Genomic DNA, 71,183 nt, shown 5'->3' with positions numbered 1-71,183 from the left:
GTATGTAGCGTTTCATGACGATCTGACCAGTAGTTTTCTAGGAATTGCTCTACGCACACACACAAACACTTGACTTAATGTAGTAAAAGACTCTGTTGGTTACTTTTAAGGCCAACAAAAATAAAAAGTTTGTTTTCGATGACAATTAATTAAGGCACACAAAAATAGGTAGGTCATGATTTTTTTTATATTAACATTTGTATTTATGTCATTTTGCCTATTTAGTATTTGATTAAACATTCCCAAAACTAGCCATTCTCAGTTTTTTTTATTAAAAATTCCACTTTTTTTCAGGCAATCTGTGCACCCCAGAAGCCTGTCTTTGTACTTGCTGGTTTCAACAGATTTGATGTGGAGCAAGGAGAGCTGGGTTTGTACTCAATGTTTTGACTTGCAAAAGTTTCATAGTTTTATTCAAAGTAGGTTTACCCTGACGCTGAAGAATTCATTATTCTTCGTTCAGGTAGATATATATTATAAGATGTTTGGTGGCTTGTTGACACACCAGCTTTTTTGTTGGTCCAAGGGGACCATATCGTCTTTTGTTTCATCTTTATCGACCAAGGCCGAAGGTCGCGGTTGATAAATATGAGACAAAAGGCGATATGCTCCCCGAGGACCAAGAACAAAATGCTGGTCTGACAACAAGCCACCAAACATCGTTTTTGTCATCATTTTGGTTGTGCACAATTACCCACAGGGAGACGAATTTTTAGAATCCAACTCCGGGCCACAAAGCATCGTCACAGTAGCACGAGATAACACGTCAAACTTGTATGTGATGTCAAACGTAGCTTGTTGACGCTTTTCTTCCAGTCTGAAAATGTACAGAGCTGCGATCATACCTGTGAGTTCAGTAAGTGTTGAGCATATTTCTTTTCTTTTAAGTGTTTATGACTTTTCGTTGTGGATTTTGCGATTACAGAGATAAGTTACAAATTGACCATGAGTCGCCGCAGTAATTATCAACATTGATTGGGTCTTTGAGAGTGAATGCTTACAATCGTTTTCCTCGGAAACACAAATCAAAAGCCGCGATGGTGCCACACATCAATTAACAATCAGCCTGATTGGCTTTTACTTTGACAATCCACGTTTCACCTGAAAACTCAAACCCATTCACCACCCCGAGTTATTGCATGGGGAACATGAGATTTATTTCTCAGGTGTTTGTGAATGAAAACTCGTGAAAATGATGACAAAGCTATTTATTTCATTTTGAGAACGCATTTAGCCTGTGTGCATGAAGTACATGTACATTGTATAAAACACACACATACACATACATGAAATAAAACTGTATAAAACATATACATGACAAGAAAACAAAACTGCACCTGTCTTAAAATATGAGGCATTGTTAAAAAGGGACACATAAGTACTATTTTATTATTTTACAATTACATTTTACAGACGTGGACATAAAATCAGAAAAATTAAGATCTGAAAACTAATAGAAGGGGTATATAGGGGACTTAAAGGGGGTTCCACTGTTATCTGTCTGTGTGCAAGGCTGTTTTAGACAGGGGTCTGTGTACACAAACTGATGAATAATGGACACACAGTCTGACACCAGTAAGGAACAAAACTTCTCCCCCAGCCTTTAACTGATGCGCAAAAAAAAGGATAGAAAAACAAAACAAAAGGGCAGATCATTTTTGTGAAGACAAACTGTCAGTTGGCTTTGTTCTTGGTACAGTGTCCTTTCGTTTTTTAACAGAGATAATTATTGTTTTTAGGTGATTGCTGGTTTGTTGCGGCAATGGCCTGCCTCTGTGACCCAGATCATCACAGACTTTTAGAGCGCGTTATACCGCCCAACCAGAGCTTCCAGGATGGCTACACAGGACAGTTTCGCTTCAACTTCTGGCACTTTGGGGAATGGCGAGAAGTGGTGGTAGATGATTTACTCCCTACCAGTGCCATTGACAGGTCACTCAAGTTCGTCCACTCCACACAACGGAATGAGTTTTGGCCTGCGCTAATGGAAAAGGCATATGCTAAGTGAGTGCTTGAAAATGTTAAAAAGTATTGACAAAAGATTGACATTTTTCTCGGGTAACCCGACTTTATGGTTGATGGTCTTTTTGCTGGAAATAGTTTGCTCGTCATAACCTCAAATAAACCGACCACATTGTTGTTTGTAATAAAGTCAAGTTGCTGTATTAACATAAAGTGTTTATTTTGTAAAGGGAAAATAGAGAATATCCTAACATTTAACTTTTCCCACTCATAAAACTATGTCATCAATGGGAGATCACTGTGAACGTTCATAGACAAATACTTACGCTGAACGAGCAACAACAACAACAAAAGAAAGATGGAGGGGGGGCAATTTATAGAAATGACTTAAAACTTTCGCAATAACAAGAAGTGCCATTCAAACCATTGCATTAATTTTTACATGTTGGTCAATTTCAGGCTGTATGGATCTTACGAAGCGCTGAAAGGCGGTCATATGAAAGATTCCCTGACTGACTTGACGGGAGGCATAACCGAGTCATACACTCTGAGAGGAGAGAAATCCAATTATCCACGCAATATTGTCACCATTCTGTTCAAAGCGTTGGAACGCGGGGCTCTGATTGGCTGTGGTATAGACGTAAGTTAGTGTGGTTTGTTTGCTTTTGAAGTATGTATTTGTGGCTGTGCAGTCAATGTGTGTGTGTCTGTCTTTGTTACTTTGTGCGTGTGCAGGTGTCTGTGTGACTGAGTGAGTACATGTTTGCATTTGTGTTTCTTAAACATTCACTGTTGTGTGTGTAGCAGTGTTCTTAAATTTCAGGGAGATGGAAGAGAGTCTAAGTTACCAAGCGGTCTGATTGCAGGCCATGCCTACAGTGTCACTGATCTCAGAGCTGTAAGTGATTGCACTTTTTTCAAGTGATCCTTTTGAATTTCAGATTCATAATCATCATTCAAGAACTATAGAAACAAGGACTTAAAGATCTGTACTGATCCCTGTCAATTAGTTTTCCTGACTGCATGATAGACCAGTCCCCTTTTACTTTGACGCAAGATTTGGATCGAGAGAGAAGCGAGGAAGGAGCGTTTCTTGGGCAATTCTGGTTGCAAGGAACGCTAGGATTTGGTGAGAGTAGGCGAGCATGCTTGGAGGTGCTCCTGATACGCAAGAGAACTTAATGGCTATTTATAGCTGTTTACCAACCAGTGCAGACGACCTTTTCGGTATCAACCAATTGTGTTTAATTCTTGCGTAGCTAGCCATCAAATCGTTTCATATACACTTTCACTGTCTTGCATAGCAAAAGGCTAGCTGCAAGCAATTCTTGTCTAAAAGAAACGGGGACTGTTCATGCATAGAAAAGGTAAAGGTACTCCCATAACCATGTTTGGCCATAAGGAAGCGACATGTTAGAGATCTCAACTGCTCTCGGGCCAGCTTATTGAGGGTGGTGCCCACTCCTCTCCGTCACTGCCTTCCCCTTCCCTGGCCCTGAATAGGATCAGGTACCCATTTCCAGCTGGGTGGACAGGAGAGTGCTTAAAAAAAATCGGATATTTGTATTCTCCCAGCATGGGGATCGAACCTACGACCTCCAGCGTGAGAGGCAAGCGTCTAACCACTGTGCCACTCCGGCTCTCATGCATACATACGTGCGTTGAAACAGGCAATAGCGTGCCCATACTTGCATGCACCCGTGTCTGCTCAAACAAAGTGTTACTTTAAATCTCTCATGAAGACATCTAATACTGAAAGGGAAGTAAGCACTCTAAATGCATATGACATGTGTCGCTTGTTCATTTCAATGCATGTTATTCTCTCAAGGATCAGGAGACTGTTCCGAATAACTCTCACTTGCTCTATTACACGTGTTGTTTGCATTTAGAGCGCTTTCTTCCCAACGCTCTACCTCATTTGTTTCAGATTCTCACAAAGACAAAGACATTTAGTTTTCGTGTTTTCCTCAAATGTTTTTGTCGTTCAACTTCATTAGTCCACGAATGTTCTTGGTCTTGTTTGTGGAGTGCTCACCTTACCGCTGTCTTAGGTACCCCTACAAGGTGGAGATGTTGTCCTCATCCGAATTCGTAACCCACATGGCACCAACGAGTGGAAGGGGCACTGGAGTGACAGGTGAAAATATGTGCTTGTGAATTCACACATGCTTGTAAATCCAGGTACAGTCGAACCCACTTAAAACGAACACGCTAGTTACGAATTTTGACTTATAACGAATTAGTTTTAAGTTCCCAACTGAATACCTCTTTCTTCATGCTTAAAAAAAATGCTTAAAACGAATTCTTTATAACGAATTTACGCTTATAACGAGCACTTTTTGGATTCCCAAGCATGCATAATGTCTGTAATTTACTCACGCTTATGACGAAATCTTTAAACTCGTCCCGAGATCGACATATCATGGGAATTTGAGAAGTTTGAATACACGTGTGTCAAAGTCTTCCCTTGCGTCGACTGCTTGAACCATTGCTCAACCGATCACTGAATAAAGTTAAACTGATTACACTGTACTCACAAAACAATTTCAAATTTAGAATCAAAGTGATTGATAGCTCAGACACTGAACATGAATGACTGACTGACGTTTATTTCCTTCGCGAATACCAAAAACGAAACATCGAACGGAAGCCATTGCCAAAAAATTTAGATGCCAGAGTGGTTCGCCGGTTCGCGATAGTTTATCAGTCAGTCAGTGCTTTCGATTTGGATTTGAACATCATGTTGCAACAAAAAAACAAAAAAACAAATTGGCCAAGGTTTGCTACCCGTCGCCAAGGTAAGTGATTCCGGACAAATGATAGGAACACCGCGAATGTGGACAGTGTCAGTGTGTGCGCGTGTGTGTGACCAAAAACGTAACAACTGGATGAAACATCTGTGTGCTCACTCTCACTCAAACTCAACAATCATCACTCAACATGAGACACACATGAACATGTACCTGAATATGTCACTTTATTGTCTAAACGTGAAGCAGCATGAAAGTTGCGAAAGAAACAAATTGAAACACCATAAAATGTACAAGACTTAAAAAAAAAAAAAAAAAAAAAAAATCGATCAATTTTCTTAATACGAATTTTGGTTAAGACGAACTTTTTTTCCGATCCCCAGTGATTCGTCTTAAGCGAGTTCGACTGTAAATATCAACCCTTCACAACATTGGAGGTGCATCCCTTTGTTAGTTGAAAGGCACATTAAGCTTGATCATGCCATGATTTAAGATGGCAAGGGAAGAAGTGTGTCCCCCCCCCCCCTCCCCTCTCCAAATGTTTGTTCCGTATGAGAACACCCACAAAATTTGGGTTGGTAATAATGGCCTGTCGTGTTACTTTTTTAAAATTTATTTTCTTTTTTTGTGTTTATTTTTTTATTTTTTATTTACACAAGAGCATGTGGCTTTTTATTGGCCGGAAATCAAGCCAGCTCTGTCCGCTGGATGTCAGAGAAGAGTAATTTTATTGTAGAATTTCCAAAATCAAGCTTTGGCATTTTTGATTTTATTTTGTTTTTGTTTTGAAGGATCCTATAAAATTCTACGGTAAGGAGGAATAAATAGGGTCAGTTTGGGATGCTTGGCCTATAAAGAATTGTCCAATAATCTGTTGATAGGTCTTCCAAGTGGCAGCAGGTACATTCAGAGGAACGGGCAAGGCTGGGACTGACCAAGAGGGATGATGGAGAGTTCTGGTGTGTACGATATATTGATATTAGCAGTACTCTTTTCCTTTTTGTTAGCATGCTGTGTGCACAAGCATGGTGAGGCGTTAGTCTCTCTATTTCTCTCTCTCTCTATTTCTCTCTCTCTCTATTTCTCTCTCTCTCTATTTCTCTATCTATTTCTCTCTCTTTCCCCTCTCTCTCTCTTTCTCTCTCATATATATCTCTTCTCTCTCTCCCCTCTCTCTCTCTCTCTCTCTCTTCTCCTCTCTCTCTCTCTCTCTCTCTCTCTCTCTCTCTCTCTCTCTCTCTTTCTCTCTCTCTCTCTCTCACACCTCTTTTTCCTCCCTTGGCTTTTTCCCTCTCCCAGTTCAACTGTCTGTTTGCCTGTATATGTATTTCTCCCCCATTCTTTTCATGTCCTCTCACCATTTTCTGAACCTTAAAAAATGAGGATGCAAATTTGACGCAGGTAAATCCTGAGTGACTTTATGACGTTCTATTTTTTGGTGTGTTCTTTTTTTTCCCTCTGGTTAGGATGGACTTTGGTGATTTCTTGGGGAATTTTGACACCCTTGACATCTGCAACCTGTCACCAGATACGCCGACCTCTGCACCACGCAAGTGGTTCACAGTACACCACCATGGGCGATGGGTCAAACACTTCAACGCTGGTGGACGTCCGAAGAGCACTGGTAAATAAAATTTAAAATATATGAGTGATAACATTTCTCAACTGTCACCTGTTTTAGAAAAAAGGACAGTTGTTGAGTGTTGTAGTACATATGTGAGTGTATGTGTGGTGTGTGTGTGAGTGTGATTGTGTGTGTGTGTGAAAGAGAGAGCGAGAGCAGTTGTGTATGTGTGGTGTGTGTGTGAGTGTGATTGTGTGTGTGTGTGTGTGAAAGAGAGAGCGAGAGCAGTTGTGTATGTGTGGTGTGTGTGTGAGTGTGATTGTGTGTGTGTGTGAAAGAGAGAGCGAGAGCAGTTGTGTATGTGCATGCAGGCATAGATACAGATGCAATGCTGTTTTTGTTAACAAACTTGACATTTTCTTCCTTTTTATTTTTAGCTAATCTTAATGGTATTATCTTATGACAATGATCTTAATGGTTGACAGATTCTCACTGGGCCAACCCTCAGTATGTGATGAAGTTGGACGATACAGACGACGATGATGACTCGGTCTGCAGTGTGATTATCCAGCTTATGCAGAAGGACAGGCGCAAAATGAAGCACAAGGGGGAGGTCCTCAGGTTCATCGGATTTGTCATCTACAAGGTTTGGAAAAAATGTCTGTGGATTTTGAGTAAAAGAACCTAAATAAAACATTTGAAATATGAATTAATAAATTAAAAACAGCGAAGAAACTGTAAACAAATACACATTAGCCTCCCCCAGAAGGATAAGCTGAAGCTGGGTTGATGTAGCATGGTTGTTCTTGGCTCTTATGAAATATTTGTGTGCTAATCTTTTGTAATCAATACAATTTAACAGCTAACATTCTTTTGCTAGAAGATAATGACTATATGTATGTGTGTGCGCACCTGTTTTCTCTCTCTCTCTCTCTCTCTCTCTCTCTCTCTCTCTCTCTCTCTCTCTCTCTCTCTCTCTCTTTCTCTCTCGCTCGCTCGCTCTCTCTCTCTCTCTGTTTGTTGATTTGCCTGCCTGTCTGTCTCTCTCCTGCTCTTTCTTTTTTCTCTCTCTCATCCTCTCTTCTCCTCTCTCTCTCCTCCCCCCTCTCTCTCTCTCTGTTTTTGTAACAGTCTGTTTCTGTGTGTGTTCTTTGTTATTGTTCTTGTTCACCAGGTGCCTCCTGGTTATTCAGTGCCGTTGAACAGAGACTTCTTTGAGCGTCACCATGCTGTGGAGAGAAGCGACACTTTCAGCAATTCTCGTCAAATCGTCAAGCGTTGTACACTACCTAGGGGAACTTATGTGGTGGTGCCAAGTACTTGGGATAAAGATGAAGAGGCTGACTTCTACATGAGATTTTTCTTTGAGAAAGGAAATGTCTCTGAGTAAGTTAAATTCCCAAATCTTCTGTACTCTTGTCTTGTCGTTGTTTGTGTTTCTTGGTGCCATGTTTATGAGAGCTCTGTGCGGTTGTGACTTAACGTTCAAGGTGCTTCGAAGGTACAGATAGTAAAAACCGTCATGGATCCTAAAGTTTGGGGTGGTCCTTATCAGCAGGTGGTCTTTGTGAATGCGCTACAATGCTATCATTGAGGAACAAACAACAACTCCAATTATAAGTTCCCTCCACTGTATTTGGTCAAATAAATAATACAGTTATGATATATACACACATACACACACAATCATGAAAAGAAAGATATCAGGGTTATGGATTCAAAACCGGGTACTCACAGGTTTGAAGACAGGTTTGACAATCCCGTGCACAAACTAACACAATAATCTTACCAGGAGTCTATCAAAAATCGCTACTCGTGAGGTAGACAGAAAAAACACACACACAGTCTGTGAAATCACTGGCACACGATATCCACAGTACAATACCGACACACGGCAAGTGTGTAAGTGGAAAAATACAGTCACAGTTCACAGTTAGGATTTGGACTAGACTGTGGCAACTGTCTGATCTAGTTGCTAAATACTAATTATACTTTAATTAGATAGGTTCTCCTGAACATGGCTTAACTTAAGTAAACTTGGCCAAAAAATTATTGCAACAATTTTCGCACGCTCAGAAAAGCGTTAAACCACAATCCATTTTAATTTAACTTTATATGCTGGAAAAGGTAATTATGTCTACTGTTCATATCATTTGTTCGATCGGTGGTACTTTGTATAGGCATCCCGTGGCAGCCTGTCAAACAAGGTCACCCCTAAAATCGACCTGACAAAAACCAATGCCCCGTATTTTAAAATCTGCAAAAAATCAGAATGTGCACTTACCAAACACTTCTGACTACCATTGGAAAGGCCATTCAATTTCCTGTTCAGAGCATTTTGTTTCATGCACCTTACGTCTTTAGTATTTGTGTAGCCTTTTGTCAAAGGCGGTAGGTGTCAACCGTTTCAGAGGCCAAAAAAGGCACGTTTTGCGGCCATTTTTGAGGGGGTCCTCCACGTAGAGAGCCATATCTGCTCAAGTTTCTAATGAATTGCTTTGAAAATTTCAGAAGTTATGACCAATAGGCTGACCAGAATGTTTGTGAACGTGTATATCAAACGACCTAGACCTAACTAGTTCACTTCGTCCCGTGACCTTTCTGGGTCCAACTATACGGACTTTTCTGTAACCTCGCTGCTAGCTTCGTGAAAGTCCCGTCGAACTTCAGCTAAACTGGTCCAGAGAAATAAGATATTCTTCGGCTTCTCAGATTATTCTTCTTTCTGGCATCTGGCCGCAATCCTCTTCTCATGGACAGGTTACTGGACGCACTGCACAAACATGAAGAGCGGACATCTGTTAAAGTGCTTTGACGATCGCGTCTCAGAAAACACAAGTAAGGGCTGGAACCTTCTCGTGCATTCTCTCCGGGCATTTTCTCCTCCCGTGCGATTAACATCGAGACCTTTCTCCTCGATGGACAGTCGTCAATTGTGCTGCTAAACTAGCTACGATTCACAAAGTTAACTGTTCGCTGGTTTGTGAGCTCTGTTCACTTCGTGCAACACACCTTTCCACATTTCCACGTGTATCTTGTTGGTGTTCGTGAATCGTGGAGGATACAAATGCTAACTCGGCCTGACTCAGTTGTTAGCCGTTTGATTTCCTTCACAGTCTTTATGGACAGGTGGTCGCCAGGGCAAGTTCGACTGTATTCTGAATGATGGTATCTTTGAATTATAAACCGGTGATCTGTTTTTTGATAAGAGAACACCAGTTCTGCAAACAATGCACCCCCAACTCTCCAAACCTTATTGTTTTCTGTGTCCTATTTGTTAGAGTTTCTGACAGACTTGTCTGTAACCGCCTGACACTGCAGGGCAATTTTCCTTGTTTTTATAAGGACAGTAAAATCTTGAGTCTACGTGATATCTTGCTTTAATTTCTAGGTCTTTACCACATGTACATTGTTTTGTTAGATATGCCGATGAGCCACCAGAGAAAGTGGAAGTGCCCCCACCCGAAACCTCCCCTAAATACAGAGAGCAGGAGGATCAGTTGAAGAAGTTCTTCTACGAAAAGTCTGGAGAGGTGGGTATGGTTGAATGATGTTGTTATACTGTGGTACCTTTTCATGGGGCGACACTCTTAAAATCAGCTACAAGTGTCTGTGCACTGCTGCTGTCCTGTGGTGACAGATGTACTTTGGTCAAGTTAATAGACCCGTGTCTGTCCTGTCGTGACAGATGTACTTTGGTCAAGTTAATAGACCCGTGTCTGTCCTGTCGTGACAGATGTACTTTGGTCAAGTTAATAGACCCGTGTCTGTCCTGTGGTGACAGATGTACTTTGGTCAAGTTAATAGACCCGTGTCTGTCCTGTCGTGACAGATGTACTTTGGTCAAGTTAATAGACCCGTGTCTGTCCTGTGGTGACAGATGTACTTTGGTCAAGTTAATAGACCCGTGTCTGTCCTGTCGTGACAGATGTACTTTGGTCAAGTTAATAGACCCGTGTCTGTCCTGTCGTGACAGATGTACTTTGGTCAAGTTAATAGACCCGTGTCTGTCCTGTGGTGACAGATGTACTTTGGTCAAGTTAATAGACCCGTGTCTGTCCGGGCCTGGATTTAAACCCATGACCATGTAGTTTCCATTTCCATTATTTTATCGTACCATTGCTGGGAAGTTGGGGTCACTTCCTCCTAGTGAAAAGTTAGCAGCAACAAGAGACATGAATGGGTTCAAACCCGTGTCCCTAGGATCACAAGTCCAGTGCTCTACCAACTGAGCTACCAGGTCCCCGTGTTATCAGTGGCCAGGTGTGTGAGCCACCACACGTGTCGTCGTTTCAATCAGTAGAAAAGTGTGATCTCTGTGTCATAAATTGTGATCTCTGATGTTCTTTTTTTAATTCTATTTTTAAAAGAAACAGGGCATTATAACTGAACGATCATTGCACGAAATTCACATCATACGCATTTGTCAAGGTTACATTCACTTTCTACTATTTTCTTTTGTTTTTCTTACTTTCTTTCATTCCTGTGGTTTAATTAGATGAACCATTTTTGTATATCTCACACAGGATATGGAGATCAGTTGTTTTGAGCTGCATGAAGCTGTCAACGAGGCATTAAAGAAGGGTGAGTACAGCGACTTGACAGTGATATATATGTGATATAAGCTAGTTTTCATATTACACTGGACACTCACATGTTTTCATGCACAGTGCATGTCTGTATCATTGTAGCATTTGTGTTTGATAAAAAAGAGCTACAGAAGCCATTTTCTTATATTACACTGGACACATGCATGTTTTCATGTGCAGTGCATGTCTGTATCATTGTAGCATATATGTGTTTGACAAAAAAGAGGTACAGAAGACATTTCTTATATTACACTGGACACATACATTTGTTAATGTGCAGTGCATGTCTGTACAGTATCATAGCAGTGTTTATTTTATCTACATGTATAACCAAAGATACACGTATAGCAAATGACATATGTGTATGTGCTCTTCATTGACTTGTAGACCATTCATGTTCATTTGAACATTCTGCGCTGAACTTAAGTGAAGGCTGCTCTGTTGCTTACTCAAGCTACTGAAAGAAAAGGGAGTAAAACACAATATGGTACTGTAGTAATAATATCATCCATATATTGTACATGTAGGTAACCATGTAAAGCTATTCATATCAGTTTATTCACATCAAATTCTTGCATGTAACTATTGGGGTGAAATACTCATTTTTTGCCGTGCTTGCAAGGTCAATACTTCATAATATCTGGTGAACTCTTGCATGCATACTTGAGCAATGAAACCTCTTCTACAAGACTTTGTCTTACAGCATGATAAATCAGGGTAATAATTGATGAGCTTAGAAGCAGTTGTGTAAAAGGTACATTGTACTCATTATTGCAGGCAATTTCCAACTTCTCAGCTGTTTGTTGGATTGTTGCTGTTATTGGTTTTCTTATAATTTTGTTTGTATCTTAAAGGTACTGAACTTGTCAAATCCAGGTGCACGGAGACCCTGGGGCTTTTAGTCATACCTCAGGCAGCTATCCGTTAGAAGAACTACCAAGTTTCATTGACTTGCACCCAAAGAGTCAAGAACTGCGATTTTTTTACGAATTAATCTCGTACTCGGACCCGGCTGGTCTTGACCTATTTTTGGATCTAAATTTAGATCAGGTAGATCACCACATCATGCACAAAAAGACACGTCACTAGCAAACTATGTCAGACGTCATCATGAGTTTGTGTAAAACAAAATGGAGGCCGGAATCACTCAGTTGAATCGAACTCCGACCAAACACCACGTAATAACTACCATATTTTCCGGGTCATAAGGCGCGACTTTTTTCCTCGAGTTTGACCCCTGCGCCTTGTATAACGAAGCGCCTAATCCGTGTATGAAATACGAAAAAAATCAAAGAGACCGCCTGAGTACCAGTCAAACAACTTGTGATAATGCATGTTTCAGCTACTAGGTACTACCCTGGCCAAGTTTCCTCTCAAGACATCATAGGTTAAACTCGGTCACTGACCCCGGTGCAGGAAGTGTTTCCTCTCTCAGATATGACAGGGGAACCACCTCTCATTGCTAAAACTGGGTCATTGACCCCTGGGAAGAAGGTCAGTGTCTATAAGCAAGGCAACCCAGCTATCACAATGGGCCTGCCTTTGATCTCACCGCACACACAGAGCACACATATTTCCACTCTGTATTCTTCCTTTGATGTGCGGCTTATTTTCATTCTTCGATATTATTCAATTTTGGTGCGCCCTATCGGCCCCCTGCGCCCAATGGGTGACTGGATTACAATTTTTTTTTAAAGAAGGGGGTGCGCCTTATGCGCTGTAGCGCCTTGTAACCCGGAAAATACGGTAGGTTAATTTATGCACTCGCGTGAACAAGAAACTGTCGAGCTTCACAGATGTCGTCGTTGGGTAGTTTTGGATTTGTTTTACTACCATAGGAGGATTTTTGAACTGTAAATGCACTCAGCTGCAACAAAAACGCAAAACGAAGGCTGTGAGCTGCACTGTGCCTTTAATGTTTGTATGGCATCAAAAAGAAGCATGCAGTATATTTATAGTGATAATACTCTACTCTTGCCATTTCTGTTTTCATGAAAGGTGCAACTACATATATATGTACTTCAGAATGTATGCTATATTGCTGTCCCTATTTCTTTTATTATCCGCTCTTTTCAGAACCATTGCACAGAGAAATTGGTCTCGATGCATGTCGATCTTTCGTCAGCCTGATGGATGTATCCTTTCACTGCTTTCACCCCTTCTCGTCCTCTGAGTATTCTGTGTATTGTAGTCGTAGTATGCTAAGTAGCAGTAGAAAACTGGGACTATATTTTAGCTATAAAATGTGTACCACCTTCATACGTATAAAAGACATATCTGGATTATTGCTGTATGTTTAGTTTGCAAATGCTTTTCTTTATGTTTTTATAATAGGTTATTACTGATTAATGTGGCATTGAGTTGTGAACATATTTAGCTTTATAGATCTTTAACCTGATGGTTTGTACACCACTGATTATTAGTGCTTACTGTAAAGTACTTCATAGTTATAACATATCATGGAGGTGTGACCAGACAAAAATCTAACTACTGGTACCTATGAGCTGCCGAAGATCCGGAATCAAACTTCTACCTTTGAGCTCATGGGGATCCAGTTTTCTTTGCGTAGTATTTTAGTTAGCGTCCCTTTTGTTTTCTTAATGCAACCTCTTTCCTGAAATTAGTAAATTGAGTGTTGCTCTAAAACTATATTTCTGTCCCTTTATTCCGACAGCTCAATAGTTTCAGTCAGAAATCTAAATAAATATAACTTTCTTCTCCGGTCTAGTTTCTTGTCACCTACTTTCTCCTCATGTTTAGTATTCGTACAATTTATCCTTGCGCCTTCCGAGTGGCTTTCGCGCGGAGAGGGAGAGCGAAGCAAGAGTGTGCAAGATCTTTGTCCCAAGGTATGTAATATGATGCATTGTTATTTCATTATTGACGATGTATGCTCATTTGAGGGTTTTCTTCATGGTTTGTCGGTTAGAGCCATTTGAAGTGAAGTCAGGCAGTAAACATGTGCTTTTTCGACCGGCCTATGAAAATGTATACTGTAAACGGAATCAGCAATTAGCATTGATTTTTTGATGCTTTGGTTATTCCGATATGAGATAAGTGCGTAAATCAGCGGGAAACAGTTTCAGATGATTTTTAAGACTTTTCCCAAGCTAGACATAGTGATCAAGTACAACCCCTCTTTCCCTTCTTCTTCCCCACTTTAGCTATTTTTTTGACGTATTTTTAGATTGTGACGTCAATAGATCTCGTGTAACCTGTGATGTCATAAAAAGGATTTCCATGCACAGACCCATGACGTCACCGGAAATGGTGTATTAGTTTACTCATAGAGTAGTGATGTCGTAGAAATGTGTGTAGTTGGGGAAACCCCTTTTTCAAAATGTAAACAGTTCTGTTTGATTTCTGAATGTCAGCAATCAAAGCTTAGATTCTTTTCATGAGACTTTATAACATTGTTAATCAAATTGTAAATTCGTTTTTGGAACATTATGAAATATTTCCATTGAACATTTGCACTTATACAGACACTCAGCCAGATCACATTCAAGCAATTGTAAAACACAGGCATTCCAACTCAAGGTTGTTTTATAATTTTATTTGAACTTGATTCTTGTATAATTTTATTAGAACAAATACTTACTAGTGTTTCTTGTATGTTTTCAGGCCCTTCAAACTTCAAGCTTCTAGCTTCTAGCTTCTAGCTTGTATGTTTACAAGTTTACCGGAGGTTATGTCAAGTTAAATATGGAATAAAGAGCAAGAGAAATGGCAACGTCTTAGAGACTTCTTTGTCGTCTTTATTTTCCTCCTCCTCCTTCCACCCTTCTACAAGTGGCGTCGCCGACAACAGGATGGACACAGGGCCTTGTGGACGCGGGAACGACCTCAACAACTTCGAGGGCAGGATGGGCGCAGTAACACCGCGCAGGACAACAACATCCTGAACGACTTCAACAACTTTGAGGGCAGGATGGGCGCAGTAACACCGCGCAGGACAACAACATCCTGAACGACTTCAACAACTTTGAGGGCAGGATGGGCGCAGTAACACCGCGCAGGACAACAACATCCTGAACGACCTCAGCAACTTCGAGGGCAGGATGGGCGCAGTAACACCGCGCAGGACAACAACTACATCCTGAACGAGATCATGGCAGACGAAGCCGCGGAAGCCGTTGCGGCACTGCAACGAGAGGTTGCGGAACTTAAGAAGCAGCAAACCAAGCTGATTATCCTACCATCCGAACAGAGAGAAGTGAAAAAATTTTACGGACAAAACTTTGATAAATTTCAACAAGATATCGCGAGATTGCTGTCTGAAAGAAGCTTGGAAGAAGACGAACAGTATGATTTTATCATAAGACACGTGTCACAAGACGTGAGAGATGAGGTAGCCTGTAGGAATCCTGATAGAACGGCTGAAGCATTACTTCAAACACTACAAGATGCATTCGGAGAAAAAGACAATGTTAGCGACTTGCTAGAAAAGTTCTACTTAGTAAAACAGGTAGAGGGTGAAAGTATAACATCATTCTCACATCGTCTGAACAGTGCTTTCATGAAGTTGCAACAGAAACTGAAAGATGAGAAGCAGACAGCCATGGCTGCGGATGTATTGAGAGACAGGTTTGTCGGTGTGCTGACGAACAACTTCTTGCGCAAGCAGTTGCGCGAGGAGATTGAGAGGAAAAAAGGCGTCACGTTCCTCGCTCTACGAGACCAAGCAGTAAGATGGGCAGAAGAAGACTCTAGCAGTACGTCCGCTAGCAGCCAGAAAGTTTCCACCAACTTGGAGCTGGAAGCGAAGGTGACCAAGGTGTTGGACCTTCAACAACAGGTGCTGTCGGGATTGCAGAAGCTGACCACTCGAGTCGACCGGTTAGAGAGGAATCGGCGTCCTGACGACCGTGAAGGCGGCCAGCGCGACCCCGGCCAGAAGTTGCCTTTCTCCAAGGATGGGCGGCCGTACTGTTTGGAGTGTGGGGTACTGGGCCATATTCGGCGGTCATGCCCACAGTTAAACGGAGGGCCTCCACGGCGCAACTAAGGAGTCGGCACGTGGAGGATGATGAACTGAGCCGTGACTCCTTTCTCACCAGAGCTGTGGGGAAGAGCCCTAGAACGGTGGTAGACATTGGCGGCCACAAGATTCCTGCGTTGATTGACACGGGTTCCCAAGTTAGTTTAGTTAGCGAACGCGTGTTTGCTAAATTTTCACGCAACGTGAGATCAGTGCCATTAACCATGAAAGTAACAGCGGCAAATGGGTCAGAAATCCCATATGATGGTTATTTCGAATCTGATGTGATTGTGTGGGGACAGTTGGTCCGGAAAAAAGTTTTTCTTGTGGGAAAGGAGTCGGCCAGCAGTCAGTCTAGCGAAGACGTTATTATAGGCATGAACATTTTGAGCGAGTTGAAAGAATTCGAGTCGTGCCCAGAGCTGCTAGGGACAGCTAAAGTAGCCGGTAGAGACTCTGTTTTGATCCCTTCTGGATCCGCCGTCCGTGTACGTGTGGGTGGGTTGCGTGAGACTGACCTCCGGCCGTCTCAGGTTTTGATTGAGCCCCTACCCATTTCTCCCCATGGCTTGATTATACTGCCGACTGCGAGTGAAGTGCGTGGGAGAGATGTGTGGGTGCAAGTGGTGAATGTGAACGTAGAAGACATAATTTTGAAACCAAAGACAAGAATAGGCACTTTCCACTTTGTTTGCGGTGAAGCGCCTCGAAGCTCAGTGGAGCTTGAAGTGAAATGTGACAGGGTGGTGGTAGTGAACGCAGCAGAGGAACATTGTAGCATCCCTTTTGATTTGTCAGAATGTGATGTTGCCCCCTCAGATAAGAAGAAGTTAGAAACGCTTCTTTCCAAGTTCCCCGACCTGTATTACACCCCTGAAACCGGCCTCGGTTACACAGAGGTGAGCAAACACCGTATCCATATGACAGATGATGTCCCAGTCACTTCCCCTTTCAGGAGAATTCCCCCGAACGAAATTCAAGAAGTCAAGAAACATATTGAGAGTTTATTGGACCAAAACATCATCACCAAAAGCACTAGCCCTTACGCGTCGCCCATCGTGATAGTACGAAAGAAAAACGGAGACATCAGAATGTGCATAGATTACAGGAAATTGAACGCCAAAACTATCCCTGATGCTTTCCCCCTTCCCAGAATAGACGATTCATTGGACGCCTTGGGCAAGGCGAAGCTTTTCACCACCTTGGACTTGGCGTCTGGGTACCATCAAGTTGCCATGGACGAAAGAGACCGGCAGAAGACCGCATTCACCACACCCTTCGGGTTGTACGAATATATGCGAATGCCAATGGGGTTAATTAACTCAGGAGCCACGTTCCAAAGAATGATGTCTTCCACCATGTCCGATTTGGCGTTCAAGATTCTTCTGGTGTACCTGGACGACCTGTTAATCTACAGCAGCAACTTTGAAGATCACCTCGAAAGACTAGAGACTGTCCTCTCAAGATTGCAGCAAGTCGGGCTGAAAGTCAACCCCAAGAAATGCACATTTGCTCAGAAGTCGGTAGAGTACCTTGGTCACACCGTCTCTGCAGACGGTATCGCAGCGTCCAAAGAGAAAACGAGGGCTGTATCGTCGTGGAAAGTGCCGACCACACTGCGAGAACTGAGGGCGTTTCTTGGCTTCGCCAGTTATTACCGACGCTTCGTGAGAGATTTCGCCAAGATTGCAGCCCCACTCAACAACCTCGTTTCGTTGGCGTATCAGACGCAGGGACCAAAGAAACGACAAAGCAAGAACGTCGACATCGCCTCAAATTGGACTCCTGACTGTCAAAAAGCGTTCGACACCCTGAAGGCCGCTTTGATTTCACCACCGGTGTTGGGCTATGCATCTTTTGACCGCCCCTTCATCCTTGAAACAGACGCCTGCAGCCAAGGCATAGGCGCCGTTTTGAGCCAAGACCAACCAGAAGGTCGCCGAGTCATCGCATATGCCAGTCGTACGTTACGACAGGGAGAACGGAACACGAGTAACTACAGCAGCCTGAAGCTAGAGTTACTTGCCCTGAAGTGGGCGATATGCGAAAAGTTCAGACATTACCTGATGGGATCAACTGTACTGGCGTACACGGACAACAATCCACTCAGTCATTTGAAGACGGCCAAGTTGGGGGCGATCGAACAAAGGTGGGCAGCAGAGTTGGCGTGTTTCGATTTCACGATCAAGTTCCGCTCGGGAAGGGAAAACATTAACGCCGACGCGTTAAGTCGATTCCCCACCCCCGACACCAAATCGGACAGTGAAGACGACGAACTGATCGCGGTTTCGTGCAGTCAGCAAACGAGGGATCCTGAAATAGAAGTGGTTGTTCATCGAGCATCGGTTGAAGAGCTTAACGCAATCAGCCGCCTCGGAGAGGAACAATTCGACATCACCGGTCCTAAGAACCCCCTGAAAGTGCAAGAGGACACCTACCCCGACCTCCTAGCGACCTGCTTCCCCTCGCTCGGAAAAGCAAGACTTGCCGAGGCTACACTTTCGGACTCCTCCCTCATGTCTCTCGCCCCTTTCATCCGAAAGAAGAACAGACCCTCGTTGAAAGAAGCCGTGACCCTGGGAAGTGGAGCAAAGCCGTATCTCCGTCATCTTGCCAAAATGAGGATAGAAGACAACGTGATTTATAAAGATGCTATAGACCCCGTGCACGGCACGATTTCACAGATCGTTGTGCCAGAAAGTCTGCGGCCTATGATGCTGGACCTTGTCCATCAGCAAGCTGGTCACCAGGGCCCAGACCGAGCCCTCCAACTGCTACGCCGTCGTGTATTCTGGCCGAACATGCACCTTGATGCAGACGAGTGGTGCAGACGTTGCCAGAGATGTCAAGTAGCAAAGAAACCAGGCACGACGCCTAGAACACCTATGGGACACCTCCTGGCGACCAAGCCGCTCGAAGTGGTTTCCATTGACTTCACGGTGTTGGAACCGTCCAGTGATGGGAAAGAAAACGTTTTAGTCATCACCGACGTGTTCACTAAATTCGCCATCACAGTCGTCACCAAGGACCAGACGGCAGCCACAGTGGCAAAGGCATTGATCACACACTGGTTCGCGCACTATGCAATTCCCCAGCGCATCCACTCCGATCGCGGCCGGAACTTCGAGTCGTCCATCATGCAGGAGCTCTGTGCACACTACGGCATCATGAAATCTCGCACTACAGCTTACCATCCAGCCGGGAACGGCCAGTGCGAGAGATTTAATCGCACCATGCACGGTTTGCTGCGAACTCTGGAATCAGAACAGAAGAAGAAATGGCCCGCCTACCTCCCGGAACTTTGCCACGTGTACAACTGTACCCCCCATGCCACTACCGGTTTCTCCCCATTTTACTTGATGTTCGGTAGAGACCCCAGAATGCCTTTAGACCTGTTTTTGGGAGAGAAACAAGAAGCTTGGCAAGCCGTGATGCCGAACGAGTGGTTGGGAAACCACCTCGACAGATTGAAGTGGGCGCATGATGCAGCTGCAAAGCGGTCGGGTGCCAAGGCAGACAAACGGAAGGAACGCTACGACCGTGGACTGGCGAGTTCGGACCTGCGACCGGGCGATTTTGTGTTGCTACGACGGCGTTACTCTGGGCGCAGCAAGATCCAAGACCAGTGGGGAGAACGAGTGTTCATTGTAGTCGAGGCGCCAACAGCAAGTGGCGGTCCCCATGTAGTCAAACCGCAAGATGGAGCTGGCCAAGCGTTCACAGTCACGCGTTCAGAACTCCGACCGTACTTTCCCCCCCTGTTTCTCCAACCCATGGGCACCCCCGAGCCAGCAGTGCCAGAGTCCGAACCAGTTCAGAAAGAGTCGGATGTGTATGTAGAATGGACGGTGACCCTTCCCCCTCTCAGACCATCCAGGATTCCAATCCCTGCAGTACCCGTGGTCGCACCGGTACTCCCACCCCCGGCCCCACCAGCAGGATTCCCAGCCCCAGAGCCCACAATCCCACGTGGTCGTCCACGTGCATGTCAGCCCTCTCCCCCTGACCCAGAGAGACGGTCCCGCCGAGAGACTAAGGGTAAACCCCCTGTCAGATTTCAGCAGCTGTAGTCATTTGTGACAATGACATTGAGTATTCTGTAGTCACAAAAACTGTTCTTGTGTGTGTGGATGGATGCCTATAAATACAGGATCTATCATGTGCAATGATGATAAAGACAATAAACTTAGTTATTCAACTTAACAGGTTGCTTTGTCAGTGTTAGGGTTAACAGTCAGCTAAACATAGCTAGTGTTACTCACCTAAATATGAGACTTAAGTACAAGTGTACTGTACTTCAACGGGAAATGGTGTAGCTTTGTATTAGGCTTTCTGATCATTCGGTTTAAAAACCTGGTTTCAGTCAGTTTTGCACTAAGTGGATATACAAGCTAGTGTTTGTTTTTGTCACCTATATGTAGTCGCTAGACTGAACTGATGACTCAGACTCCTCACACATTTGTTATGAAGAATATATGCTGCACAGGTTTTTTTGCTTTTGAAATTAAAATGTATGTTTGTATGATATTGCATTTGAGGAACATCTCCAGCCTTACATGTCTTGTTTTTTTATAATTGTTTTTTTTTCGCCTCTGCTCCTAACAGAGCAGGGGAGGTAATTTCATTTTTTATGAGACCCTGGTTTTCATTTGAGCTGGGGAGCATAATGTAAATGCGTTGAAGTTTTTGTTTGTGAGAATAATTCTTGTAAGTATGTTTCAAAAGGACGTTTTGAGGTGGTCCTTCTAGTAAAGTTTTCGGATTTGTTGTACTGGCATCGGTGAAATACTGATGATTTGGTTTTTCTGTTTTGACGATTTCGAGTCAGTTGGCTTAAATGCACTGGTTTATTCTTGTCAGGTTTAAAAACCAACAGATTACCTTTAATCTTTAACGATTGGAAGATTAGCTAGTCGATTTTGTTGGGTGTAAATATTATAGCTGCGTACTGATTTTCTCATGACTGGAGACCTGAGGTGTTCAGGTATATCCGTTTGAGTAGACATGTGTATGTAGCGACAATAGACATTGATTTGTCTGTAACGATAATCCAACTTTGTTTAGCTTTAACGCTCTTCGCCATTTTTATCCGATTGTCGTTGCCTAAAATTGTGTCATGCGGAGTCTGGAGAGTTGAGTTGACGTTACATTTTCAACATGTCTGTATAGAACTTGTAAACATGTTTGCCGGTGGTTTTTAGTTATGGTTTTACTTGGAGACCGTTTTCAGGAAATCGTTGGTGTATTTTATCCGCTGGTTTTTGGGTGCGGACAATAGATTTTTGCTGTTGTAGTTTTTGGTTGTATTCATGGGGACCATGAATATCGAGCAGGGGAGATTTATGTGACCAGACAAAAATCTAACTACTGGTACCTATGAGCTGCCGAAGATCCGGAATCAAACTTCTACCTTCGAGCTCATGGGGATCCAGTTTTCTTTGCGTAGTATTTTAGTTAGCGTCCCTTTTGTTTTCTTAATGCAACCTCTTTCCTGAAATTAGTAAATTGAGTGTTGCTCTAAAACTATATTTCTGTCCCTTTATTCCGACAGCTCAATAGTTTCAGTCAGAAATCTAAATAAATATAACTTTCTTCTCCGGTCTAGTTTCTTGTCACCTACTTTCTCCTCATGTTTAGTATTCGTACAATTTATCCTTGCGCCTTCCGAGTGGCTTTCGCGCGGAGAGGGAGAGCGAAGCAAGAGTGTGCAAGATCTTTGTCCCAAGGTATGTAATATGATGCATTGTTATTTCATTATTGACGATGTATGCTCATTTGAGGGTTTTCTTCATGGTTTGTCGGTTAGAGCCATTTGAAGTGAAGTCAGGCAGTAAACATGTGCTTTTTCGACCGGCCTATGAAAATGTATACTGTAAACGGAATCAGCAATTAGCATTGATTTTTTGATGCTTTGGTTATTCCGATATGAGATAAGTGCGTAAATCAGCGGGAAACAGTTTCAGATGATTTTTAAGACTTTTCCCAAGCTAGACATAGTGATCAAGTACAACCCCTCTTTCCCTTCTTCTTCCCCACTTTAGCTATTTTTTTGACGTATTTTTAGATTGTGACGTCAATAGATCTCGTGTAACCTGTGATGTCATAAAAAGGATTTCCATGCACAGACCCATGACGTCACCGGAAATGGTGTATTAGTTTACTCATAGAGTAGTGATGTCGTAGAAATGTGTGTAGTTGGGGAAACCCCTTTTTCAAAATGTAAACAGTTCTGTTTGATTTCTGAATGTCAGCAATCAAAGCTTAGATTCTTTTCATGAGACTTTATAACATTGTTAATCAAATTGTAAATTCGTTTTTGGAACATTATGAAATATTTCCATTGAACATTTGCACTTATACAGACACTCAGCCAGATCACATTCAAGCAATTGTAAAACACAGGCATTCCAACTCAAGGTTGTTTTATAATTTTATTTGAACTTGATTCTTGTATAATTTTATTAGAACAAATACTTACTAGTGTTTCTTGTATGTTTTCAGGCCCTTCAAACTTCAAGCTTCTAGCTTCTAGCTTCTAGCTTGTATGTTTACAAGTTTACCGGAGGTTATGTCAAGTTAAATATGGAATAAAGAGCAAGAGAAATGGCAACGTCTTAGAGACTTCTTTGTCGTCTTTATTTTTCTCCTCCTCCTTCCACCCTTCTACAGAGGTTAAAGAAGCATTTTAAGATTTATTTTCCAGTCAACCTGTAGACCTCATAATTATGAATTTGCCGTTTTGTTGTTGTTGTGCTTCGTGATCAGATTATGTATTGATTAACTTGATCCATTTAGTCTCTTAACACATGGCAACAGGTTGATAACAGTGGTCGCCTTGGATACACTGAGTTCCAGTATCTTTGGAGTGTGCTCAGAAGCTGGAAGGTAAGAAGAAGTAGCTTAGAGTGCATAGGTGCTGCATTCAATAATAAAAAATGCTTTTAGTTTCTACCAGGAATTATAAATCGTTTGAAGATAATCAAATTTCATTTTACAACTGTAGATACAGTATGTAACCTTTATGTCAACAAACATGCCAAGATATGTAATGCAAACTTTTTTCCCTAATAAAACACAATAAAGACGGAAGAAAATTGGTATTTTCTATGTATACCCCTGGTACATATGTCTAACCTTTATGTTTAATCTTTTGCTGTCACAGAAAACGTTCTTGCAGCATGATGCAAACAACTCAGCCAAGATGAATTCACGAGAACTTCGCACAGCCCTTGCTTCAGCTGGTATGTTTACTGGATTATCAATCTGTGCGTGTATTTGTAATTGTTTGTTCATGTGTTTGAGTCTAGCATTTGTATTTGTTTGTACAGGCATGAGACAGAGAAAGAAAGAGAGAGAGAGTGTGGGTGTGTGGGTGGGTGGGTCTGTGCGTGCATGTGTGTGTGAGTGTGCGTGTGTGTGTGTGTGTGTGCGTGTGTGTGTGTGCATGGTGTAGCTGGCAGCCGGTTTTTGGTTTCATCGGCTGCCGATGTTTTTGTTCCAGGAGAGTTTTTTTTGGGCATTTTAAATACTAAAAAAGCTGGACCCCAACTTTTGCCGGTTTTTGGAATTTTCCAGGTTGCACCCATGTGCATGTGTGTGTGTGCGCGTGTGTGTGTGTGTGTGGGTGCATGCATGCGTGCGTGTGTGTGTGTGTGTATGTGTGCATGCGTGCGGACATGCATGCGTGCGGACGTGTGTGCGTGTGTGTGTGTGTGTGCATGCGAGCACTCTTGAGTGAGAGAGAGTGAGTGAATCAGAGACTCAGAGATGGAACCTCTGATGCATCATATGCTTGTACCCATCTCTTTTGTCGGTGTGTTAGTCACATATCCAATAAGTTGCGGTGTACAAAATATTTGAACTTTACTTTCAGGATACAAAGTGAGCAACGGGATGCTGGCAGCAGCCATTTTTCGTTACGCTGACCCAAGCGGGTCCATCTCACTGGACAACTTTCTCATCCTGATGGCGAAGCTGATGAAACTTTTCAGTGAGTACAGTGGAACCCCCCTTTGAAGACCTGAAAAAATCTGAAAAAATAAGACCTGAAAAAATCTGAAAAAATAAGACCTGAAAAAATCTGAAAAAATCTGGTCTTAAAAGGAAGGAGTCTTAAAATGGGGGTAAATTTACAGATGTTATAAACAGATCTGAAAAAATCAAGGTCTTAAAAAGGTCTGAAATTGTAATCATTCTTTCTTTATTTTTTTTAAAATTCTAAGTTTTGTTGGTGACTCTTTCATGTCAACTGTAGAGACACAGCCATTGTATTAGCTAGATTTGGTCGATGGTCATTTACTGAACTGTAACTAAATGTCGAAGAAGGAATTAAGCACTTCTTTTTGTTGAATGAGCCACTGTTTTTGCTGGCACAGAGAACCAGCCATGGTATTTTTAAAAGGTGCATGTTTTAGCTGTAGTTTTCCTGTAGTTTCTCACAGTGGTATCAAAAGCGAGTCGACCTCTAGTCTGCAATGACAAGAAAATTTAAACTTCTGACATAGGTTGTCATGAGTTGCCATCAAGTTTTGTTCAGTAAAATGGTCATGCAATTGTATTTTTGGGTCGTTTGAAAAAATTATTTCAAAATAAGAAGTGAATGGTCTTATCTGTCGATGTGTATTTGAAGAATTTTTTCTTTTAGTGGCCGTTAACTGCTAACATATTTTGTGTTTGTTTTTAGCTGCAAATGATACTGTATTGTTCTTCATTTTGACTCACCAGATGTACATCACAAGTACCAGAAGGATGGCAAAGCTGCCTTCACTTTACAGCAGGTACGTTCCAAGGATGGTTAGCCCAGACCTGTTTACACTACACATTGAGCGTAGTAAACTACGATTTTGGTCCCCAAACTACGCAACTACGCATGCTTGTCTTATACTACGCAAACGTTTCGTTTCGACTACACATTTTGACATTTTGAATACGCAAAAACGCGATTGAGTTCCGATCCATAATTTGTACTAATCAGGGCCGGACTACCGGGGGGGTTATGGGGGTTGCGCAACCCCCCCTCCCCACCCCTAGCCTAAACATGTACCTCACTTATTTAAAACATTTTTTATTATTGATTATTTTATGCCGTTTCGTGCAAGGAGCGTCCATTTTCCTATCTCAGATTATGACCTACCCATCAGCTTCAGGGGGCTTTGCCCCCTGACCCCCACACGGGGCTCTGCCCCTTGACCCCGCCAGGGGGGGGATCGAAAACATCCCCCTGGACCACCACTGGCAACCCCCCCCCTCCTCTTAGCCTAGTCCGGCCCTGCTAACCGGTTGTGTACTGCGTGCAAAACATGCCCGGCGCCCGCGAGAGTAGCGTAGTCAGTTGGTCTTGCTGCTGTTATTACAACTATCGCGGGCGTGTCAGCACATACTTTTCTGAACGCGGTCACTTCGTAGCTCATTCTTTCTGGAGGGAAAAAAATGGCTACAGCGACGAACACGGATTCAGAAGACTTTGGCGATCAACCGCCACGGAGCAAAAAAAAGAAGCTTGGTCAAACTCCCAGCAAGGCTTTTCTGCCAAAGTACTATGAGGAGCATCCATGCCTAGTTTCGTGGAGAAAAGGGAAGCATTTTGCCCACTGCACTGTGTGCAACACGGCTTTTTCAGAGAAGCACAGTGGGCTTTACGACCGTGTAACCGCCACAAGAAAAGCACTTCTCATGAGGAATTCGAGAAATCCCGACCAAAGCAGAGGAAAAATTGGACTGTTTTGTGAAGAAACCCGTGCCAGGGAAAGAAGACCAAGACAAGCTCACTTTTGAGAGATCGGTAACCAGAGCAGAGGCAATGACCTGCCATATTATTATTATTGCCGACGCAAACCTGTTCTGTTTATATGCAAATTTGCCTTCATGTTGATACACATACTCCCAGTCCCTACTTTTTGTGACTTGATGTTCTCAGATTGTCACAGGTCTTGAATAGGGGGTCCCACTGTATATGAACTGCATACCCCTCAACATAGCTTTTTTTAAACAAATCAAATGTTCCAAACTAGTTAATAATTTTTTTCTTAACAAATAAACTTAATGCTTGGCTTGTATTTTTGTGGGGGCTTTGTTTGTATTTGTATGAGGAGTATTGTTCACATTGTAATAGTTTTGTTTGGAGTGTTGAGTGTTTGTTTTAGTACGGTATAAGTAACTGTTCTGTTTTGCGGTTTGGGTTGATCGAATTGAAATACTACACATTCACCTGCCAAACTACACATTTGCCTTATTTTCACACCCAAAACTACACATGGTACATTTCAGGGGTAGGCAGGTCTGTTAGCCTATCTCAAATCTTGCAGGAAGCCGGTAGAAACCAGAAACAGATACGTCATAGGTTAAAGCGGGCATTTCTTGGATCTGTACATTTAGAGCTCAATCGGGTGATATTTCGTGCTCTGGGAAGCAAAGGTCTGAATGTGATTTTCTGTCTTTTCTGTGTACATGCAGCATGTATTTTTTATTATTTACTTTCTTTGCAGTAAGACTGTTGCATGTTTTCTCCTTCCTCATCAATTCTGTTTTTAACTCAGAAACAATTAAGCACTGATACATATTTTGACTTCATTTAGCTTATCAGTAAATCTCAAAACACTTGCCTTCTCAGTGCACATAAAGCTCAAACTTTTACAAGAGATGCTTCAAGAAAGATGTGGCACACTGAACTCTGTTCTTATGCTTGTTCAAGCTGTGCAGCTGAAACCCTTTAGTTTTAACCGCACAGTTGTCTCTGTGAATCCAAAGACACAACACAAATTAGCTACAATTTTAGAATTTGGTACACCAGAATATGAACCAGCCCTGATTGTCCTCACAGATGAAGCTTTATGTTGAAAATTGCTGTGTAGATATGTTGCTAATTTAACCTTTTTGTTATTGCAGTGGGTGGAAGAGTCCTTGAGGCTCTGAGCAAGAGGCAACCAAGTGGAGGGGATGTCACGAGGAATCGTTCAGGCAGGCTAGCTTGTGTTCATCCAGCAGTGTGTTTTCAAAAAGAGGGGGGCCGGGTAGCTCAAGTGGTAGAGCACTGGACGTGTGAACCCAGGATCACAGGTTTTAATCCAGGCCGGGACGGATATGGTTAAACTCTATTTGCAGAATCAGAGACGATATCAATGTTCTACCCCATTGTCACCACTGTGGCATGTAAAAGACCTCGATCATTCTGCCATAAGTGCAGGTGGCTGATTACACCTAAACACATATACACCTGTGTATCTCATCTAAAGTCGGGGTAACACCTGGGAACATGCCCCTTATGGTTTCACTGTGAGGGCGTAAAACAACATTAAATTACATATTCTTACTCCGAGTCACATATTTAGCATTGACGCAGTCGATAGCTAAGGTGTCTGAAACGCTATCCCGCCTATAGTCTAAGGGAAGCAACCCAAGCTAAAAAGTAGCAAGCTTGCTACCCTGGGTTGCCTCCCGTAGCGTATCACGCCACAGATCTCGTACCTGGTACGAGACACCCTCATTCGACTCCTTTCAGCCAGAGAGATAAGGTCGTTTTTTGCGCTATGCTCCGAGGCCGTTTCGTTTTGTCAGCCTGACACCCTCCGGCCTCGGCCTCCCGTCTTCTCCTAGCTGTTTCCAGTTGGTGAGATTGTTCCTTATTTTATTTTGACTTTGTATTGATTCTGCTGGAAATTGCTTACGTCCTCTGGACTCAGAAGTTTCTTCAGCGGTTTCTAGTTGCGTTGGTCGCCATTTTGGTGGCCATTTTTTGCTAGCACGTGGTGTTTCTACTGAGTTGGTTTTCGTCCGTGCTCGGACAGTGAGCTTACTCGGTAGGAAGTTAGTTTTAGATGCCTTGTAGGTATCTTTTTCTTGCTAGTAAATAATTTTTCTGCTGAATTTCTTGTCCGCTCTGGACTTCGATTTTACAGTAGTTGTTTTGTTGGCCTCCAGTTGGAGCCATTTTTCGCTAGCACGCTGTGTTTCTACTGAGTAGTTTTTCGTCCGTGCCCGGTCGCTTTACTATCTTGGTAGGCTGTTAGTTTTAGCTGCTTTAGCGGCTACTGCGCTAGTGCTAAGTTTATTTTCTACTAGGATTCTTCATCCGTTCTGGACTTAGAATTCTACAGTAGTTGTATTCGGCGGCCGCCTTTTGGTAGTCGTCCTTTATCCTAGCATGTTGTGCTATCGAGATGTTTACGTCCTTTCTAGGAATGTAAACTACCTTGGTAGGCTGTTATTTAGCTTCTTACGAAGCTATTATTATTTTGCTAGTTGATTATTCTGCTGATTTTTAGGTCCGTTCCGGACTCAGTTAAATTTTTAGTAGTCTTTGTTTACCTCTTGTCAGCTTACGTTTTCGGCAGCTGCACTTCCGGTTAGACTGGTATGCCTGTTTGGGTCCGTGCTCGGACTTTGAACATTTTGCCAGTAGCATGTTTTTGTAGCTACTTTTGTGGCTTGTTTGCTAGTGCTAGTTCCGGTTCTGCTGAAGCCTACGTCCTCGAGACTTGTTACTTTTCAGTAGATTTCTTTCTCACGTCGCCGGCTGGGCGTTTAGTGAGAAAAGACGGGGGGGGGGGGGGGGGGGGGGGGGGGGGCTTCCTCGTCTTATGCCAATAGCCCCATGGTACATGTTTCTGATCCTAAGACTAATTCGGTCTTTTCTGTGCCTTTTTCGGCGCCGGAAGAGACTCCGTCTGTCTCTCAGACGTCAGTTTCGGCCGCTTGTGCGGCCGTTTCTCCCCCTTTGTTGACACCAGAGCCTAGCGCTCTGGTGACTAGTCTTATTGCTTCTTTGCTTACAGAGATCCGTACTTCTGGGGGCGGGCATCCCTTGCTTGGTGGCTTCGAGGGTGACGACGGCAGCTTCGGATTCCGGACGTTTTTTACCCGGGTCCTTGTCGCTCACTTGCGTTTCCGGAGCGTTGGCCCAGTCTACTGGCGCTCGTGTTGTCTCTGGATTCCACTCGCTGGGACAAGCTTCCCTTCGTGGCCGGCCTCAGTGGCTTCCGCTTGCGGGAGTGCACCTGAGCGTGTCCCTTCGGGGACGCGGCCAGTACAAGGTATGTGCTCGCAGCAGCCGTCTTCGGCAGCTGCACTTCCGGTTCCCGGAAGTAGTGGTTCACTGGTTGCGGACAGACCATGGTCCCCTCCGGTTCGAGCTGCGCTTTACGTCAGCAGTCGTCCGCGACAGCTGCTTCCAGTTTCGGCCAGAAGTAAGAGGTTCACCGGCTAGTGCACAGGCTGCTGTCACGTCCGGTTCGAGCTTCGACTTACGTCAGCAGTCGTCCGCGACAGCTGCTTCCGGCTCCGGCCGGAAGTAAGAGGTTCACTGGCTAGTGCACAGGCTACTGTCACGTCCGGTTCGAGCTTCGACTTACGTCAGCAGTCGTCCGCGACAGCTGCTTCCGGCTCCGACCGGAAGTAAGAGGTTCACTGGCTAGTGCACAGGCTACTGTCACGTCCGGTTCGAGCTTCGACTTACGTCAGCAGTCGTCCGCGACAGCTGCTTCCGGCTCTGGCCGGAAGTAAGAGGTTCACTGGCTAGTGCACAGGCTACTGTCACGTCCGGTTCGAGCTTCGACTTACGTCAGCAGTCGTCCGCGACAGCTGCTTCCGGCTCCGTCCGGAAGTAAGAGGTTCACTGGCTAGTGCACAGGCTACTGTCACGTCCGGTTCGAGCTTCGACTTACGTCAGCAGTCGTCCGCGACAGCTGCTTCCGGCTCCGGCCGGAAGTAAGAGGTTCACCGGCTAGTGCACAGACTACTGTCACGTCCGGTTCGAGCCTTGCCCTACGGCAGCAGTCGCCCGCGACAGCTGTTCTTCCGGTTCCGGCCGGAAGTGTAGGTTCACTGGTTAGTGCACAGGCTACTGTCACGTCCGGTTCGAGCCTTGCCTTACGTCGGCAGTCGTACGCGACAGCTGCACTTCCGGTTCACGGAAGTAGTGCCTCGTTGGAAAGCGGACAAATAATGATCCCATCCGGCTTGAGCTGCGCTATACGTAAGCAGTCGTCCGCGACAGCTTCTCTTCCGGCTCATCGGTGTGTGGGTAGCCCATGGCCCTTTCCGGTTTGAGCTTTGCCCTTTGCACAGCAGCCATTTCCGGCAGCTTCGCTTCCGGCCTTGGCAGGAAGGTAGGTCAAGCGGGTAGTGCACAGGTTACTGTCACTTCCGGTTCTGGCCTACGGCCTACCTTTGGGTTCCGAGCTTCAGCTCGTAGGTGGCTCAGCGCCAGCTTTGGCATAGCGCTGCTGTTGCTGCCGCACTTCCGGCTCCTCCCGGATTTTCCGGTTCAGTTCCCGCTGCTTCCGTTTGGTCGCCGGTGAATTTCGAACAAGGCTTGCCCTATGGGCATACAGGCTTCTTGCCTCTGTTGGGACAGCAGCATCCACACACTCCGGTGGTGGCCGCTAGCTCCTCTCTCCCACTTTCCTTGGTTTTTGATTCCTCTCATCCTCCTCTCAGTTAGGGAATGAGCACAATCGATTGCCAACAGGAAGGACTTCAGGTTGGCAAAGAGGAAGCAGCTACTTCTGGTTTGAAGAATCACCCTTAGTAGCTTTTCGCCTTTTTTGCCTTTTCGCCAAGCCCCCCTCTTCGACAGGGGGTTGCCTCCGGCGTCGGTTTCGTTGCTGGTTCCTCAGGGTTCAGCTTCGGAGCTGGCATCGGAATACCTTGCCGCTCCTGCGCAGGCTTCCTCCTTCGTGCCCTTAGCGGATCAGAGGAAGTTGCCTTGGCCAAGGTCGTCTCGAAGCCTCCTGTTGGCCTTTCCCCGTCCGCGTGCACCGTTTCCGGTCACGCCGGAACTTCTTTCGCTTCTTACGAAGCCGTTGAGGAAGGATTCGGTTCTGCCGTTCTATGGGCAGAATCTCCTATTCTCTGAGGAAGGGGCGCTGACAACTTTTGGAACTCAGTTCCATTTCCGAGACTCTCCTGCGGGCGCTTTCTCGCGCTCTGGCAGATTTCTTGGCGCCCTTTACCCTTAGTAAAGAGCAGGACGCGGAGGAAGTGTCTCACTCCTCTCCACACTTACAAGGGTGAACGAGGCACAGATGAGGCTGTCCTCTCTGCACTATTTCCATGCGGTCTCGTGCAGAAGGGACTTGTTTCTTGCCCACTCCCGGTTTTCTGAGGAGTCGACAAGGAACATTCTCAGATCGTCATCCTTGGTGGACGGTCTCTCTCCGGCAGCCTGGCCTCTCATGCCAGAAGCAGGGGATTGAGACCAACAGAGAACAGCGGTTCCCTTCTTTTGAGCTTCAATCCGAAAGCAGCAAAAGCAGGCCGCTCCTAAGCAGGCTATACCTAAGCGGACTCAGCCTAAGCGGCCTAAGTCCTCAGCTCAGGTGAGATTGTTTCTTTCACAGCCGTCATAGGTACGCTGGGTTTTTGAAACAACAGCTGGCCTTAGGGCTTCGGGGTTTTAGCCTCGGCTGGAGCAACAGCCATTTCATCCGTTGGCGGTGGTGGTTGTTGCTTTCCTTGTGCTTGTGGCTTCGGGCTTCGACATTCTTTCTTTTTCCCAGCGTATAGGTGCTGAGAGGTCGATTTCCGTTTAAAGGGGTGTTTCTGCCTTTGGGCTTCCCCGTTTTCTCTTTGCCACGAGCTTCTGGACTTGGTCCAGGTTTGTCTTTCGCCGAGTCTGACTTTGTCTTTCTCTAGCGATCTCTAAGGTTCACTTGAGTTGGCCTCGGAAGTAACATTCAGATTTTCCTGAGGGTGCATTGTCTGGGCAATGCATGTTTGAGAAGTCATTCTTGGCTTGTCACTTTTTCTCAGGTTTTTTGGCTACTCCTCCCCTTTTTGGGCAGAGGTCTAGCTAATGTTCCAGTTTTCTCGGTGCTGGCCTCTAGGCCAGCATCTTTTTCGGCGGCCGAAACTTTTGGTTTCTTATTGTGCCTGTGTACTTTGGGTACTTTGGTGCAAGGGCCGGCCTACGGGCAGCAAGGCTCTCGGCCTTAGCCTGTGTTATAGTCTCCTGCCTGTCGTGTTGCGACTTTGGCAATTTGGTTCTTGTGACTGCGGATTTCGTCTCTTCCTCTGCTCCATCATGCTTGCAGGATGTGAGTTGGGACGATTTCTGCTGGGTTGGGCTTCCGGCCTGGTCACCCCTTTTTCACTTGCAACTATGACTATTACTTTTTTCTCCTGAGAACTCTGGTCTCGGGAGTCTGACGGCTGGTTCGCTTCACGGTTTTCCGTCTTTCTTACCAGCCTCGTTCTTTCTGTTTCGGGTTTTTTGATTCATTTTCAATTACCTACAAGCAGTCTGCTCTGCGAACACGCTGGCTTTTGTCATTTTGTTTCCGGTCTCCGGTCACATTAGGATTTGGCCACTGCGGGTCCGCATTTCCGGTGCTTACGCACTACCTTAGGTCGCTTCGTCCTCTTTTTTACCCCTCTCTCTGCTTTCGCAGGGATGGGCAGGGGACGACTGGTGACCGTCTTCCTTGAGTTTTGCTCATTGAGTTGGACTCTGGTACTTGGTACTCAGGCGTCTCTCTCTTTCCAGTTTGGAGTTTGGTCACTCTTCTGGAGCTGACTGTTCTCTCAAGGGCCTTTTGGGCCTCACTCTATCCCAAAGTTTTCTTACTTTGGCATGTTTGCCTTATGGTCTCCGTGAGGGTCGGTCCTTTTCAGGGCTTAGCCGGCAACCTTACGCACGGATCTTTTCCAGGCCATTAGCATTTCCTTCCAATTTAAGGGGGGGGGGGGCAGCTTGTCCTTCCCTCTACTTGGTCGGGTTTATCCAAGACTGGGGTCCTTTTCCGGACTGTTTTACGGTTCAGAAGATTGGAAGAAGTGCTGGGCACAGCTTACTGGCTCTCTGATGTTGTCTTTCGCATTTCTTGCCTGAGAGACATCTCGGCTGTCAATCAGGGTGGTTCTCGGTCCGTTTCTGTCCTTTGGCAGTGGGCCAGTTCCTGGCAAGGGTTTAGAGTGAGTCAGTGGTTTCTTTCTCACGGATCCTTTCCTGACTTTTGGCAGTGGGCCAGTTTCTTGGCAAGGGATTTTCTTTCCCTCCGCCTTGTCATAGCTTTATGCTATCTTTCCCTCGGCTCGGCCCGAGCTCTTTTCCAGGGCCTGGGCCTCCTCCTTGGCCTTTTTGGCCTATGAGGTTTGGATGATGTCCTGCGCACAGCTTCTGGCGCTAGGATTTTGTCTTATCAGGTTCTGCAGACATTGCTGCCCTCTGTCAGGATGGGTCTCGGCCCATTCCTTCCTTGGCGGCAGCTGGTTTTTGTCTCTCCAGAACTTTAGAGTGAGTTTGAACTTTTTGATCTTACCCACCACCTTGTTGGAGTTATCTGCTAAATATGTGACTCGGAGTAAGAATATGTAATTTAATCGAAAATTTTTAATTAAATTTTCATTTGATTAATATACTTACCCGAGTCACATAGGTAATTCCCTCCCACCTTCCCCGCTTTTAGTTTCTTTGTATTCTAGAAGTCGAATGAGGGTGTCTCGTACCGGGTACGAGATCTGTGGCGTGATACGCTACGGGAGGCAACCCAGGGTAGCAAGCTTGCTACTTTTTAGCTTGGGTTGCTTCCCTTAGTCTATAGGCGGGATAGCGTTTCAGACACCTTAGCTATCGACTGCGTCAATGCTAAATATGTGACTCGGGTAAGTATATTAATCAAATGAAAATTTAATTAAAAATTTTCGATTATTATCATTTTCAAAAAGATGTGTAAGAATGTGTCATAACCAGCAGCAGCTGCTGACTCTTGGTGATTGTTAACTCCACTACAGGCTGTTCTAAGGTCGAACATGGCACAGTTCTTGCAGACTCAGGGCCTAGCATTGTAAGCCGTTCGGCTTACTTTACGCCGAAATAACATCTCCAGTACGCGGAACTCGATTTGGTGTACGCCGAAATGCAAAAACCTGTTATTCCCAAACGATCAACCCCAGCTTTCGTTTTGTGCGCCGTTTGGTTCAATTCTCAATCGGTTTGACAGTTTGCTTGAGCACGCACTTCCTCTGGCATCGCGCGAGCATGCTTTGTGCCGGTGTTTTGTGGCTCTAGACTTGAAATAATGTCTCGAAGCGACATTGTTGAACGTGGTCAGCCATTCAGTGACAAAGAATCCAGGTATTCCTGGAAGTGGGAATGGCTGGATTTCGTTCCGAAGGCGGAAGGCAAGTCAGAAGAAGTAATGTGCCGATACGGACTATGGACTATGGCATAATTTACTCAATCTTCTTTGGGGGGGGGGGGGGGGGGTCATTTTAGGTAAAAAATCTCAAAAAATCTTCAAATTCGGGGGGCTTCTGCCTTTGTAAGCTGAACTCACTTTTTCCAATGCTAGGCCCTGAGACTACTTCTGAACAAACTCTCTTGAAAGACAGATTTTCTGTTGTGTTGAACGACGGTAAGTCTGTTACAACAGAAGACTCATCATCGGCAGCAGCAGTAGCAGAAACACCAAGGAAAAGAAGAAGAACAACAACACGCGATGCTGAGTAACTTCAAATATTCTGACCAGTGGAAAGACATCAGCAGGATTTAAAGACTGTAAATGGGGTTGACATTAAAAACAGTATAGGTGCATGTTTGGTGCAGTACTTGCATTCAGAATCTTGTTACCAAAATGCAAGTTAACCGGCTACTAATCAAAAGGCAGCTACTTTTAGATATGGTTGGCTTTTACTTATTATACACCTCTGATCTATCTATGCACCCTATTGGTGTGGATGTTAGCAATTAAAATTCAACATGTGACTTTTAAAGTAGCCCATGAATTGTAACAAATCTACTATGATATCAACATGAAGGGATGACACTGTTTGATTGGTAATGTGGGTTGCTGGCATGGGATGAAGTCCCCCCGCGGGTTGGGGGGAAGAATTTACCCGATGCTCCCCAGCATGTCGTAAGAGGCGACTAACGGATTCTGTTTCTCCTTTTACCCTTGTTAAGTGTTTCTTGTATAGAATATAGTCAATGTTTGTAAAGATTTTAGTCAAGCAGTATGTAAGAAATGTTAAGTCCTTTGTACTGGAAACTTGCATTCTCCCAGTAAGGTAATATATTGTACTACGTTGCAAGCCCCTGGAGCAATTTTTTGATTAGTGCTTTTGTGAACAAGAAACAATTAACAAGTGGCTCTATCCCATCTCCCCCCCTTTCCCCGTCGCGATATAACCTTCGTGGTTGAAAACGACGTTAAACACCAAATAAAGTAAAGAAAATGGGATGAAGGGTTTTAAATGCATCAAGGTGCTTTCAAACAATTGTTTTGATAGCTGAGTATAAGTCTACAATGCAAAACAGTGCAATGTTTGCATTTACGTCCAGAGCATTAGTTAAAAAAAAAAGCCAATTTGCTCTTATTTCTCGATGGTCCCATCGGTAGACATCTTGAATCTGTGATTGCTCATTTATAAATGGTCCTTGCCATTTGGTTCCCTGTCATTGTTTGATTATCAAAATCAAAAATGAAAGACAGTAACTCAGTCTCAGACTGCAAGATCCAGCTTTTCAGCGTGGTTGAAACTATAAAAAAAAATTCTGTAAGTGCCTTTTCCTCATACTACTTGTTCTTAGACTTTGCCACAATTTTACATTTTTAAATGAGTTTTTTATTTTTATTTTTATTCTTTGCACATATTTCTTTACATTTTGCTTTTCATTTTGATAAACTTTTACATGCACAATGTACAAAGATCAGCTTATTTTTTTGTTTGTGAGACTGCAGGACATGTTTTGCACATTTTCTGGTTGAATTTCAACTGATACGATTATCAACTTTAACAAAAAAAACTTGTTCTTTATATTTGATCAGTTTTTACTGCTGGTGCCAGATATAGTCTTTTGTGGACAGCATTTAGACGTTTTCTGCATTGCAAAACCTGTGATGTTCTCTCATGTCTTTTCTGTGGGCTTAGTATGCACTGTGTCATAGCGAAGCAAATCTTTGAATCTTGAATTCATCAACTTGGATCTTTAACTTTACTGTACATACTTTGTTCAGATAATGTTATTAAATATTCCACACAGGTTTTGCACGCAAAAAAAGGAACCTATGACGGGTCAAGCTTCCAGAGTTTTAGACATTTTGCACTGTACGCATTTGCAAAATATGCGAAATCTACATATTGACATGATTATCTCCTGTTATGAAAAAAAGTGCTTGTGGACATGTGGATGGTTTTGATTGGTACTTCTGCATATTATGTTTTACAGTGGATGGTTTTGATTGGTACTTCTGCATATAATGTTTTACAGTGGATGGTTTTGATTGGTACTTCTGCATATAATGTTTTACAGTGGATGGTTTTGATTGGTACTTCTGCATATAATGTTTTACAGTGGAACCCCCCCCCCCTTTAAGACCCTTTTTTTATTAATTTTTTTTTCTCAGAATCTCTGTAATTTTACCTCCATTTTAAGACCTGATTTTCTCAGATTTGTTTAGGTCTTAGGGAGGTTCCACTGTATTGTGCTCTTACTTACTTTGACACTTGTTGTATGCCATTAATTTTCCACAAAGTTTACTGTAATAGTTGATACTTTGTTCAGCCAGAAATTCACATCTTTGTTTAACAAGTTGTGAATCTTCATGAAAGCTAAGTGTCTGCGCCTACTGGTGAATGCTTGCAGGGAAAGTACCAGCAGAACTAGCATAATTATACACCAAAGTATTTCAAGGAAAATACTGTATTCATTCATTGGACCTCAAGGTGTCCTCACCACAGCAAGTATTTCAAGATTTTTCCCCCGCGGGTTAGGGGGAGTCCCATTTTGGTTGGGACGAGAAAGAATTTACCCGATGCTCCCCAGCATGTCGTAAGAGGCGACTAACGGATTCTGTTTCTCCTTTTACCCTTGTTAAGTGTTTCTTGTATAGAAATATAGTCAATTTTTGTAAAGATTTTAGTCAAGCAGTATGTAAGAAATGATAAGTCCTTTGTACTGGAAACTTGCATTCTCCCAGTAAGGTAATACATTGTACTACGTTGCAAGCCGCTGGAGCAATTTTTGATTAGTGCTTTTGTGAACAAGAAGCAATTGACAAGTGGCTCTATCCCATCTCCCCCCTTCCCCCGTCGCGATATAACCTTGAACGGTTGAAAACGACGTTAAACACCAAATAAAGAAAGAAAAGATTTCAAGATTTGATTTCTTTGCTCATGATTTGTAAAGTTGTGTGATCACCTGACATGTATTACATCGGCAGTATTTGTAATCTCAACGGAGCTCAAACTTACTTTTGTCATGTTTACAATGTGATCAAAGCTGTTTGTGAATAGTAAAAGGCAGTATTTTTGCAGCATTTCTGTTTTCATTTTGTTGCTCAATTTCTTGCACTATCAATGTTCTAATTTGTTTAGCATATAATGGAACCTCTCTTTCAAGATTATAATACCCCTACATGGTAATATTTAACATTTTGCACTGTTAGTATTATTGTTCAAATTGAGTCGCACTGTTGGTATTAATATTCAGAAGAAGTATTACATATATCATTTCCTTGGTGAATGTGATGCATAATCAGTGGTTGAGTTTTTTCAATGTTGTTTGTTGCTTACATTTGTACTTTTTACGTATCATAATGCCTTACATTTAGTTTAAGTAACACATTTATACTGTGTTAAGTTAATCAGAAATTCTCTTTAATAATATTTTGACCTTCAATCTTTTCCTGTGATGTATTTCTTAAGTGATTTTTCATTTGTTTCCATGATTTTGATCTGTCTTTCTACATTTCTTGATGAAAACCCCAGATTAAGTATTACAAAATGTACGGTCGATGTTATTCTTCAGGGTAAGTTACAATACATGCAATAGGATCCATACATTCACGTGAGTTATCAAATTGCTTTGGTGTCTATGACTTGTCTCTTTTACACATACATGTATTAATCAATATCCCAGGTCAAGTTTTCCAAATCGCACAGTACATATAATGCATCAGGGAAAAAAAAGTAATAAAAACTACCATGCATTCATGGGCTGAGAAAATATTGTGATGTTGTTATCCTTGTACAACTCTTGGTACAAAATAACAGTAAAGACAGACTGATCTTTTAAAATCAGACTGACCTTTTTTCTGTTTACATGTGTAATATCACTTTTCTTGATAATTAAAAAAAATGTTTTAACACATGTATGTACAGAGAGATTTCTTTTTTTGACTCACTGTTTACGATGTCTTTTTTAAATACCTTTCTGATATTTTTTGTTTATAAAGTCTGTGAATTAACCTTTATTTGAAGACCTCATTTTGGGGTCTAAAACTGGGGTCTAAAACTGGGGTCCTCTATGTTTGTCTTCTGTTTAGTAAGATCAGATGAAACTCACAACTTTTTATGCAATTATTTACATGGTTTCTCTTCTCCTTTTTGAAATTGTTTTTATGAATACTGAATCTTGTTTGTTTATTCAGTCTCACATGTTTATAAACTGACTGACACACTTGACGCAATATTTACTCATAATTATGTAATTTACTTTTTAGCAAGACTGTTGAGAATCTCATTTTAAGATTAATAAAAGACTTTTTTAAAATTTTTTTTTTAAGATTGATGATCGAAGTCTTCCAGGAGATATAATCTACTCAATCATAATTTGTGTTCAATTTTGGTAAGCTTTTTGTGATTGTTTCTTGTTTTAATTCACCTGTTGTTATTTCCTTTTTTTCTCCAAATTTCTTATATTTTGAGAATAATCAAACAGCACGTTGCAAGATCAATGATATACAGTACAACATTTTTGTCTGTACATGTTGCTCCATCATGCCAGGATTTCAGTATTCTGCCTGAAATAGACGTCTGAAAGTGCAGCTAACTGTTATAAATTGTTTGGGTTGTGATTCATGTGGTACTAAAGTTCTTAATTGTTAAAAAGCACATTGTGACTCGCACTCAAATAAATGCCCTGTTTATCTCTTTACATTTCAGAGTTTGGTTGTATGTTGCTCAAACTCGGATGTTAATGCTGTGGGTTGTATGTGGTTTGCATGGTTCCTTTGGGTATAAAGACAACTGAGTCAGGATTGTGAAAATCCTGTTTTAATATTGGTACAAGCACAATTCACAGTCAAAATAGCATTCTGTGAATGAACAGCCACACACATGCTTGTGATGCCACCCTGAAATCATGTTAATTCAACCGTAGCCCATACAAGCAAACAAAACACAAATACATGAACAAATAAATTAATAAGCTAATCTATTGATAAAACAACAAACATCTATAAGTAAGTACTATGCACTGTTTATATTCAGGTACAAAAGTCTTAATTAGTGATCCAAGTGTGTTCACCCCTTTTGTATTGATTATGTTTTATACCAGGTGATTGTGAGTTGTAATTATGCAGTATACCTTCTTTTGACATAACATGTAGCAAACATTCACTGCAGATGTTGCACACATGTGCACCTTATGATAATCATGCTTTGCAACTCATAACACGAGATCGAAACTTGGGGAAAATATGGAAACAACAGTAATAAAACCCCAGTGTATCTGGAGTGTTGAGATGTGCATTGTTTCCCTTTTTCAAGTATCTTTAGGCAATTGAAATTGTATCTTTAGGCAATTGAAACACTGTGATTCAAAGCAAGAGCATATATATATAAAAAATAAAAAATAAATTAAAAACAATGCAAGCTTGCTAGGAAGGTATATTGAATTCCTGCTGCTACTAACCTCCCTCCTCCTGCTATTACTGAGTACTGCTGCTAGTCTTTTAGTGCCCCTTTCGCCTTTCTTTGCACTGCCGTCTCCCAGCCCATCCACCCCAACCCACTCCCAATCCTCTTTCTGCTCAAAGAAAAATTACAAACATACTGAAGACCTCCTCCCTTTCAAGAGGTCTTTAAAATGTTCTCTATTGTAATAAGACTCTCTCTCTCACATGGGTACTATGATTTTGTCAGGGGTCCCTGAAATAAAGGGAGTGCTGTACAACTGATCTTCTCTCCCTTCCATGCCACTCGCGCATCAATAAAGCTAAATAAAACGAACATAACACTTTTTTTTCAATTTGAATATAATACAACAATAAAAGGAAAAACGATAAGGGCACAAACACAAGCCAACGTAACATATTAAGCGCTCGCTTGAGTTTGTTTACCTATTGGTTTTTCCCTCTTACTGTTGTACAGTCGAATCTGTTTATAATAAGGACCACCCAAGGGGTCAACTAAATTTGGTCCTTTAACTGGTGGTTGTTATGGAAAGCGGAACTTAACAGGAAACATCCCTCGACAGGTGGTCGTGATGGGCAGGTGGTCGATAAGAAAAGGTGGTCACTACGGCATGCTCGACTATCATTGTTCAAATTGAATACAATTTTGTTTGAACCAAATAAAATGGAACGTGAGAAAGCTATGTATACAGATTTTCTCTCCCTTTCATGTCATCCACACATCAGTAAAGCCAAATAAAACGGAACATCAGAGAGCTATGTATACAGACTTTCTATCCCTTCAATGCCATCCACACATCAGTAAAGCCAAATAAAAACGGAAACTCAGAGAGCTATGTATACAGACTTTCTATCCCTTCCATGTCATCCACACATCAGTAAAGCCACATAAAACGGAACCTCAGAGAGCTATGTATACGTAATGACTTGTTTCTCATGGGGCTCTCCCTCAGGGAGTTTGGTGGAGGATCGCTTCTCCATGAAGAAGGTTCTCAGCACCAGCACCTGCCCTACGCTGCACAGCATCACCACCAGCGATTGGCCCATCGACCACCACGTCACCATCCTGTTCAGCTGCTCCGCCAGGTGGCGCCCTATCGACTCCCTGATGCGATATTTCCTCTGAAAAAGGAGAGAGAGAGAGAGAAAAAAAAGCTAGGGTGATGCAATGGCCGCTTTTTTTGCGTTGGGTTGCCCTGGAATCGTAGGTGAATTTAAATCTGTTTATGGTTTTCATGAAATGAAAACTTAACTTAGTGAAGTTGAGCACTAATGACAAGATAGATCAGGGCTGGACCTAGTGAATGAGAGCGGGAGAGGCTTGCAAATCGAGGCAGGGGTACAGGGGCTGTCCATGTCGGAGGAGCATTTGAAAGGGGTATTTAAGTTCTTTCCTTGATACAAAAAAAAAAAAGGAAAAAAAAAGGGACATTGGCTGGGTGAGGGGTGGGGATTTCCGGAACTCAGGACTCCCTATCCCCCCACTCTTCAAGGTTGCTACGCCTCCATGGAATAGGCTGACTATTTGTAACAGTATGTAATAATTTTCCTTAATGAAAACGCTTTGACAAAAGGTGCTGCCAGTCATTCAGCCTGGCGGTGCCAGTAACTTTCAGTTTTTGATCCATGACTTTAATTCAAGTTGTTTGATAGTGCAAATGATAAGCAAAATTACATCTTCAATATCGATGTCATCGTGGAATTTTGGCGTAACTCAATTCTTGGCGATTTTGATGTTTTTGAGAGTGAGACTAAGTTAATCATTCTCCATAAACAATTTTTTTTTAAAGCAACAGTGTGAATTTAAGAAGAAGTAAAAAAAAAGAAAAAACACCACCAAACATCATTTAAATTAATAACAGCGAAAAAGAGGGGTGTGGTGGGGTTGGGGGGAGGGAGAGAGGGAGAGAGATCATTCTGACCTGAAAATCTAGTGCAGCGCTGGTAGCCTCGTGGATGACATCACATGAGGTCTCGCTTGACTTTTTGACCCGTGGCACCGTGTCACCAATCTCCTCCGACAGGCTGCTGGTGAATGCTGGGCGTAGGCTGAACGTCACCACCTGGTGAAACAGGATTAACAAAAATCTTGTTGACAGGCAGACACACTTGAGAGGCACACTCGCGGGAATGCATACACTGATAGAGATACAGGCATGTACGGAGAAGAGCACAGACATGGATGTGTGTATTTGCAGAGAAAGTTCATAAATATGCAGATGCTCACCGACAGACCGACCGGCAGGCAGACAAACCGACAGGCACACACACACACACACACACACACACACACACACACATACACACGCACGCACTGGCACGCACACACACACACACACATACATACATACACACGCACGAACGCACACACGCACCCATGCACACAAACACATATACGCACAAACACGCACACACACGCATACACACACACACACACACACACACACACACACACACACACACACACGCGCACACACACACACGCACACACACACACACACACACACACTTGCGCACGCACAACTCCCGTATGTATACAAGAATTATGTCAAATAAAATCTGAGCCCTTCGCTCGGGAAACAAGCTTTCCTCGTATACAAATTGTCGCACTCATCCCTGGTGAGAGCCTGCTAACAGTGCATCTGTAAAGTACTTCATCCTCTTTTCTCTGTCTTCAGAAAAGGTCCTTTCTTTTTTTCTTTCTTTCTTTCTTTCTGTTTCAGTGTTAATTGGTAGTTTTTTGTGCTTGGCGTCCCAAGGACAGAAAGTTGTAAAAAAAGGCCCAGCCTTAAATCTTTATCTGTGTAAAATGAAGTTTACGGCCAGTCACTCAGTTCTTTCTTTCTTTCTTAATTTCTTGTTTCCCTTTCGTTCTATTCCTTCCTTCTCTTCCTTCCTTCCTTTTTTACCCCTTCCTTTCTTTCTTTCCTTCCTCACCTTATCGGTCATCTTGGAGAACTCGTTGCTGAAGCAGAACTTGAACTCTCCGTTCTGAGGCGTGAAGGTGACCTCGTCACTGGTGGCACGCTCCTTGTCATACAGCACCATGCCATTGGGCGTGATGATCTGGACGTTCAGGTCTTTCTGGCCTCCTCTTACCACCTCAATGGGATAGGAACAAATCAATTTGCTAGAATTAGGCCCCCAAAAAGTTTGTTTTCGATGATAAGCAACCATGCAGGTTGCTATGATGGCCCTGGATGCCGGCAGAGAAGAGTAACTTTCAATGTACATTCTGCCAAAACGAATGTTGTCATTTTTGATTAATTTTGTTAATTTAAAAAAGTTCTAGGATCGGAAGGAAAAAATAGGATTGGTCGGGGAATCTGAAACATTGAATTTGGTTGTGTTGTTTTGTAAGTCCTTATAAGATTCCGAGGTATAGTGGGACAGATTCGTGGATTCACGCCGACAGACACGGCACCGGCTGAAGTTAGCTAAAACGAGGCATCAAATGTACACTTATGAAGTGTCTTTTTGGCTTCCCCTTACAATCTCAACGGGAATGGAACATGTTGCTATCAATATAAGATTTCGAAGTAGTTGCATGGAGAGTTTCATGGAGTCACGCCAACAAATACACTAAAGTCAGCCAAACTCACATCAGTGAGGCATCAAATAACACACTTCTGTCCGATCATCCATGGGTCTATTGATGTGCTGCAAAAGTATTCACTTCTCAAACTAACTTGCAGAGAGAGAGAGAGAGAGAGAGAGAGAGAGAGAGAGATATATGGGAGGGAGGGGCAAAGGGAGAGCTATGAACTGGAACATGGTCTGCGTATATCCTACTGTTTGAGTAAAATAATCCATTCAACCATCCATCTGCTCCTCCCCGGATCAACTGACAAAAAGGAAATAGTCAGAAACATAAAACAATCAAAAAACAAGCAGCCTTTTTTTTGGCAATCAGTCTCGTTTTCAGGCTCACATGCCATGAAACCCACCAGTTCAGAAGCCTACCAAAGACATGTAGACTGACAGTAAGAAACACACAAAAACGAGCAGACAAAGAGAGAAAGGAAAAGCTGAATAACTAAAGGAAGAACAAAAGAAAGAGAGGGGTTGTGTCTTTTTATTCTGTGTGTGTGTGTGTGTGTGTGTGTGTGTGTGCGCGTATGTGCGCGCGCGTGCGTGCGTGAGTGCGTGCGTCATGTACGCGCGCGCGCGCGCGTGTGTGTGTGTGTGTGTGTGTGTGCGCGTGTGTGCGCGCGCGTGCGTGCGTGTACGCGTGTGTGTGTGTGTGTGTGTGTGTGTGTCTCTCACTCTCTCTCTCTTTCGACTAAAAACGTTATCCAACATACCTGGTACTCAAAGAAGATCTTCTCGCTGTCCTTCCAGACATTGGAGAAGCAGGCCATCTCCTGTTTGCTGACGATGTAGGTCATTTGCCGGCCTCCGTGGCTGGATACGGGGTTCACGTGTAACGCCAACAACACTGTGCATGTGACAGCGAACAGCTGACGGACTGAAGCCCTCGGTGATTGCATCGTGTGCAGCTGGCAACAGATCGAAAGTTCTGCTCGTTCGAGTTTGTGTGGGTTTGGACTGGTGGTGTAATACAGCGGTGGTGTGTACACATGCACGTAACGCTATATTTCTAAAAAGGTTATAGTTTACTGCTGTTGTGCCGGCGGCTACTGAAAGCAAAAGAGGAAAGCAAAACGGCGTTTTCTTTGTTAATTTTAAAGCTGTTTTTATTTTTACTCAATCAAGCTGCCGTGTTCCAATCAGTTGCTTCCATACTTTACACTGAACAGCGCTATCAATATCAAACTTTGGAGACCACAAACAGCGGCAACGACAGAAGATCGGCGGCATTTTGTCCGTCGTTTAAATTACATTTCGTCATTTTCGTTTCAACTTTGTATACAAAAACAGTAACATTTGACGGACATGCATGCCATGTTTGCCTCCTATCGACTCTTGCTTTGGATGCGATCACCTTCAGTCAGTTGTAAGCTGACACTGTCATCAAGGCTTTTGTTGTTTTGTGTGTGTGTGTGTGTGGTTTTTATATTTGATTTTTTTTTTTAACAAAATCACACGACCATGCTGACACACACGGAACTGTGTTTTCTTAAGGCTGTTCTTAACCAGACGAACCTTTGGTTCGCGAACTAGGTTCGTGGGGTTCGGCGAACCTCAAGACTGGTTCGGCGAACCATATGATCTCCAAACTGAACTAGGACTCCACCGCCCGCAGCGGGATGATTGACAGGCTGTTTACGCTCGCTCTCATCGCTAGCCCGCTTGCTCATGAAAACACCGCAGCGTTTTGCTTTGCTGGAGCAACCAGGTCGTTTGTACAAACTATTTTTAAGTCGGGAAGGGCCAGGATAGCTGCAGTTTTAACTTTTTCCTCCGTTTTGTACGCGGCTTCGCATCTCGATGTCGAAACGGGACGCCGCCATTTTGCGTTTCCCCTAGCAACTTAAATCTCGAAGGGATGTGAGCTTTTTAAGTTTTATTTAGAGCAGTAATTAATACTTTTAAATAACATTGTTAGTTTCTTCTTGCACTTTTTTTACTCTCTAGTACATCGAATTAAAAAAAAAAGGAAGAAAACTGTTGAGCTGGAAAATGAAAGCGAAACTAGGACTGACGTGTGATGGATACCGCTTTTTCCCTTTTCAGTCACTTTAATACTGTTTTAATTATTGAACTACGATCAAAATATTGCCGGGCCGAAAAGACATTTCTAACCTTTTTGGACGACAAGTATTCAGTGAGAAAAGGCATTAAAAAGGTGTACAACTGAACTATGATGAAAAAGCTTATGATACTGATATTAGCGCCGCGCGGCCTGGCTTTATTTATCGTCTATTTCATTCTCACAAGGAGGCGGACAGCGGAGGGGGGGGGGGGGGGGGGGGAGGGGGGTGATTGTGGTGGGCATTACTCTGGCAGATATGTTGAATGCCACAAAAATAACAGCTCAGCTCGGCGGTTGTGTCGGCGTCACGTGTTGTTGGGACTTTCGGTTCAACCGGAAAACAGTGAATCAACTGAGTCAACTCGAGCTAGTTGCGTATACATAACTTATTTGCCTTGCGAGTAACCAAATACTGCAGCAGTTTGTATAGCAGGTTTAAAAAAAAACCCCAGGAATCTGCATATGTTTATTTTGCTTTAAATACGTGTGATTGTACAACAAAATACGCAACCGGTGCTTACAACTAAATATAAGCTCTAGGTCAGTGTCCACTGATACAAACTGGCGCTAAATATAAAAACACAACTCAAAATCTTTCAGTTTCGGGTCCTGGAGTTTTATTGTTCTGCAAACCATACAGGCTCAACAGTTGGTTGTCAGTTTTGGTTTTGTTGCCCAGTTAACGCGCAAAAGATTTGTTGACTACTAAGTAGGTTAAAACTGTACATATGTAGGTCACCTACATCGGCTAAGGCCGCAACGTTTAGGATCTCTCCCTTCTTTCCCTTAGTAAAGCCGCTGGGACAGCCAGTCGCTCTGCGCTATTGTAAACAATACGGCTTGCTGCTATGGTTGCTCGTCACATTTGACAGGTGCCATACCAGACCTACAACAGACGAGGGAAAACTCTAGTGGTACCTCTTATAGCAGCAGAGGTTCATATGCTTGTCTTGGTTCTTAACCAGACGAACCTGAGTTTTCGAACTCACGCCGTGGATCGTGTAACTCTGCATTTGCGCCACCGCAACTTTTTATCGCTTCACGCCGACGAAGAGGCAAGCTGCGAGGTAGGTCTCTCGAATGATAAATTAAATTGTTAGAATGCTAGGCACTCAGCATGTTCTCAAGTGTTGCATTTCACATACTTATATCCTTAGCTATATTTCTGTATATATTTGTTGATGCTTTGATGGCCCTGGTGATCGTGACGATCTGTTTTTCTTCTCGTTTCCCCATGTTTTGGGCATATTTTCAGTTTCTGCGTCAAATGCAACAAAACGGAGATTACTGGTTATTCTTGGACATGTTCACAGATAACTTTAATGTTTTATGAATCTCCACGTGTAGTTTCTCTGTATATAGTTCCATATATACTTTGCAAGAAGCAGATAAAAACAGAGTGTCAACAACTCTCTGTAATTCGCCACCGCATCAATTCAATGTTAGATGTAACTCGTCACCGCATTTTTTGTTATTCGCCACCGCACTACGCAAATTGTTATTTTCAAACGCAACAACATCGTGGAGGCATTTAAACCTTTATTTTTGTCACAAAACTGACAGCAATTGATAGGAGCATTTTAACTTTAGTGCTGCAAGTTTTAAACTCAGGGGCGTGGCGTGATCTTGCCTATGCAAAGGATTTAAAGGCACCATGAGTTGACAAATCAAACTGTAGTATTTCTTCTTCTTCTTCTTCTTCTTCTTCTTCTTCTTCTTCTTCTTCTTCTGTATGAAAAGTATGCTTATCTGTACTTGAGTGTATAACCCACATGTACTGGAATGTGCTTTTATATATATATATATATATGACCCCCCCAAAAAAATCCCTGGGACTGTGAGATTCAAGAGGTTTAGGGTATGATGACATCAATAGGAAATATAACAGTGCTTACCGTAAGAGTGAAAAAAAAAATACTATATTTACAAGTGGGAAATGCATCGATGACTGCTAGTGATGATCTGAACAGATTACGCAGCAAAATAAAGACACATCAGAACATGAAGACCAACGTTTTCACCAATGAGATTTCACTTCTAGGAAGGCACGCTGATGAAAAGTTTGTCCTCATGTTTTCTTATGCATTCATTTACATTCGGAAGATTGACTACACATACAAGAATGTACAAAAGCGTTCCGCATGGTTTGAACATTACTTAGTGTAAGGTGACGAATGGCAGGATGGATAGCGTACTGCCCCTATGATCCGCTTGATTTCCTTGATCCGCTTGATTTCCTTGGCCTCGGGTTCAATCCCTTGCCGGGACAGTTCATAAAGTGAATTTGGGTTTACGCTATGCATTAAAAGCTTGTCGTCAGTGGTTTTCTTCCGGGTCCTACCAGTTTGTTTTCCTCCACCATTTCAAAAATGTAAATTAATTGTGCCCATCTGCAAAAATTTAAAAAAAATTATCTTTCCAAATTCTGATTTCCTAATTGCAGCTTTAATCCTTCGTACCACATGGTGAGTGTGTGTTGTACGATTGTCACCATGTGAGCGTACGTGTTGAAACAAAGCGCCGCACTTTGAGCTCGTAATGAGAAATCGCGCGTATTAAATTTAATTATTATTATTATTATTAGTTACTGGCAAGCTGCTCAGATCAGCCCCCCTCCCACGCACACAAACACAACTGATTTTATATCAATGAAACTAACCCCTGTATGCATTTTTTTTCTCAATTTATTTATTTAATTTATTTATTCTGTTTTTACAACCCACTGCCAAAACATTTCAATTTTGTTTGTAGTGGACATGTTTCTACATCCCCTGACCATGATCATTTTCATTTCTGATGTCTGATTTCTTTGTCTCCTCCATTTTATTTTTTTAAAGGCATATGCTTGTTGCAGTACACTCCACAATCTTAATCAATGTTTATGTCACACAGGATTGGAACCAAATTGTGGGGCCAAATACCACATAATTCTAAAATTCTTAAGCTTCGTTGGTGTTTATGTGTGTGAAATAATTCTAAAATTCAGTCATTCCTATTACCAGCGACAACACAAAAACTCATCAGTTTGACGCTGGAAGAGAAAAGAACGCCTCTGACAGACGTGACGTTTTTCGGGAAAGAAGAATGACGAAGAATGTGGGAGTGAAACGCCGCCAGGTGCGTCTCAGAAACGTGTTCTACAAAAGCTGAACTATACACTGAACTGAACAACTCCAAATCAATATTTTCAATTGGAAGTGACAGAATCACTGAACTCTTCAACATATTATGCAATTCATTAGACAAGTTGCGGTGGCGAATAACATCCAAGACGTGAAATTGCGGTGGCGAATTACACCAAGCATCGGTGGCGTATAACATGAAGTCTAATTGTTTGTGTTTTCTTTTGCCGCGTGCGTCACCCAAAGACAAAATTGTGCAACATCATTCATCAAGAATACAAAGGACATGTTTAGCTCACAGGATATCATCACGGGAATGCATCAACTAGTGCTGTTTCGTTGAAGTTACGAAGGAAGAGACAAATCGTGCAATTTTTACTACAATTCCAGCAGAAATCGGACTTCTGAACTGCCGAAACCTGACATTTCGACTAAAAAAGCACGTGCCTTAGACCTTGAGTATATACTTCTTTAAAATGTACTAATGAAGAATCTAGATGATGCCTGAAAGTCCTACAAATTTTCATTTTCTGTGAGAGACCTACCTTGCAGCTTGCCTCTTCGTCGGCGTGAAGCGATAAAAAGTTGCGGTGGCGCAAATGCAGAGTTACACGATCCACGGCGTGGAACTAGGTTTGGGAGGTTCGGCGAACTAGGTTCGGGGTTTGCAAGTCATGTCTTGGGAACCTTGAAGATCGGGCCGAACCTTTGACTCTTCTGCCAAGGAGGAAGACAAATTATTGAAAAACTGAATCTCAATGGCGGACGAATTCACCCAAGTCAAAATTACATTTTCTGAGATTTTATAAAAACAACGCTTGAACGAAAAGGTAGAATGGTGACTTCCGTTCGATTTCAAGTTAAGCTTTTCACTTTTCCGAGCAAGACAACCGCTGAGAGTGAAAAAACGCCGCTGTTCGACTTCGAAATTTCCAGTCGTAGACGACCTTCGCTTCTGCAGCATTGTGTTAGTGCAGGTGAGGCAGTGTTACTCATTTCGCTGAGCTCGTTTTCGTATTGTTGTGCATTAGGATCATCTAGTATGATATGAATAAAAGCAGGAATGACTTCGGCATGTAAACGCATTGATTTTGTCGAAATCAGCACAGCAGTAAGCTAGATTCTTTCTGCTCAATTTGTTTAATTTTTTTCTTCAAAAGTTTATGACTTTGATTTTGATTGTTTGTTTATCTCATCGGCACATCCATCAGGCAAAATATCAATATGTTGAATGATAACGTTGAGATAAGGAAGTTCACACATTTATCTGCTTGCAACAACAATCGCAAGGACAGATCTATCTGCTTCGTTGACTGCTAGATTTTCATTGAATTTCCCAAGTAATGATGATCTCGTTTTCAATTAGATCTGGACAGTGTTTGTGTTCTTAGATTCATGATTGACCATGCAGGCTGATTGAGATCATAACATTGTGTTTGTTTGTGCTGGTGCAATGTGCAGATCAATGGCCCGGACCGCAGGATGACCCAGTGATCAATACAACTTGCGTTCACCACTCAACATTGTCTTCCACCTAACTCAAGGGCAAAAATAAAGGTACATGGTGGTGAAATCATTGTGCAATTTATGTCTGTGAAGATCAAGATAGTTGTTAGCACTAACTGATCATGCTTATTATTATCAAGTTACATACACACTCCGCCCCAGCTCCACCCTAAACCCATAACAACACTCTCCAGTCCAACTACCCCCACCCTTCCGTGCAACATATGTTGCCGTCTGTACCTTGTTTGTGGTTATGGGGAGTGCTCAAATAGTTCCATAACTGTTAATATAAATTAAAAGTACTGAGAGTTTCATTTTCCATTGCTCTTCCCCTTCCTCACGTCACATTACACACTCCCTTTGCCCCATCCCCCACCCCCTCTCTCTTTCTATGCTCTCTTTTTTCTTTTACTTCTTCTTCTCTTTCTCTCTCTCTCTCTACCTGTATAAATCAGCTCTCTGGTTGTTGCTTCTGTAAGTGTAATGTAAAGTTCTACATCTCTGCATTTGTATTGTCATTTTTCAGAATGCCCTTGTAATAACTTCAGCGTCTGCCCATGGAGTCTATATAGGTCAAAGTCTCAAATGTGATGTGATCAAGAGGATGCCGCAATGATCCAGGTAATATTGCAAATACTCAAACTGATCTAAAAGCAGAAGCATAACGTGATCCACAAACATTTCTGCTTAAACATTACAGGGTTACAGTACACCCAGAAAAACAGCTGGATGTTAGTGCATAATTATCTGCAAGTGCAAGCAACATCGACCCTCTCCCCCTGCTCTTTTTCCATCAGCAAGAGCAACATTTATTTTCATGTACAACTTTTCTAGTGCCTCTTATGTTGTATAACTGTTGATATTTAAATGAAGCAAGTGTTTGTTTTCAATGGCACTGCATTTCCCATGTACACACACACACACACACACACACACACACACACACACACACACACACACACACACACACACACACACACACACACATTCGCATTGTCTCTGCCTGTCTGTCTGTCTGTCTGTGTCTGTCTGTCTCTCTCTCTGTCTCTGTCTCTCTCTGTCTGTCTGTCTGTCTGTCTCTCTCTCTCTCTCTCTCTCTCTCTCTCTCTCTCTCTCTCTCTCTCTGTTTTTACATCAGTAATTTTGATCACTTGCACTTCACTGGGATTTAGTTACTGAATCAGACATTCAGTGAGAATGTTATGTAGAGTAAGAGTATTGAGTCTGCTGCTGCTGCTGCTGTTGTTCTTACTCCTTACTGTTTTTTCTCTCTGCATAATTCTTGTTCTCCCTTAAAATGCTGGTGTTTTTTTCATCATTACAGTATCTGTCCATTGAGTCTGCGTCTGAGCTGTGATGGGACCAAAAAGATTCCAGAATGAAAGAGGTAACTTTTACTGATCTTTATTTAGTTTATGGAGAAGTTGGTTCACATAATGCATTACAGAGTTGCTGCCTTTTTAGATATATATATATTAAACATTGTACCAGTCATTACATGATCAAACTGTGTTAGCCACCCCACCTTCCCCGGTTCCCAGCTATCCTTCTATCCCCGCCTCTAAACCCCCACCCCAATCCTTCCATCTCCCCCAAATCAAATTTACTGACACAACACTGATTTTCATTTTACCTTATTTAAGTGTTCTTTGAATAAAATTATATAGCCTGTTGCTGCTGCAAATGTTGTTGTGACTGTTCTTCCTCAGTGTATATTTTTTTCGTTTCCTCAGAATGCAGTTCTCCCATGCACCACAGCGTCTATCAATGGAGTCTACAATATTGTCTGGGATGTGATTTGAGCAAGAGCATGTCAGAATGATCAAGGTAACTTTTTAAACACACAGAACTGATCAAACTGTAGAATTCAAGTACACAATTTCAGATGTTTTCAAATGCATAACATACTGCAACAGTCAGGGTCTTTCTCCACATAAAGAGTGTGAGGTTTTCTTGGTAAAATTGCGATTTTTGTCGCTATGCGCAGAGTGCGACCTTTTTATTTGATTTTTGACTCACATGCGAAGCAAAAGTGAGTCTATGTACTCACCCGAGTCGTCCGTCCGTCCGTCCGTCCGGAAAACTTTAACGTTGGATATTTCTTGGACACTATTCAGTCTATCAGTACCAAATTTGGCAAGATGGTGTATGATGACAAGGCCCCAAAAAACATACATAGCATCTTGACCTTGCTTCAAGGTCAAGGTCGCAGGGGCCATAAATGTTGCCTAAAAAACAGCTATTTTTCACATTTTTCACATTTTCTCTGAAGTTTTTGAGATTCAATACCTCACCTATATATGATATATAGGGCAAAGTAAGCCCCATCTTTTGATACCAGTTTGGTTTACCTTGCTTCAAGGTCAAGGTCACAGGAGCTCTTCAAAGTTGGATTGTATACATATTTTGAAGTGACCTTGACCCTGAACTATGGAAGATAACTGTTTCAAACTTAAAAATTATGTGGGGCACATGTTATGCTTTCATCATGAGACACATTTGGTCACATATGATCAAGGTCAAGGTCACTTTGACCCTTATGAAATGTGACCAAAATAAGGTAGTGAACCACTAAAAGTGACCATATCTCATGGTAGAAAGAGCCAATAAGCACCATTGTACTTCCTATGTCTTGAATTAACAGCTTTGTGTTGCATGACCTTGGATGACCTTGACCTTGGTATTTTGGTAGGAAAAATGTGTAAAGCAGTTCTTAGTGTATGATGTCATTGCTATGTAAAGGTCAAGGTCAAGCATGTGAGTCGTATGGGCTTTGCCCTTCTTGTTGTACTATAAAGGCAGATATTCAAATAAAAGAAAGTCTTGCATGGGGAGGAAGGAATATGCATGAGGCTTTTGACAAGACAAACTGTCCTTATTAGAGCCTAAACATACGTTCCTTACCGTTAGAACCAAAATGTCAGACATCATAGATGCTCCAATTAAACAAAAGAAGGGCATCCTTTTACTTAAACATAATTATACACTGTACCGCACATTAATAACCTGGTTGTGTTCTGTGGCAGTGCATAGTGGGAACCTTTTTGCTTAATGAATTTCACATGTGTCTGTAACTTGAATCTCCACCAAAAGAAGCTGGACGTAAAAAGGGGTGTCTAAAAAAAAGCGCCCTATTTCCTTTTTGATCTCTTTTTTTTTTCGCAGTCAAAAATGTGATTAAAAAGAAAATAGGGAGGTTTTTTTACCATCCTGTATAGTCTTGTTGTTCCCATGTAAAAACCTAGTCAAACATGTGGTGTCTGATATGCTGGGTAATATGGTGAGGAACATGCCTTTAAAGGCCCAGTCATAATTGTGAAAGCCGTTCTGCTCAGCTGGAATTTGATGAATTTTGTTGTTGTTGTGTTTAATGAAATGAATTCGCAAAAAGGAAAACAATTTTTTTTTACTGTTCACACAAAGCACTTGTAGATATTTGGTATGTGCCGCATGTCAGGGGTGGTCTTATTCAATCAATCAATATGAGGCTTATATCGCGCGTATTCCGTGGGTACAGTTCTAAGCGCAGGGATTTTTATTTTTTTTAATTTTTTTAATTTTTATGCAATTTATATCGCGCACATATTCAAGGCGCAGGGATTTATTTATGCCGTGTGAGATGGAATTTTTTTACACAATACATCACGCATTCACATCGGCCAGCAGATCGCAGCCATTTCGGCGCATATCCTACTTTCACGGCCTATTATTCCAAGTCACACGGGTATTTTGGTGGACATTTTTATCTATGCCTATACAATTTTGCCAGGAAAGACCCTTTTGTCAATCGTGGGATCTTTAACGTGCACACCCCAATGTAGTGTACACGGAAGGGACCTCGGTTTTTCGTCTCATCCGAAAGACTAGCACTTGAACCCACCACCTAGGTTAGGAAAGGGGGGAGAAAATTGCTAACGCCCTGACCCAGGGTCGAACTCGCAACCTCTCGCTTCCGAGCGCAAGTGCGTTACCACTCGGCCACCCAGTCCTAATACATACAGGTAAACTGACAGGTACTTTTCCACAGTGGAACCCCCCTTTCAGACCCATTCATTTCAGACTTCCTCCTTTTTAAGATCTTGCTTCTTTAGATGTTCTGTGACGGGTGAAGTGGCGCGCAGTGGTAAGACGTCGGCCTCCTAATCGGGAGGTCGTGAGTTCGAATCCCGGTCGCTGCCGCCTGGTGGGTTAAGAGTGGAGATTTTTCCGATCTCCCAGGTCAACTTATGTGCAGACCTGCTTAGTGACTTAATCCCCTTCGTGTGTACACGCAAGCACAAGACCAAGTGCGCACGGAAAAGACCCTGTAAACCATGTCGGAGTTCGGTGGGTTATGGAAACACGAAAATACCCAGCATGCCTACTCAACGAAAGCGGAGTGAAGCTGACTATGCTCTCAGAGTATAGTGTGGGGAACCCAAATGGGCAAACAAGCTCACACGTCACCAGAATTTCTGGAACGCTGAAGAAGAAGAAGATGTTCTGTTCATAACCTCTGTAAATTACCCCCATTTTTAGACCCCTTCCATTTTAAGACTTGATTTTCTCACATTTTTTAAGGTCTTAAAAGGGGTTTCCCCTGTACTCCTAAAAAAACCTGACCCACAAAGTAATTTAATTATAACTGCTGTAATCGTTCCTTCCGTGTGCTATTATCTGTGGGTTTTTTTTCTTTCTCCTGTGTTGTCTCATCCTCTGTGCGCCCTGAAAGAGACCTCCGGGTCGAAATTGCCGTACCTTGTCTTATCCAGCTGTGATCCCGCCTTCGTATTAATGTGAGGGCAGTACTTTTTTTAAACTTTCAATATTGACCGTACGTTTTGCATAAAACACCAATAATGAATTAAAAATACATCAGAAAATTATTTCCTCACTATACACAATAACCCCTCATTTAAAGGCTGACAAAGTCCTATTTAATTAGTTTACTTACTTCCAGGGCTTTTCCCGTCATTGCGGGGATGTATAAATTAAGCTTCCTGCAAAGTTTTAGGTTTGAAGTCCTTAACAATTACAAGAAATAATCAATTCTTAATAAAGTTTATTGCTATCTTTAGAAACAGTTCTCCAGGCCGGGCTTGGGCTATTTTTAGACCGTCAACACAGACAGTACAGCTTCGTCAATCCCCGCGTGAAGGAAATCGCTCACCTTCCACGTGCAAAACGTAGTGATATTGACACGCCAGATTAGCGCGGTAGCGGATTGTGCTAAGCAGGAAAGCGCGCTTTTCTGTATTCTTGTTAACTTCGCAATTTCCGGAAAACATCCACTTTCACTTTGAGACTGTTCTGTTTACATTCGACACTATCAACACCACTTTGCAATACTGAAATAATTTTTTCTGTTTTCGAAAGCTACAGCCAATCGTTATTATATCCCCTTAGGTACAGTTTTATAACATTATTGGCACATGTAAACAATAGGAATTAATTAATGAACGCTACGAAAAGGGCAGCCTTTAACCTATGAACTTGCAACTGTGTTGACCTGTGTAATGTAACATAGACCACCACCATCTCTGTCTCTCTGTCTCTGTCTCTCTCTCTTACACCCCTTACCTGTTCGCAAACCTTTACCCAAATGTATGCTAAATGTATACAATACAAGACAAGACAAGACATGGCAAGACAAGACAAGTTAGGAAAAGGTTGCCAGTAGGCCAATAGAGGGATGGCAAGACAAGACAAGGCATGACAAGACAAGACAGGACAGGACAGGGACAAAAAGAAAAAAAGATAAAAAGAAAGATAACTAATTCGGTCAACAGATGTAAAAGAAATAAGCATTTGTTTGGGTTGAATGTTTGGGTGTCACCCTGTATATATTTGTATTTTTGCAGGACAGGGTCGAGTTGTGATGATGTCAGGGCGACTGAAGACACACCAACAAGTATTCTTCGGAAGTGTTTGGAACACAAATGAACATTATTTCATAATAAAAAGGCGGCTGACATTGATGTTCATATCGGTTCATGTTCATATTCTCAGCACAGACGTTAGAAATCGGATGTTTAAGAACAAGAGACAATTAACCCTGAATAAAGCCTTATGAAATATAGTTGGAGCTGGATCAAAAGTGTGTGTGTGTGTGTGTGATTGAAGGGCAACATTTATAAATGATGAGACAGAAAGCTAAAGCACATCCTTTTATCGTACGTTCCATATCGTCCTCCTATTTTAAATGCTTGCTAATACAGACATTCTCCAAGAAAACGTCTATCCAGTAATGTTTTGTTTATCGCAATGAAAGCTTTTTTTTTTTTAGAAGAATGAAGAGGAATCAAATTTTTAAAAAACAAAAACCAAGACCAATTGCTCAAAACGTAAAGAAACAGGATGATTTTGGTTCAGTAGTACCGTACTTTTCGGACTATAAGGCGCTGCCGTGTATAGGGTGCACCCCCTACTTTTTAAAAAAAAAATGAAAAAAGCCTAGAATAAGGCGATGCCATGGATAAGGCGATGGTGTCGTGCATAAGGCGATGGCATGAAAGAAAAAAATGAAGAAAAACATCGTACATAGAAAAAAACAAAAAAAACATCAATGATCAAACATGGCGACCGCTCAAAATCGGCAGGAAACACTGTTTCAAACAGAAAGTCCAGTCGTATCGCAAGATCGATGGCTTTAATCTTGAAGGCAGCATCGTATGAAGCTCTCTTCGTTTTCGGCATCTTGACAGTGACAAAGTCGAAGTGCAAGTTGAAGCGGTACCCAGTTGAAGTGTCAAGAGACCGACTGTCGACTGTCGTGTTTCAACGCAACTAGTGTTCAGGTAATTTTTTCGGCGATCAACATTGCTTGAATTGTGTTCACTTAAATGGTTGTTAGTTGCTCATTGATTTCAAGTTCACAGTGCTCGTGAAACCTATTTTATCCGAGAATAAGGCGACGTCGTGTATAAGGCGACCCCACGATTTTAAGTAAAAAAATAAAAAAAAAGTATCGCCTTATAGTCCGAAAAGTACGGTACTATTTGTAGACCCTTAAAGCAATACATCCACAAGGGATTCCAGTGTATCAGTGCAAATAGAAAATTTCTGATATAACTTGAAAATTAAAACAGACTGAATTGTGATAAAAAGAACCAAAATCCCGAGTAGTTTTTTTTTTTAGGTCTCCCTCTTCACTCAATCTCCAAACTCATATTCTGTACCGAAAAGAGCTCAAACACACACGTGGACAGACAGACACGCACACACACGTGGACAGACAGACACGCACACACACTTTGGTAAACATCATGTATGCTTCTCGACTCTGCTGATCCACAATTAGAAATATCGCTATCATCATTTATTTTTGGTCACCGTCTTTCCCTTTTCACGGGCAAGTTTTTTTGTGTAGCATTTCCCATAGAACCCCGATGGCTCCACGGTAGACACAATGATCAGTCCATACCAGTCATGTTATTTTCTCGAATCAAATTTATAACCCTTAACCCAGGAGGGTAAATGACATAGAAGGCTTCGGGTAATCTTGAACTTTAATGTGTTAAATTCATAGCTCATAATTCAGAGGCATTCAAGCCTCCAAATTTGGAGAACCTGCACTTGTAATCATAACAAGTCTTTTAGATCCCTTTAAAGTCACGGAATGAACTCCGATGAACTGTACGAATCATAGCGTACTCTGGTACGAATGCATTTTGTTTACAAATTACATGCGTCAAAGAAGGAATTATCCGTGTCAGCGGACAGGGGAGGCAACTTTGTCGTGTAATTGAAGTCCCTTGGTTGACAACCTACGCCATTTTCGCCGATCAAACAACCAAATTAATTAATTATGCTTAGGTTTGGAGCTTAATCCGTCAATTAATTTCATGATAAATGTTCTTGGGCTTGATTACAGGTACTTGGATCTAAAATAAGTAAAGTATGCCACTCGATTCTGAGCTATGAATTTAACACACTAAAGTTCAAGATTACCAGGCTTCGTGCACCATGATCAAGTGGGAAGGAGAGACCCAAATCGACAACCAGCACGGAGTTACCACTCAATCGGTGATTTCGTCTTGGAGGCAGCCATTTTTGGAAGGGGAATAACTTACTTGCTTTTATTGTCGACTCGGAGTGAGCTCCCCTCGTTTGTCGGCGATCCAGGTTTCGTGTCTTAACTGGACGAACTAGTCCTTGAGTTTGCCGAACAAGTTCACCCAGTTAAGACACAAACCATGGTTCGCGAACCTTAGTTCGGCGAACCAATGGTTCGTCTGGTTAAGAACAGCCTTTACTGGGCTCCTTGTATATATTGTTGTAATTAAAGGCACAGTCCTTCCCGTGTAAACAGTTGGACTCAATATCTCAGATCTGCCCTGGCTTCTACGTGGGGAAAGAACCCACCCCTCCACTTGGCCACAGACCAAACATTAACAGCCTGGGGGCTCTCTGTTCACAGTCAGACTCTTTTAATGAATGAATGATTTTGTAAGAAATTCATTCATTAAAAATCAATGTTACCACAGCAAGCACTGAGTCGGGATGCTGGTCGTTTTAGGTATGTGACCTAATTGGAGGGGTGGTCTTGTTCCATGTCAGCCGGATGGTGAGCCGAACCTAGGATGGAGCCTTTCATGACAATGTAAAATGAAAACAAACAACCTAACAAAATCACAGAGTATGTTAAAGGACTCACCATAAAACGATCCACACACAACTACACTGACCAGAGTGCGCACCGCAGACGTGAAGCAAACCACACTTTGCAAACACGTCCACAAACGTTCGATCACGTCTGTACGTCTGCTTGAAACAAGTTTCCCGGCTTTATCCGCACAGAGCAATTAGACAGGCTCGTTAATATTGCAGAATGAGGCACAGTACACCACACGCATCAGTTGCAGACATTTACCCAAGTTCCACCAAAACCATCGCATCACATACACACGCAGCTTTGGCGCTATGAATTTGAACGTGAAGCAGACTTTCGTTGGGTTGTCTACGTTGTCTTGTGTTCAGCCACATAAGTGTATGGGCAAAGGTTTCAATCTTACTCCCTCCATCGGCTGTTACCGCTTCATGAATTGTGTGACTATGATTTCACTCTTCGATCCTGAGGGGAACCAACCCGAGAGCTGAGAAATTCGTGTATTTTGTTTAATCTCCTTCGATCCACAGTTCCCCCGCTGTGACATCTGGGATCCAAGTTTTGTTGGGGAGACGGTGAGACGACGTTGTTGCATGCTTGACGTACTACCTTTAGGCTGCTGATCAATTTGTTTTCAGTTCAAATCCATGTGGCCACCTCGACATGAACGTGGACTAGGTTTCGAACTTTGGGGAAAAAACCGGGATGAGTTTGGTCTTGTTTTAATTATTTAATATCGATTCTTACAAGCCCTACCCCCTTCTCCTTCTCCATATAATTATTATCCCTGCCATTTGTGCTCTCTCATCCCCAAAATCAATATCGAAATGAATTAAATGATTTAATTTTAAAAAAGAAACAAGTCGCGTAAGGCGAAAATACAACATTTAGTCAAGCTCAGTCGAACTCACAGAATGAAACTGAACGCATTGCATTTTTTCCGCAAGACCGTACACTCGTAGCATCGTCTGTCCACCGCTCGTGGCAAAGACAATGAAATTAACAATCCAGAAAAGCGCGGTAGCGGTTGCGCTGAGGAGGATAGCACGCTTTTCTATATCTATATTCTTTTTAACTCTCTGAACGTGTTTTTAATCCAAAAATATCATATCTATATGTTTTTATAATCAGGAACGGACAAGGAATAAGATGAAATTGTTTTTAAATCGATTTCGGAAATTTAATTTTAATCATAATTTTTATATTTTTAATTTTCAGAGGTTGTTTTTAATCCGAATATAACATATTTATATGTTTTTGGAATCAGAAAATGATAAAGAATACGATAAACGTAATTTTGGATCGTTTTATACAAAAATAATTTTAATTACAATTTTCTGATTTTTAATGACCAAAGTCATAAATTAATTTTTAAGCCTCCAAGCTGAAATGCAATACCAAAGTCCGGCCTTTGTCGAAGATTGCTTGGCCAAAATTTCAATCAATTTGATTGAAAAATGAGGGTGTGACAGTGCCACCTCAACTTTTACAAAAAGCCGGATATGACGTCATCAAAGACATTTATCGAAAAAATGAAAACAATGTCTTGGGATATCATACCCAGGAACTCTCATGAAAAATTTCATAAAGATCGGTTCAGTAGTTTACTCTGAATCGCTCTACACACACACACAGACACACACATACACCACGACCCTCGTCTCGATTCCCCCCTCTATGTTAAAACATTTAGTCAAAACTTGACTAAATGTAAAAAGAAGAGCATAACGCGGTGATGCTCTTATTTCTATAATATTCACTCTTCCCTTCTTGGTGAACCACTTGAAAATATAACTCAGTGATTGAAGCAATGGAATTTTTATTTTTTTTATTTTTCGGAAACTCATTCAGCTTTCGAAAACACAATAGCAAAACAGATGTGGTCGCAGAACCTTGCATGTCCGTCTTTAACCCGAGTTATAGACTTTACAGTTCAAACTAGGGATATCAACCAAAACCAAGATTCCCTTTGTTACTATTTAGGCCTTCAACAAAGAAAATGTATGAGTAGGCCTATAGCTGGTTTGACCTCAATATAGTTTTAGAAAGTACTTAGACGAAGGCATCAACATGTCTTTAACACGACAACTCTATTACATTTTGTTTAAAAATAGTTTAAGTTGTTCTTGTAGTGACCGTGACACTTCAAGTGCATCAGGTGTCAATTGCAAAGGCCTTAGGCTTTATTATACACAACAAAGTTTCTAGGTCGCAGAATATCGGCAAAACAATACTTGAGGGACAAACAGACGGATGAACGGACGGACGGACACACAGAGAAAACAAAAACTCATTTTGTACCTTTCATCGTGTCAATGCTGATCGTTAAACTGAGCTCCTCTAGGTTCAGAAGTTAATAATGAGTCAAAGTACAGGTGACAAAAGGCACAGTACGTACGCCTCCCGTAAACCATCACAGATACTGTCAGGCACACACAGTACAAATTAACACCCTTTCGTTTAAACACTCACCGCTTGAGAACATCCTAGGTGCCCTACGTAAAGAGCGAGCAATTTTCAAATAATTAATTTTGCGGATTGTCTGATCAGACAATCGGACGGTGCGTTTTGGTGCTAGACCTAACTTTTAAAATCTAAATAATAAATTGACAGCTTGTTTCACAAACATTCTTAAATCATAAAAGAATTCTTTTTTCATCAAGACAAGATCAGTACAATTCGAAGTTTTAAAAGTTTGAAAAAAAAAAAGCCCGGAAGCAGGGTCACGCAATGTCGTGGTTCTTGCATCTTGGACACCCGGCCAGTACTAAACCAGTTTCAGTACTGGCCGGGTGTCCAAGATGTGGTTCTTGTAGCAGACGACGGTTATGCCTATCACCAGTTCCTTTAAACAGTCAAAAGCCATCGCTAGAGTTCGTGTGAATCGCAGCCGTTTGTTGCGTTTAGATTCAGAGGTACATAATAACGTGCTATTGAGTCGCATTGAAATCACAAACTGACGACTACATTGTGAAGAAGAAAAAAAGGAAACTGGATCACACGGGTTCACGATGGCTCAGGGGTAAGATAAACCACGCAAAAATAAATTCTTTGAAAATTGGTCGCTCTTTACGTAGGCCCCTAGGATGTTCTCAAACGGTGAGTGTTTAAATGAAAGGGTGTTTGTACTGTGTGTAAAAGCCTGACAGTGTCTCTGATGGTTTACGGGAGGCTGACTGTGCCTCATAAATCAATTTGAGTAGCAACTATTTGGGGGGGGGGGGGGGAGTAAGTGCTACTCCAAAGTGCTGATCACACGGTAGACTTACAGCCAACTCTCAACGACCTTTATAGCGATTTTAGGTGCTAACTAATACGATTTTTCCCTCGCTCGCGACAGCCTCTCCCCCCCCCCCCCCCCCCCCGCCTTTCCCTACCCTGGTCACTGATAATTCAAATGGGTTGATTTAACTGGGTCACTTTCAGTGTCTTTATCAATAATCGGTAGGAAAAGTATACCGTGTGTCAGAAATATAAGTTAAAAACTTGAGAATGTAAAAACGCAGTATTGATTTCAAATTAATTAACCCTTTCACTTCGCTTCGCCATTTTTCATCGGAACGACTCAGCCAGCTGTTGTTTTAACAAATAGGACACCCTGATTATTGGACGGGCAGGGTGGTGCTTAATGTACCTGTGACTGCACGGAGTACATGTTCTGTTTGCACAAATGTATCGACTGGGTGTCATGTTACATGCTATTTCATGCCCCTTTTCAAGAGTGTGGGGGTCGTAACTGCAGTAAATGGATGAATAAGGGATCATGTGTGTGTGTGTGTGTGTGTGTGTGTGTTTGTAGTCACAGAAAGAATCCCTATTTGTGTTTTAGTCTGCTATGATTTCTTCATGCTGTTTTAAATCGATCCACAAAGGTAATTGTTTTTTTGTAAACACACCCATTGTGCACATTGTGTCTGACTTGTTGTCAATTTCTTATGTCTTTTGGCAATGCAAATTGTTTAAATGTAATGCAAGTAGTGCCCCAAGAGCACTTTTAAATGAAATTCTGATTTACCCATGAATCACACACACACACACACACACACACACACACGCGCAAGCACACACCTTGCAGACTCACAAACAAAGACACACAGAGCAAACATGTGCAGCATTAATTATCAGAAAGAGACAGAGAATTTGTTTGTTTGTTTGTTTGCTTAACGCCCAGCCGACCACGAAGGGCCATATCAGGGCGGTGCTGCTTTGACATATAACATGCGCCACACACAAGACAGAAGTCGCAGCACAGGCTTCATGTCTCACCCAGTCACATTATTCTGACACCGGACCAACCAGTCCTAGCACTAACCCCATAATGCCAGACGTCAGGCGGAGCAGCCACTAGATTGCCAATTTTAAACCTCCCGATCACGGGGGGGGGGGGGGGGGGGGGGGGGGGGGACGCCTTACCACTAGGCCAACCGTGCCGGTGAAGAGACAGAGAAGCAAATAGGTTTGGGTAGTTGACAAGAGAGACATGCAAAGGCAGACCGGCACGGTTGGCCTAGTGGTAAGGCGTCCGCCTCGTGATCGGGAGGTCGTGGGTCATACCTAAGACTTTAAAATTGGCAATCTAGTGGCTGCTCCGCCTGGCGTCTGGCATTATGGGGTTAGTGCTAGGACTGGTTGGTCCGGTGTCAGAATAATGTGACTGGGTGAGACATGAAGCCTGTGCTGCGACTTCTGTCTTGTGTGTGGCGCACGTAATATGTCAAAGCAGCACCGCCCTGATATGGCCCTTCGTGGTCGGCTGGGCGTTAAGCAAACAAACAAACAAACAAATGCAAAGGCAAAGAGGGAAAGCTTTCACTTGTGATTCAATACATTCTTGAAATCAAGACTAATTCAAAAAGAAGAAAGAAATTAAAGTTTTATTTCTTTGGTAAACAAAAACAAGTATAAGTCCAACATGCATTGGGCCTCTCATAGTCAATAATGAGAACAAAAACCTGATCATAATAATGCTGATTTCGATTTGCCACGGAATAATTACACATTAACATGCTTCCATTTAAAACTTCGAGGTCGTCATCGTGGATTGACGCCCGACCAAAGCTAATTAGACTTTGGGAGTTTAAATCATTTATCTAACTTTTCATACCAGCTAAAATAATCTACAATCATTTTATCTTGAAACATGGAATGCCAACAATGAGAATGAACTGTGCCAAAAACTACTTTGTCTCCGCCAAGCAAATAAAGAACGAAAAGTTAAAATTACTTTTTAACTGTACAAGGCTTTCAAACATTAAACCAGACTATTAATGTGATTTGCCAAAATCCATTTGATTCCCAGTCAAATAATTCATTTTTTTCACATACACTCTATTTTGAGGTGAAAACAGATCCACGTTCGGCACCTCCCCAAAAAGCTAAATGTAGACATCATTGAAAGTGTAAAAAAGATCATTTAAAACTACCTGTCAAACACCTGTTAATATGTATCTTTTTTTTATAGTAATTTCATGTTGTATTGCTTTTTACAATTCTGCTTTAACAACTGCCAACATGTTTATCATAAATCATTATCACAGATCGCATCACTGAAAACAAAACAGACAAATCAATATTTACAAACAGCACAGCTGGTAAAGCTGGGAAAAGCATACTCTCATTAAAAGCAGCTGAGATCAAAGATATATAATGCTGATAAACTTTACCAACCAGTATTAATTTTGAGACGGACACTGCAATACTGAATGGTTTGTATAAATAACAAAGGCAATACTGTAAACTTCCACAGCATAGTGTAGGCAACAATGAACATGAATAAACTTTATAAAATGAACATAAAAATGGAATGATCACCAAACACAGTAAGCAAGAAAAAAAGAATAACAAATACTGAACGTCTGGTAGATACATGGCAGACCGCAATTATATATTATGTACAGCTGAATTCTCTTACCGTATTTACTCCATTGAATTTTCAACATTCTTTAGCCTTGAAGCCGTAATACTGATGATGTATTTAAAAAAGAATTTCAGGTACAGTACAAACAAATACTGTACAGGAACACAATATCGCAAAGCACACTTTAGCATTATGTCATGCTACAGATCCAGCAGCAGTAAACTGTTTTCAAGGCATGGCTGAAATCCTGACTGCTCCTGTTATTTTGCAGACTGTCTCTAGATTTCAGTAGCAATAGTTCCTCTTGTAACTAAGTATAAAATGACAACAACAAAAAATTCACGAAACATGTCTGAAAGCACAGCTGTCAGTAAGTATGTCTACTTGCTACTATGCCAGTATAATGGTCATATTGAATCAATACAAACAGTGAAGTAAACAGCAAAAATCTACAGTATAAAAAAGACAACTTCTGAACAAGGAAAAAAGCGCTCTAATTTTCACTATCAAACTAACTCTAAAAACACTTGAATGAATAACATAACAATCTTTCTTTTCAATTTTCTTCCAACTACGGGCCATGCCATTTGCTTCACTGAGTTGGGGTGTTGTTTTCACCACTAACAATATACCATAACTTCATGAAAACTGGAGTCAAAAGATAAAAACTATTTTTTATTCACTTTATAGCTCTGCAGCCATGCTGGAACATTTTTAACTCTCGTGAAAGCACAAGAGCACTAGTCCTTCATGGGTATGTTCAGTATGTTCAGTGAAGTTTGAAGAGCCGATTTGTTCCATGCATATCATCTGCATACCTGTTTAAAAAAAAAAAAAAAAAAAACTTTTAAAGAGGCTGTGCATGCAACAGATCACTTAATTATCATTGCACACCATGACTAATCTGACAACAACATTGAATAGGTTAAAACTATAGGCAGACATACACATTTCTACAGAAAGGAAACATTCACATAGATGTGCAAATGCCCCCCCTCAATGATAAAAATAGAAAAAGAAAAACATTCGGCTAGTTAGGTTGGGTGTTATTCTTTCATAGGTAAGTGTTGTTTTTCTGTTATAAAAGGCTTTCGATTTACCAGTTGTGTCCCCTAGATGTTAGAGAAGGGTACAGTTCCTTCTGAAGTCTGCAAATCAAGTTTCTCTTTTTATATTTAGTCAAGTTTTGACTAAATATTTTAACATCGAGGGGGAATCGAAACAAGGGTCGTGGTGTACATGTGCGTGTGTGTGTGTGTGTGTGTGTGTCTGTGTGTGTGTGTGTGTGTAGAGCGATTCAGACTAAACTACTGGACCGATCTTTATGAAATTTGACATGAGAGTTCCTGGGTATGAAATCCCCGAACGTTTTTTTCATTGTTTTGATAAATGTCTTTGATGACGTCATATCCGGCTTTTCGTGAAAGTTGAGGCGGCACTGTCACGCCCTCATTTTTCAACCAAATTGGTTGAAATTTTGGTCAAGTAATATTCGACGAAGCCCGGACTTTGGTATTGCATTTCAGCTTGGTGGCTTAAAAATTAATTAATGACTTTGGTCATTGAAAATCTGAAAATTGTAAAAAAAAATAAAAATTTATAAAACGATCCAAACTTACGTTTATCTTATTCTCCATCATTTGCTGATTCCAAAAACATATAAATATGTTATATTCGGATTAAAAACAAGCTCTGAAAATTAAATATATAAAAATTATTATCAAAATTAAATTGTCCAAATCAATTTAAAAACACTTTCATCTTATTCCTTGTCGGTTCCTGATTCCAAAAACATATAGATATGATATGTTTGGATTAAAAACACGCTCAGAAAGTTAAAACAAAGAGAGGTACAGAAAAGCGTGCTATCCTTCTTAGCGCAACTACTACCCCGCTCTTCTTGTCTTCTTCTTCTCTTCTTCTTCGTTCATGGGCTTAGACTCCCACGTTCACTCATGTTTTTAACACAAGTGGATTTTTACGTGTATGGCCGTTTTTACCCCGCCATTCAGGCAGCATACGCCGATTTCGGGGGAGCTCTTCTTGTCAATTTCACTGCCTTTGCCATGAGCGGTGGACTGACGATGCTACGAGTATACGGTCTTGCTGAAAAATGGCATTGCGTTCAGTTTCATTCTGTGAGTTCGACAGCTACTTGACTAAATATTGTATTTTCGCCTTACGCGACTTTTTTCTTTATCTTTTTTTCCCCTCTCTTTTGTTTAGAAGGGTACAAAAAAAGTTCCAGGATTGGGAGTACATATATATATATAAAACAAAGGTTCAGTCAGGAAACCAGAAACTTTTTTAAAATTTTTATTAAGGCCTAAAAAAAAAAGTCTGTTTACGGTATCCCGACCGACCCTATTTTTTCGCGCGACCCTAGACTTTTTTTTTGGCATTTGGGGGAGAAAAAAAAAGAAGAAAAAAAGGTCATTGTTGTTTGGCAAAATAACTTAAAAATATGTTTTTTGGGAGAAAAAAAAATGCCGACCTACCGACCCTATTTTTTTTGGCCTATGTTACCGTAAACAGACTATTTTTTTTTAGTCTAAGCCTAAAATAAGAAGACCCTCTCCTCTTCTGCCATCCCCATCCTTGTTCCCTCGTTTAAAAAAAAAAGTTTAAGTACATTCACTGACCACAAATAATGTACATCTCCTTGAACAAATAAGCAGATCAAACAGAAAGAAATCAAGAAAACACACACACACACACACACACACACACACACACACACACACACACACACACAAAAGGCAACACCAGTCAACCCACAGACATTTGAAAAAGAAAGAAAGAATTAAGTTAAAAATAACAGTAAAAAACAACAAAAAAAGTATATGAAATAACAGTAAAAATAAAAAAAAAGTCAAAACAGTAGCACACAAAAAATGCACATTACCTTGTCATTGGGCTGTTAACTTTGGGCAGTCGCGTCGGTGCTCTCTCGAACTGCATAGGGGGTGGCCCCTGCCCTGTGCCCCAGCTTGGGGGTCGCACCTTGAAGGGACAGCCGCTGGTCGGCAGCATTTGTCTCAGCGTCGACCAGTCCTCTGAACGTGAACTCGGGTACGATGCAAAAATCAAATGAGAACGACCATGCTCGAAGCTTCGAAGGGGAGGGTCTGTGACGGGCACCCAGTGTTGTTCCGCGGGAGTGGGCATTTTGGACACGACGAGTTTATGTCTGGGCACTGGCGCCAAAACGCGGAGGTCTTGTGGGTTGTAGCGTTTCGTTACCCATACCGTCTGGCCGCCAGAACCCAGAGCTTGTCTCTCCTGTTCTCCCCGCTCCTGCAAGTAGCGGTTGTACTGGAGTTTGTAGGTGCCGAACGCGCCCATGCTAGCCGCCGCCATTTTGAAGCTGCACTGGTTGTCAGGTGTGTTGTCAAGTGTTAAGTGCACTTCCGGTGTTCTCGCTTTCGCTTTTTGTAAAGCTGTCAGAGAGGAGCTTTGATTGGTTAATACCGAACGCCGCAAAGGCGTCTGAAAAACGCGTAGATATAATATATATCTATGGTCAAGCATGACACTGTTTTGATATAGGGGTGGGACAGGGGTAGGGGTCTTCCAAGCCTACAATCAGGCTTCGGAGATCCTATTCCAAACTAAGCTGACGAGCCTGTGCAATCAAATCTATAAAAGCACAGGCGCCAGAACTTCTTCATAGGCGGACAAACATATCCTTGGCACAATGGGTCAAAAATCCCAAAAATAAGGCCTTAAAAAAATAAGCCCTTATTTTCAAAATAAGGCCTTATTTTTGGAAATAGGTCCTTATTTTCGAGAAATAAGGCCTTATTTTGAAAATAAGGCCTTAAATCTCTATAGTCATTAAAAATGAGGGCGCAAAGAAATAAGGCCTTAATTATTTTAAGACCTTAATAAAATAAGGCCTTACAAAAAAATAAGCCCTTAAAAAAATAAGGTCTTAAAAAAATAAGGCCTTATTTTTCTGCGCATCACTATTGCTCACCCTAATAGCAGCACACAATAACTTAATGACACATATAGACGACACACACACACACATACACTCATACGCACGCGCACACTCACGAATGCACATATGCGCGTGAGCGCGAAAAAAGAGATAATGAATGGAACAAAAGCGAAAACATTTCCAAACGATAAACATTATGACACTGGTTGAAATCGGTTGTCGCACCTGGACTCTCCTGTACACCTGTACCTACGCTAACGCATTTGCAAACCGTGACAAACACACACACACACACACACACACACACACACAAACACACACACACACACACAAACACACACACACACATGCACACACACACACGCACACGCATACACAAGCACACAAACCTAGACACAAAGACACACATACACATAAAGACATTACAACACACCGGCAAACACACACACACACACACACACGCACGCACACACACACACACACACACACACACACACACACACACACACACACACGCACGCACACACACCGTCTCTCTCTCTCCCTCTTTCTCTCTTTCTATCTTTCTCTCTCTGTCTGTCAGTCCGTCCGTCAGTTCGTTCGTCAGTCCGTCTGTCTATCTGTCTATCTGTCTGTCAGTCCGTCTGTTTGTCTGTGTGTGTGTGTGTCTCTCTCTCTCTCCCTCTCTCTCCCTCTCTCTCTCTCTCTCTCTCTCTCTCTCTCTCTCTCTCTCTCTCTCTCTAACGCCGCTCTCTCTGTGTACCAGCATACAACTGAGAGGCAAAAAAAAGCCTTGAAAAAATAAGGGCTTATTTTTGTATGGGCTTATTTTTTTAAGGCCTTATTTTTTTAAGGCCTTATTTCCAATATGACCTTACAAAAAATAAGGCCTTATTTCTGGTAAGGCCTTATTCTAAAATAAGAGAAAGAGAGAGAGAGAGAGAGAGAGAGAGAGAGAGAGAGAGACAGAGAGACAGAGAGACAGAGAGAGACAGAGACACAGAGAGAGAGAGAGAGAGAGAGAGAGAGCAGAGATCGAGAGACTCAGTCGGAGAGATAAAGAAAGAGAGAAATAGAGAAAGAGAGAGAGACAGAGACAGAGACACAGAGACAGAGACACAGAGAGAGAGAGAGCGGAGATCGAGAGACTCAGTCGGAGAGAGAGATAAAGAAAGAGAGAGAGATAGAGAAAGAGAGAGAGAGAAAGAGATCAGAGAGAGAGACTTGCGCGATCTCGATCGAGGAACGCTTACTGTATTAGTCTGTGTAAAATGTCATATTTTGGCAAACAATACAAATAACGTAATAAATATATACAGAGAGAGATGTGTTGAGGTTGGTACTCATTTCAAGTTACTATACATTACTGATTTGTATTTTTGACAAAAATATAACATGTTCAATACACATACATATCGAGGCAGCCATTGTTCTACAAGACCGCGATTCAGTGCGGTCGAGTTGAACAGTGACTATACTATCGAGATCTGTGTGAAATGTCGTATGTTGGTCAAACAGAATACAAATAACATTTATGTATCAATTCAATTTTCCACGATCCAGCCGTCAAATTATTAGTTTTAGTCGGCCTCTGGTGTCACAATGCTCAAAGAAGGCAAATCCAATGTTCAATCCATAGATAATCAAATAATAGTGTATCGATTGAACACTGCCGGGGATTTCTCTTCTTAGGGCCAAGTTTGATCTATCGTCCCCTAGCTATCTTTCTGACCTTCTTGATGTCTACTCCCCCTCTCGCTCCCTAAGATCCTCCGCAGACACCCGCCTTTTTAGGATACCATCAGCACGCACCAAAACATATGGCCAGCGCACCTTCTCCTACCAGGCCCCATCCATCTGGAACCAACTCCCGCATTCACTCAGGCACTCCACATCTATGCAATCATTCAAAACCTCACTCAAAACACACCTCTTCCCTCACTAGTCCGTTAATGACCACACATCACCCTCTCCTGCTGGTCCTTGATCTGTCTCTTTCTTTCTCCTTCTTCTTCCCTTTCCAGCTCTATTCTTCTTCTCTCAACAAACTTTATGTATCCAATACTTTATTTATTTATTTACGACTGTTTTTCCGTCTAGAATGCATGTGCCTGTAGTTGGTATGAGTGAGTGCGTCGCGTTCTCGCTGTGCGCCTGTCTGTGAGTGTATGAGTCCTTGTCGATTTGTGTTTCGTATAATGTTCACTATGTATTTTATATTTTGTAAGCGCCTAGGGCTATATTTAGATTAGGCGCACAAATGTTCATAATAATAATAATAATAATAAGTGACGTCAGGCGACTAAAACTCATACTTAGGCGGCTGGCGGCCGAGACTACATGTTCGTGTGCGTTCAAATGTCTGAAAACATAAAAGCAATTCAAAGTACAATGGCCGGATCAACACATAAATGTTATTTGTATTTCAGTTTGACCAAAATATGACTTTTTTTCTCACATATCAGCTTGACAGTGATTGTACATCTCGACTAGCGTGGTCTCGGCGAACAATGACATTTTCGATCTGCGTAAACTGTATTGGACAAAAATACAAATAACGTCAGTATAATACAAAGCTATAAGAAGAAAACATTACCCCCCCCCCAAAAAAAAACAAGAAAAAAACAACAACAACAACAACAACAACAACAACAACAACTTGACAACTGACAACAACAACGAGAAAACTCATTAAATTGATGTACAGTTGAACCGTGGCTCTACGTTTATAACCTCCAACAATCTGAGAAATTCAGGTCTAAAAAGAAGGGAGAAATAAAACGGAGCTCAATTTACAGAGGTTATGAGCAGAAAAATGAAACCAGCAATGTCTGAAACGGAGAACTGAAATTCTTCCATCGGGAGGGGGTTTCACTGTACTGTTTTGAGTTTTGAAGTCGTTCTAAAACACTCCCACTCCCCTCTTTTCTTTTTCTATATTTGTTTGTTTGTTTTTGTTTGTTTGTTTCTCTGTTATGTATCAAGGAAACTCATAAAAAAAACTTCACTGTCTAACGTTTTAACCAGGAA

General features: G+C 42.1%; 4 protein-coding genes and 1 long non-coding RNA gene across 6 annotated transcripts in view; 3 read left to right on the top strand and 2 right to left on the bottom strand.

The window, feature by feature from the left end:
- Positions 1 to 27,133, top strand: part of LOC138953780 (calpain-9-like) — a 28,086-nt gene extending 953 nt beyond the window's left edge. The window contains exons 2-18 of one of the 2 annotated variants that reach the window (XM_070325687.1): positions 295 to 370; positions 1,740 to 2,004; positions 2,422 to 2,602; positions 2,786 to 2,860; positions 4,014 to 4,099; positions 5,594 to 5,671; positions 6,179 to 6,336; positions 6,762 to 6,922; positions 7,451 to 7,662; positions 9,698 to 9,809; positions 10,803 to 10,860; positions 12,942 to 13,000; positions 22,663 to 22,731; positions 23,009 to 23,087; positions 23,720 to 23,836; positions 24,571 to 24,623; positions 26,731 to 27,133. In XM_070325687.1, the coding sequence (XP_070181788.1) occupies positions 295 to 370; positions 1,740 to 2,004; positions 2,422 to 2,602; positions 2,786 to 2,860; positions 4,014 to 4,099; positions 5,594 to 5,671; positions 6,179 to 6,336; positions 6,762 to 6,922; positions 7,451 to 7,662; positions 9,698 to 9,809; positions 10,803 to 10,860; positions 12,942 to 13,000; positions 22,663 to 22,731; positions 23,009 to 23,087; positions 23,720 to 23,836; positions 24,571 to 24,623; positions 26,731 to 26,757 (1,866 nt within the window). In that variant the 3' untranslated portion in view covers positions 26,758 to 27,133. Of the gene's footprint in view, positions 1 to 294; positions 371 to 1,739; positions 2,005 to 2,421; positions 2,603 to 2,785; positions 2,861 to 4,013; positions 4,100 to 5,593; positions 5,672 to 6,178; positions 6,337 to 6,761; positions 6,923 to 7,450; positions 7,663 to 9,697; positions 9,810 to 10,802; positions 10,861 to 12,941; positions 13,001 to 22,662; positions 22,732 to 23,008; positions 23,088 to 23,719; positions 23,837 to 24,570; positions 24,624 to 26,730 lie in introns of those variants that run through there. The other variant, XR_011451609.1, reaches the window with a different exon arrangement.
- LOC138952539 (paraneoplastic antigen Ma3 homolog) lies at positions 13,721 to 15,873 on the top strand. Its single transcript, XM_070324224.1, has one exon. The coding sequence runs from the start codon at positions 14,977 to 14,979 to the stop codon at positions 15,871 to 15,873; it is 897 nt and encodes a 298-aa protein (XP_070180325.1). The 5' UTR covers positions 13,721 to 14,976.
- An 11,689-nt stretch (positions 27,134 to 38,822) lies between the features above and the next one.
- Positions 38,823 to 58,788, bottom strand: LOC138952464 (transmembrane emp24 domain-containing protein 7-like). The gene is made up of 5 exons (XM_070324134.1): positions 58,399 to 58,788; positions 43,784 to 43,978; positions 42,417 to 42,581; positions 41,402 to 41,542; positions 38,823 to 40,601 (listed from the first exon to the last, which is right to left on the bottom strand). Exons 1-5 carry the CDS (start codon positions 58,399 to 58,401, stop codon positions 40,389 to 40,391), a joined length of 717 nt encoding a protein of 238 aa, XP_070180235.1. The 5' UTR covers positions 58,402 to 58,788; the 3' UTR covers positions 38,823 to 40,388.
- On the top strand, positions 48,947 to 55,805 carry LOC138952158 (uncharacterized). Its single transcript, XR_011451315.1, has 6 exons — positions 48,947 to 49,234; positions 49,719 to 49,814; positions 50,290 to 50,384; positions 51,088 to 51,150; positions 51,497 to 51,590; positions 55,604 to 55,805. It is a non-coding gene; the product is annotated as an uncharacterized lncRNA (long non-coding RNA).
- Positions 58,789 to 63,209: 4,421 nt separating the features above from the next.
- On the bottom strand, positions 63,210 to 67,592 carry LOC138953574 (uncharacterized). The gene is made up of 2 exons (XM_070325417.1): positions 67,113 to 67,592; positions 63,210 to 65,025 (listed from the first exon to the last, which is right to left on the bottom strand). Exons 1-2 carry the CDS (start codon positions 67,565 to 67,567, stop codon positions 64,977 to 64,979), a joined length of 504 nt encoding a protein of 167 aa, XP_070181518.1. The 5' UTR covers positions 67,568 to 67,592; the 3' UTR covers positions 63,210 to 64,976.
- Positions 67,593 to 71,183: the final 3,591 nt, after the last annotated feature.

The sequence above is a fragment of the Littorina saxatilis genome, linkage group LG17 (genome assembly GCF_037325665.1).
Source record: "Littorina saxatilis isolate snail1 linkage group LG17, US_GU_Lsax_2.0, whole genome shotgun sequence".
In the NCBI taxonomy this organism is placed as follows: Eukaryota; Metazoa; Mollusca; class Gastropoda; order Littorinimorpha; family Littorinidae; genus Littorina; species Littorina saxatilis.
This window is presented reverse-complemented; position numbering and strand designations above follow the sequence as displayed.

What these genes read in the sequence shown, in the direction of transcription:
- LOC138952539 (XM_070324224.1), top strand. Translation starts at nt 14,977, where the DNA reads ATGGCAGACGAAGCCGCGGAAGCCGTTGCGGCACTGCAACGAGAGGTT.
- LOC138952464 (XM_070324134.1), bottom strand. An exon ending in AGATCTTCTTTGAGTACCAG is followed by an intron (nt 42,582 to 43,783) that starts GTATGTTGGATA and finishes TATCCCATTGAG; the next exon opens with GTGGTAAGAGGAGGCCAGAA. An exon ending in GCGCTGCACTAGATTTTCAG is followed by an intron (nt 40,602 to 41,401) that starts GTCAGAATGATC and finishes CTCCTTTTTCAG; the next exon opens with AGGAAATATCGCATCAGGGA.
- LOC138953574 (XM_070325417.1), bottom strand. Translation starts at nt 67,567, where the DNA reads ATGGCGGCGGCTAGCATGGGCGCGTTCGGCACCTACAAACTCCAGTAC. An exon ending in GTTAACAGCCCAATGACAAG is followed by an intron (nt 65,026 to 67,112) that starts GTAATGTGCATT and finishes TTTTTTAAACAG; the next exon opens with GTATGCAGATGATATGCATG.